The 70,690-nt window shown below is 48.1% G+C and overlaps 2 protein-coding genes, 1 long non-coding RNA gene and 1 pseudogene across 4 annotated transcripts in view; 2 read left to right on the forward strand and 2 right to left on the reverse strand.

The window, feature by feature from the left end:
• The window catches only part of CIPC (CLOCK interacting pacemaker), a 22,605-nt gene extending 16,366 nt beyond the window's left edge, over window positions 1-6,239 (forward strand). Inside the window, exon 4 of the mRNA XM_049770441.1 lies at window positions 5,090-6,239. Within this exon, the coding sequence (XP_049626398.1) occupies window positions 5,090-5,992 (903 nt within the window). The 3' untranslated portion in view covers window positions 5,993-6,239. The remainder of the gene's footprint in view (window positions 1-5,089) is intronic.
• Window positions 6,240-21,107: 14,868 nt separating this feature from the next.
• Window positions 21,108-30,956, reverse strand: ZDHHC22 (zinc finger DHHC-type palmitoyltransferase 22). Of its 2 annotated transcripts, none has more exons than XM_049770475.1 (4): window positions 30,694-30,760; window positions 29,751-29,864; window positions 28,054-28,602; window positions 21,108-22,293 (listed from the first exon to the last, which is right to left on the reverse strand). In XM_049770475.1, the coding sequence occupies exons 3-4, from the start codon at window positions 28,577-28,579 to the stop codon at window positions 22,028-22,030; spliced, it is 792 nt and encodes a 263-aa protein (XP_049626432.1). In that variant the 5' UTR covers window positions 28,580-28,602; window positions 29,751-29,864; window positions 30,694-30,760; the 3' UTR covers window positions 21,108-22,027. The 2 variants fall into 2 exon arrangements, with proteins under 2 accessions (XP_049626432.1, XP_049626431.1); XM_049770474.1 differs by having other exon boundaries at window positions 22,147-22,293; window positions 29,751-29,869; window positions 30,694-30,956.
• Window positions 30,957-40,094: 9,138 nt separating this feature from the next.
• LOC126004146 (uncharacterized) lies at window positions 40,095-46,269 on the forward strand. The gene is made up of 3 exons (XR_007493843.1): window positions 40,095-40,121; window positions 41,309-41,343; window positions 46,130-46,269. It is a non-coding gene; the product is annotated as an uncharacterized LOC126004146 (long non-coding RNA).
• A 3,344-nt stretch (window positions 46,270-49,613) lies between these two features.
• LOC126004926 (uncharacterized) lies at window positions 49,614-49,676 on the reverse strand (annotated as a pseudogene).
• Window positions 49,677-70,690: the final 21,014 nt, after the last annotated feature.

Genomic DNA, 70,690 nt, shown 5'->3' on the forward strand with positions numbered 1-70,690 from the left:
GAGTAATCTAGGAGCTGTGTCTTCCCCAGTGTGCTGGAACCGAGCACAATCTGGCATTAAACTCATGATTAAGGGCCGGGAAGGTGGCGCTAGAGGTAAGGTGTCTGCCTTGCAAGCGCTAGAGTAGGACGGACCGGACCGTGGTTCGATCACCCGTTGTCCCATATGGTCCCCCCAAGCCAGGGGTGATTTCTGGGCGCATAGCTCAGGAGTAACCCCTGAGCATCAAATGGGTGTGGCCCAAAAACCAAAAAAAATAAATAAATAAAAAATAAACTCATGATTAAACTAAGAGACTCTTCTTGTCATTTGCTTTCCTGGCTTTTCCCCTGTGAAAGGCTGACTCCAGTTCCACAGCTGGGTGGAACTTTTACAGTTATCTACTAGGGGCCCAGTTTTCTTTCTTTCTTTTTTTTTTTTTTTTTTCAGGCCATACCCATTTGATGCTCAGGGGTTACTCCTGGCTAAGCGCTCAGAAGTCGCTCCTGGTTTGGGGGGCCATGTGGGAAGCTGGGGGATCATATTGTGGTCCGTCCTAAGCTAGCTCTGGCAAGGCAGACACCTTACCTCTAGCGCCACCACGCCGGCCCCAGGGCCCAGTTTTCTAATCAGCAATAATAACATGTGAGGTGTAATGATTCTAAGTTCCCACCAGGTCTCAAATCTTGTCTTTCCTTTCCTCAGATGATTTTGGGTTTGTTTGTTTGTTTTTGATTTTTGGGTCATACTCGGCAGTGCTCAGGGGCTACTCCTGGCTCTATGCTCAGAAATTGCTCCTGGCAGGCTCAGGGGATCATATGGGATGCCAGGATTTGAACCACCGACCTTCTGCATGTAAGGCAAATGCCTTACCTTCATGCTATCTCTCCAACCCCTCCTCAGATGATTTTAACATGAATAAAACCATGAAAATTGAACCATTTGAATAAATATGAAAACATATCTCTATATATATGTGGATATAGATATAAAGCAACATCAGCAGAACTATTGAGTAGAATCATCTTGTGGAAGCAATTAATTCAATGGTTTTTTTAGATCCCTCTGCCTTGTAGGTCAACCCATAGAGTGTGATTTGAGGCTGGCCAGGGATCTGCTTCTGGGTAAATTGGACAAAGCTTCTCTGTCTCTGTCTCTGTCTTTTGTTTTTTGGGTTACACCTGGTGATGCTCAAGGGTAACTCCTGGCTCTGCACTCAAGGATCATTCCTGGCAGGCTAAGGGACCATAGGGGATCCTGGGGATTGTCACATATGAAGCAAGTGCTTTACCTGCTGTGTTATGGTTCTGGCCCCTTGGGTTGATCTGATCTTGGAGAGGCTCTGATGATGGAAAGGAAAGTAGGTTTCTGGCCTTGCATTGCTTGCTTGCCTTTTTTTTTTTTTTCTGTTTTGGTGTGTTTGTTCGTTTTTGTTTTGTTTTTGGGCCACACCTGGTGATGCTCAGGAGATACTCCTGGCTATGTACTTAGAAATCACTCCTGGCTTAGGGGGACCATATGGGACTCCAGGATTTGAACCACCGTCCATCCTGGATCTGCTGTGTGCAAGGCAAATAACCTACCACTGGGCTATCGCTCTGGCCCCTGCTTGCTTATTATGTGTACCCCAAATTGGTTGAACACCAGGAGGAATCCAGGTGGAATCTGTGGGCCAGCTTTGGTATATGAGACAGCTAAACGTCAGTCCAAGGCTTTCTTCAGTTAATCTGTAACTCCTCTCTGCCCAGGAACCACTGTCAGCCTCTACTGTCTCCTCATGTACATTTTAATTTTTTTAGCCAGGACTAATCTTTCAATGTTGGGGATGGTGATAGTTCCTTTCTTTCCAAGGCCTTATCTGAAATCATACCTTGACTAAATATAAAAGGGCACAGGCTAGAACAGTAGCTCAGTGTGCTGAGCTCATGCTTTGTTTATGGAAGGCTTATATTCAGGTTCCATCCCTGGCACCACATTGTCTCCTGAACACTTCTTTTATTTATTTTTTTTTGGGAGGGGGGCCACACCTGGCAGTACTCAGGGGTCACTCCTGGCTCTGCACTCAGAAATTACTCCTGGCAAGGCGAACACCCTACTACTGTGCTATTGCTCCAGCCCTTCCTGAACACTTTCGGGATCAGCCTCTGAGCGGAACCAGAAGTAGACCCCAGCACCATTGGATATGACCCTCTCCCCACAAAAAATACAAGGAAGGAATAAAAAGAAATTGCGAGAATTTGAAAAGTGTCTCTGAGGACAGCTTGACCAGAAAGCAGCGTGGTGCAGTGGTGAGCACAGGTTTTCATGTCCCTGTTCCATGCAACAGGATTCCATCCATGCTTAGTCAGGTGCTGACTTACAACAAATCATTTCACCTTTCGTAATTCCATTTCGTAAATTCCCATTTAAGAAAGGAAATAAGGGGGCCAGAGAGATAGCATGGAGGTAAAGCGTTTGCCTTTCATGCAGAAGGTCATTGGTTCGAATCCCGGCGTCCCATATGGTCCCCCGTGCCTGCCAGGAATGATTTCTGATGTGGAGCCAGGAGTAACCCCTGAGCACTGCCAGGTGTGACCCAAAAAACAAAAACAAAAAATAATAATAATAGTAATAAAAAAAAAAAAAGAAAGGAAATAAGTGCTCCCTGGTGTTTTTGAGGAGACTGATGAAACAGCCCTGTGAAACACCAGCCTCATGCGAGCCCTCAGTAAAAAGTACTGCTTATGGATTTAGGGATTTGGTTGATGTTCACAACCTAATATAGCCTGTGGTCTACTACACACACACACACACACACACACACACGTTTTTCCCTCAGTTTATAGTTTGTCCTACACACACACACACACACACACACACACACACACACACACACACACCTATGATGCTTGCATACAAAGCAAGTGCCTTGTACTAGGTTTAGTCCAAGCATATGACTTTTTACTTTATATATATATATATATATATATATATATATATTTTTTTTTTTTTTTTTTTTTTTTTTTGCTTTGTCAGGGAGCCACCCAGCAGTGTTCAGGGCTTACTGCTGGATCTGTGCTCAGGGACCACTCCTGGTAGCGCAGGATACCATATGGGATGCTGAGGCTCTTGCCTGGATTAGCTGTGTGCAACACAAACACCCTCCTTGGTGTACTATCTCTCTGGCCCTGAGTGTAACTTTTTTGTTTTTGTTTTTTGGGTCACACTGGCGGTGCTCAGGGTTTACTCCTGGCCCTGTGCTGAGAAATTGGTCCTGGCAGGCACAAGGAACCATATGGGATGCTGGGTTTGTCCCAGGTTGGCCATGTGCAAGGCAAACACACTGCCACTGTGTTATTGCTCCAGTCTGAGTGTAACGTTTTTTGTTTTTTGTTTTTTTGGGTCACACCTGGCAGTGCTCAGGGGTTACTTCTGGCTCCATGCTCAGAAATCACTCCTGGTGGGCTCAGGGGACCATATGGGATGCCGGGATTTGAATTAATGACCTTTTACATGAAAGGCAAACGCCTTACCTCCATGCTATCTCTTCGGACCCCCCCCCCCCACCTTCTTTTTTTTTTCGGGTTTTTTGGTTTTTGGGTTTTGGGTTTTTTTTGGATCATACCCAGCAGTGTTCAGGGGTTACTCCTGAATCTATTCTCAGAAATCGCCCCTGGCAGGCAAGGGGGACCATTGGGGATGCCAGGATTCGAACCATTATCCTTCTGGATGTAAGGCAAATGCTCTACCTCCATGCTATCTCTCCGGCCCCTAAAAGAATTTTTCATGTTGAATTCCAGTCATAGTTTTGAAACTGGCATATGTCTGCATGGACCAGGAAATTGTATGTGTTAGAGTTCTGTTATCTCAGTAGTGACTCTTTGCTTAACTTGTTACCCTTTCTTTTTAGAGATACCACTTACATTTTGTTTGTTTGTTTGTTTTTGGCCAAACCTGATGGTAGTCAGATTACTCTTGGCTCTGTGCTCAGGAATTGCTCTTGGCAGTCTCGGGGGACCATATGGAATGTTGGGGATCGAACCCGGGTCAGTCCTGGGTTGGCAGCATGCAAGGCAAATGCCCTAAAGCTGTGCTATCACTCCAGCTCTGCCACTTACATTTTTTGTTTTTTTTTTGGGGGGGGGGGAGGCCACACCCATTGACATTCAGGAGTTACTCCTGGCTATGCGTTCAGAAATTACTCCTAGCTTGGGGGGCCATATCGGATGCTGGGGGATCGATCAAACCACGGTCTGTCCTAGGTCAGCTGCATACAAGGCAAATGGCCTATCACTACACCACCACTCCATCCCCATATTTTTGGTTTTTGTCTATTGTTTTTGTTTTTTGGAGTCACACCCAGCAGTGCTCAGGGCTTACTCCTGGCTCTGTGCTCAGAAGTTGTTACTGGCAGGCTCAGGGGACCATATGGGATATGCCAGGATTCGAACCACCGCCCTCCTGCATGCAAGGCAAACATGCCCTACCTCCATGCTATTTCTCCGGTCCCAAAGCCCCATATTTTTTTTTTTTTTTTTTTTTTTTTTTTGTTTTTGGGCCACACCCGTTTGACGCTCAGGGGTTACTCCTGGCTATGAGCTCAGAAATCGCCCCTGGCTTGGGGAGACCATATGGGACGCCGGGGGACCGAACCGCGGTCCGTCCTATGCTAACGCTTGTAAGGCAGACACCTTACCTCTAGCGCCACCTTCCCGGCCCCTTTTAAAACTCTTTTTTTTTTTTTTTTTTTTGGTTTTTGGGCCACACCCGGTAACTCGCAGGGGTTACTCCTGGCTATGCGCTCAGAAGTCGCTCCTGGCTTGGGGGACCATATGGGACGCCGGGGGATCGAACCGCAGTCCGTCTCCTAGGCTAGCGCAGGTAAGGCAGGCACCTTACCTCCAGCGCCACCGCCCGGCCCCAGCCCCATATTTTTAATAGGTGTTTTCCAGGAGTAGAAAGGGGCAAGTTTGATTCATGGAAGCACCTGGACATCCTTAGTAGAACTATCCGGTATGTCCCCTACGGAGGAAAAACAGGCATTTCATTTCAGAGCGTGCCCCCAGCGCTACTCTGTGCTGTGTAACTACCCAGCACAATAACCTTCTGTGCTGCTCTTTTCCCTTGGCAGGGCAGCAGCACCTCCCAGCTCCAGTCCTGGACCGTGCAGCCTTCCTTTGAGGTCATCTCGGCCCAGCCGCAGCTCCTCCTCCTGCATCCCCCAGTGCCATCTCCTATCAGCCCATGCCACACAGGCGAGAAGAAGCTGGACTCCAGAAACTACTTGCCCATCCTCAATTCATACACCAAAATCGCCCCACACCCGGGGAAAAGGGGCCTTTTGCTGGGCCCCGAAGATCGAGGAGACAGCGGGACGCAGAAGAAACTCTGCACTGAGAGACTGACCGGGCAGAACCTGTCTTCCAGCGAGCCCAGCAAGACCAGTGCAGCCGTGCCCTCCAGCCCCCCTACTCCAGCCACCCCGGGCGCCAAACTTGCTGAGGACCCAGCCCCACAGGGTGTGCCTGCCCTGGTGGCAGGCGGGAGCCCACAGACTCTGCAGCCGGTGTCCAGCAGCCATGTGGCCAAAGCCCCCAGCCTGACCTTCGCTTCCCCTGCCAGCCCCGTCTGCGCGGCTGACAGCACGCTGCACGGGCGTGAGAGCAGCTCACCCCTCTCACCACTCTCGGCCGCCTACAGCTCCCCTCTCTGGGCCGCCGAACACCTCTGCCGCAGCCCTGACAGCTTTGCAGAGCAGAGACAGAGCCGGCACAGGCGCTTCCAGAATACCCTGGTGGTGCTGCACAAATCCGGGCTGCTGGAGATTACTTTGAAAACCAAGGAGCTGATCCGACAGAACCAGGCCACTCAGGTAGAGCTTGAGCAGCTGAAGGAGCAGACCCAGCTGTTCCTCGAGGCCACCAAGAACAAGGCTCCCCAGGCCTGGGCCAAGTTGCAGGCATCCTTGATGTCGACGGGCTCTGGCCGCAGCGGCAGCAGCTCAGACACTTTCTCCGACCACCCAGACATGTAACAGAGCTCAGGCTTCTTTCCACTTCACTTGATGGCTCTTGTGAACTCTGGCTGTTATCTCACTCCCGTTTCCCTTCCTAACTTACAGGGGTCAGCACTTTGCTCACCACAGCCCTGGCTGCTGTGTTAACTAACCTGTGGTTCTGTGCATAGTTTACAGGCGTCTTCATTCCACTGAGACCCTCCGTATCACAATGTCTTCGCCTCCCTTCCGCTCACTCTGCAGGCCCAGGGATGGATCATGGGGCCAGAGCTGTGTAGCTTTCACCTCCCCCTACTCCACTCATTCAGCATGATCCCAAGTTCAGTGACACCCATGAGTATCCAAAGTGACACTTGGCCAGCCAGGGATCTTCCCTGGAGTGACTCCGTAAGAAAAGTAAGAAGTGGTGTGTTAGCATGTGCCACTCAATTGGGCAGAACTGAAAATGCCTCGGGTACAGGTTGGGCCTAGGGAGCAAGCACTTAATCCTTAAGAACTTGGTCTTCTTAAACTTGAAAGTTCAGGGGATCAGGGCAGTACCATTAAACCTCACCCTGACTCACCATCCAGTTCTTCTTCTCTCCAGCTGGGAGGCAGCCTCTGCTATCTTAGGAGTGGGTGGATTGGTGGTATCTGAGCTGAATGTTTCCACTTAAACTTCTAGAAAATAGAAGTGAGGGCCAGATGAATAACACAGCAGGTGGGGCATTTGCCTTGCACACGGCCAACCCAGGTTCCATCCTCGGCATCCCATATGGTCCCCTGAGCTCGGCAGGAGTTATTTCTGAGCACAGAGCCAGGAGGAACCCCTGAGTGCCACTGGGTAGGGCCCAAAAACCAACAGAAAAATAGATATGGGCAGCATCTCTTGGTCAGAAGCTGGGGGATTCGGGAGACCCCTGCTTTTTGCTCTCATTTGGAAGTGATTTTGTGAGTGATGGTTTTTAAGGGCTGGGGCTTGGTGCTAAAGTTTAGTAACCTTCTGCGGTTATTTCCTTCCTCCTTTTACTGTTCTCAAGGAGGAAAGAATGAATAATGAAGCTTGATAAACTGCATCAGATTCATCCTGAGACCATGATGCAGAAGTCCCCAAGAATTTGAAAAACTTTGCTTGTTTTCTTTTTACACTGGCATTTTTGTTCGTCCCCGCTCAATTACTGGGCCTGTCTTCTGTGTTTCTCGGGCTTCCAGGATGCTGGCAGGAGTATAAAACATGGGCTTTATGACATTAATCTGGAAAAGGAGTCTAGAAGTCCGAGACATTCAGGTGACGCACCTTCTCAGCTTCATTGTTAAGGTGAACTGGGTAGCTAAGTCAGAAAGCTTCAACCTTTTCATCCACTCTACAAGATTCCATCCTTTTGAAAATACAAATTACCTTTAATAAGAAGTTTTGCCTGGCCAGCTAAATTATTCTTGCAAGGAAAATTTTCTTGCCTATAAGAAAACGTTTTCTCAAAACCAGTTACTAATGCTCATATTACAGTTAGTAGGCATTTTATATTCTGAGGCCTTAGCAGATAGGAAGCTTGCACTGTTTGGCTAGCTTGGGTTCAATCCACAGCATACCATATGATCCCTAGAGCCTGCCTGGAGCATTCCTAAGTACAGAGCCAGGAGTAAGCCCTGAGCACACCCAGGTGTGACCCAGCCTTTCTCTGTCTCCACTCCTCATTCAAAAAAACTCTAATGTGCTTTTAAAATCAAGACATTGACTTGCCTGCATTTTCCCCAAACCTTTCCAGTTTAGATAGGGAGGATTTATTTAGTATTCAACAACTTAGAAAAATCTCTAGAGTCTCAAGGATTCTATGCACATTCTATTCAATTCACATTTGTTTTCTGAGTTTCAAAAATCAGATTAAATATGTCTTTTTTTTTTTTTTTTTTTTTTTTTTTTGGTTTTTGGGCCACACCCGGTGACGCTCAGGGGTTACTCCTGGCTATGCGCTCAGAAGTCGCTCCTGGCTTGGGGGACCATATGGGACGCCGGGGGATCGAACCGCGGTCCGTCTCCTAGGCTAGCGCAGGCAAGGCAGGCACCTTACCTCCAGCGCCACCGCCCGGCCCCCTTAAATATGTCTTAAAGCCCCCTCAACCCCTCTACCACTCCCAAATCTGTGTGGTACTCCAGCAGTTCTGCCCCGTGAGCCCCCCCCCGAATCATCCTCTGTGGCACCTATTGTTTGTTGGGGAGACAGGTGCATTAGACTAGCCCCACTCAGACTCTCGCTGCATGTCAGAACCCAGCACACCGGCCAAGACCCACACAATCCCCTCAGAAACCCACTGTGGCCCTGTCAGCCTTTTGGACTTCTTCATTGGATACGGCCTGTGCAGTCCCTCCCGTGGAATGAGCTGTGAGAAGCACCTCCCTTGTGCCTCAGGGAGAAGCGGCAACACGGCCTCCATTCTTGAAACCTGGTGCTGGAAAGCTCTTTGGGCCTGGAGCCACAGGAGCACTTTTCCTCAGTGGCTCTGCAGGCAGAGAAGCCACATGCAAAGCTGAGTCACAGAAGGAGAAAGCCTCTTAGGAGAGCTAACATCGGGGGCTTGAAGCCAGATCCGTGGACAACTCAGCGGTCGCCAGAAAGTTCCACCAGGCTGGAAGAAGCATGGTCTCCGAGGTGCCTGGTTCGCTCTGGTGTGAGGTCTGTGGCTACACACCTTGTTTCTGGACAGGAGGTGCCTTTGCTAACTCAAAGAGACCTTCGGGAGAACTTTGGCAGACCTTGGGGGGCAGTGTGGGAGCATCCCAGGGAAACGTTGCCAACTGGTGATGGGAAGGGAGTGCAATGACACTTGTAAGTAATTCCCCTCTCATGGCTCTGCTGATCATAGTACTGTTTGATTTGACTGATTCTGTCAGTGGAACAGTAGCTCTTGTGCATATATTGAAGTGTCTTTCCAGCTATGAGTTCTTTATAGTAGAGATTTCTTTACCAAATGTGAGTTCTTTTGAAGACGTTTGAAGTTTTGTAGACAGTGACTGTGAAATGTTGGAAAAAATAAAGAAAAGCATTTACTTGACTCAGTTTGGCCTTTATACTTCCTCACTGCTGAAGAGCAGTTGAAACTGAGTACCTATTAGAATTCATTAGTACGTCAGGGGCCAGAGAGTTAGCTTGGAGATAGTGTGTTTGCCTTGCGTGCAGGATAGTGGTTCAAATCCCATATGGTCCCCCGAGCCTGCCAGGAGTGATTTCTGAGTGTAGAGCCAGGAGTAATCCCTGTGCGCTGCTGGGTGTGACCCAAAAACCAAAAAAAAAAAAAAAAAAAAAAAAAGAATTGATTAGTACATCAAGCCTCTATCCTTGGGTTCAGCGTGAGGGGACAGCCATTTGCCTAATCCCAGCAGAATGGAAAGGTGTGGCCTGGAATTACAATCCAGGTGAGTTTAAAAGGAAAGATCTTAGAGTAGATGGAGCGGTGGTATTCCCCAGTTTTGTGCATTTGTATTGGGCAGTCGGGGAGGAGTAAGGGCTGTGTGTTCTATGATTGCTCCATCTCAAGGGGAGCCAGACAGGCACTGTTTGTCCTCGAGGTCAGCTATAGCTGCAGTCGCTTCTGTTCCTTTTCCCACTGCACCTTAGCCTGCCTTCTCTCCTTTGTACTCAGCCCTTCCTAGTCAAGGCTCTCCCAGCAAGTGCCATTGTGGACATGGGTGCCCTCCCTGGACTCCAGGGCCTCTCAGGACATCCCAGAGTTTTTAAGACCCAGAAAAGCAAGAAGCGTGTCCTTTTTTAAAGTCCTGGCGGCTCGCTGACATCTAACTCAGCATATTTGTCCACTTTGTTTACAAAGTCCAGCTGTGAGACCCTTAAACGAAGTTGAAAGTGAGGGAAAAAGTAAGGAAAGAGGGATCAGAGTGATAGCACAACGGTAAGGCATTTGCCTTTTATGCGACCAACAAGACTGACCCTGATTTGAATCCTGTCATCCCAAGTAGTCCCCCGAGCCTACCACGAGTGTCTTCTGAACACAGAGACAGGAGTAACCCCTGAGCACCGCCAGGTGTGACCCCCCCCCCAAAAAAAAAGTAAGGAAAGAGAAGCCCTCCTGGAGCCCCTCCTTTCAGAGGGTGGAACCCAGAGATGTACCATGGTGGACACAGTAGTCACCCCAAAGCTAAGGGTCCTGGGGATTTGGGTGGTTCCTCCTGTACATGGGACATGCCCTCCTCAGACACCTTGCCAGCTTCCACAGTTGCCAGCAGATCTGAGAACTACATGCCCAGCCCTGCTCTGTGTCCCTTTCGCGGCTCCTCCAGCCTGCAGGAATGTGTGGAAACCCAGCTCTCATCTCAAATGGTTACAGGTGGGCCACAAAATGAAGGCTTTGAGTTTCTCAGGACCCGGGGTTCTCACACGGTGAATTCCGAGTACTTTGGCTCATAATTCAGTGTCTTATCAGAACTTGTCTGATTCAGGGCCATACATTGCACTGCTGAGGGCTGGCTATTCCTGGCTCTTCTAGTCCTGGCAGTGCCAGAGATCCGCTGGTTCTGTGTGTGAGCTGCACATGGATCTTCAGAGCCACCTCCCTGACTCTGGGGGGCTCTGAAGCCTTTCTCTGTCTTGCCCTATCTGCATTGACTTGGCTTCCTTGTGAGGGTCTAGTGGCAGCTGTCATGGACTCACTACTACTGTTTCAGACACTGCTCACCAACAAAACCTTGGGAGGTCCCTTGTGTCATTGCAGAAAGAAATGCTGAGCAGAGGTTGGCCTGGGTGTCTCAGTGTGAGCTGTTGTCTCAGGATTTTTTCAGATGCCTTCCTCAGCAAACAGCAGCAATCCCGTCTGTCCCCTCAGCATGTGGTGAGGTACCAGAAGAGGATGTCCTAGGGTGCTCCCCAGTGCAGGACAGCCTCTTGGAGCACTTCTGGGTGATGGAGCACCTGTCGCTGCCCCCCTGAAAGGCATCCATGTATGTGCTAGGTTTTGATCAGACTTTCTTTCATCAACACCGTGAGAGAGCCCCACTCCGACCCAACCCATGTCTGGCTGCCCTGGAGGAGCCATGGGGAAGGCCGGGGGAGCACTGACTGGGGCAGTATTTCCTCCCAATGCTTCCCTCCTCAGGACACGTGGCCCTCCTCATTCCCCCTGAGGATGGTTATGCAAGATTTCAAGCATGGCTGTGGGGTTCCTGCCTGAAATCACGGCAGCTGGAGGAGATGAGCTGAAAGAGAGAAGAGCCTGTGGAGCGCCGAGTTAACACAGCGAGTGGGTGGAAGCTGTTAGGAACCAAGGCAGGGAAAGAAAGGCAAGGCAAGCGACAGCCAGACCGCTGAATGATGAGTTGGGGAGCCAGGCCTGCTGCGTGGCCGGGGCAGGAGAGGCCAGAGAGCAACCTCTTCCTAGAGACTCCCCAAACTGTCTCAGGAATGGCAGGGGACCTTGGCGGAGGGCTCCCTGGTTCTGATGGATGTTTCTAGAACAGAGGCGGGCCAGGCCTCTTACCCTCTGACTGCTGTTGGGTAGAGGGAGTGCCTGGCCTGGAGCCCACGCTTCCTGGGTGGTGAGAAGGCTCAGTGCCCAGGTCCTGGCTGAGAGCCACTGTCCCCCTGCAGAGAGAACCATGCCTGCCCTGTCCCTGTGGGGCCCTTCTACAGATGAGTACAGGGCACCAAAGCAGAGAGGAGCAGCTTAAAACCATGCGTACACACATGCACATACATGCACACAGACATATATACTTACATATGCACAGACATACCTGCCAGGAGTGATTCCTGAGCACAGAGCCAGGAGTAACCACTGAGCACCTCCAGGTATGGCCTACCCACCCCCCAAGAAAAACCCTGATAAAACCAACAACTCACAGGGTTCATGTCTTAGGTCAGTGAGCCTGGGCCAGATATAGATAAAATTGTATTTGCTTTTACATATAATTTATGTTTAAATGTATGTATGTCTATAGGTACGTATGCTTTGGGGAGGCCCACATCTGGCAGTACTTAGGGATTACTCCCATTTGGGGAACATGTTAACACTGAACTGAACCATTTTACTCCTGAACCATCACTCCAGCCCATCACTTCTGCTTTTCTTTTTGTTTTTTTTTTTTTTTTTGGGGGGGGGGGAGTCACACCCAGCAGTGCTCAGGGGTTACTCCTGGCTCTATGCTAGGAAATCACTCCTGGCAGGCTCCGGGGACCATATGGGACACCAGGATTCAAACCATTGTCATTATGCATGCAAGGCAAATACCCTACCTCCATGCTATCTCTCTGCCCACCCCCCTTTTATATGTTTTGGGCCATACCTAGTGGCACTCAGGGATTACTCCTGACTCTGAGCTCAGAAATTGCTCCTGGCAGGCTGGGGGGACCATATGGGATGCCGGGAATCAAACTCAGGCCTGTCCTGGATCACTGCATACAAGGCAAACTCCCTACCGCTGTGCCATCACTCCGGCTCTTTCTGTTCTTATTTCTAAGAAATGTGTCACTAACCTGTGGCTTCAGAGAGTGAAGTCAGCATTGAAGATGTGGCACAATGTGTGACTAAGTGGCAAGTTCATCCTTACACTAAGCATCCCTTGAGGGGCTTTTCCACTGGATATCCCTGTTCTCTGCTTCTCCTTCAGGCTTCTGAGCTCCTGTCCCAACTGCAGTCCCCCCCAAGCATAGGCACCTCAAGTTTCTAATTGTAGGCTCCTTAGTAACCTGCCCCAGACCTGGCCCTGCCATACAACATCTCCTAGAGTCCAGGGGTGATGTCTGACACCTGATCCCTAACCTGGGAGTGCTCATAACTGAGCCAAGAGATGTCCTCCTGCACGAGAGAGAACATTGTTAGCTTGAGGTCCAAGGCCAGTTCTAAGTCAAGGCTGTGGGAATTCTCAAGGCTTGGGAAAGAATTTAGGTGAGTCGAGCCTGGAGTACAGCCGAGCAGAGGGTGATGAGGAGATAAACCAGACAAGGGCCAGGGAGGTGGAGCCCAAGCACAGAGCCAATGGGAAAAAGCTTTGCCTTGGGTCAGTTTCCGTCTTACAGGCTAGCAAGGGATGGGGGTTATGGACCCTTTTTTAAAATGCTCGGTTGTGAGGTTGGCAGCTACTTGAAGAGATGGTTTTGCCATACTGTGCTGTGGCCCATCTCTTGGACCACTCTGGGGAAACAGGAATGGTGGGGATATTGCTGGGGTGAGCCCTGTACAGGAGGAAGGGTGGTGCAAGGTACATGGCGACCTTCCCTAGCTCACCACCCAGCCCAGCCCAGCCACGCCTGAGTCCACAGAACACTGACAGGCATGTGCTTCCCAGACTATCCCAGGCCTCAACCTCTCTTTAGGGCTGTCTACTTGGGTGTGGAGCTAGAAGAAATCAGCATTTTTTCAGCCCCATCCTCCCAGGATCCTCCTAACTGGTCACTCAGCCTCTGGTCTCTGGAACAATCTTCCATACCTATATGGTAAACTCCCAAGTTTTCTTTTTTTCTTTTTTTATTTTTGGTTTTTGGGTCACACTCGGCAGTGCTCAGGGGTCATTCCTGGCTCTATGCTCAGAAATCGCCCCTGGCAGGCACAGGGGACCATATGGGGTGCCGAGATTCGAGCCACCGCCCTTCTGCATGCAAGACAAATGCCTTACCTCTATGCTATCTCTCTGGCCCCATGCTGCTTTCTTTTTTTACACCCCTGCACCCTCACAGCCTCCCGGTCATTAGCACAATCTCTGACCTATAAGGAAATATCTGCCACACACTACTACTTTGTTGAGCACCTTGGGGTCTGGAGGGTGTCTGAGCCAAGTAATGGAAGATAAGAAATGGGTGACTCCTGCTGGAGGAGAGCTGAGGCCTGTGGGGTATGAAACGCCAGTGTCCACTCTACTCTTTTCTCAGTGTCTGGCAGGAGATCAGACTCAGACATGCCAGCCAAGTGTTCTACATATGCCTAGGCACATCCTGGCCCTGCAGTGTCTTTCCCCAACGTTGCCATCAGGCAGCTGGGCAGCTTTCTCAACCTCTCAGGGCTGGGATTTCTTCTGCAAATTTGGACTAATGATATAGGCCCAGGACTGTGCGCATAATTGAACATCCCTAGACCAAGTACTTACCACTGGGCCTGGACAGCAGAAGCACCAGAACTGTCACTGTCATCTCTCTCTCTCTCTCTCTCTCTCTCTCTCTCTCTCTCTCTCTCTCTCTCTCTCTCTCTCTCTCTCTCTCTCTGCACTCAGGGATCACTCCTGTTGGTGTTCCAGGACCCATATGGCTATATGAGGTGCTGGAGATTGATTCCAGGTCAGGGGCCAGAGCGATTGCACAGCAATAGGGCATTTGCCTTGCATGCAGCTGACCCAGGACTAACATAGGTTCTATCCCCAGCATCCCATATGCCCATATGGTCCCCAAGCCTGCCAGGAGCGATTTCTGAGTGCATAGCCAGCCAGCAGTAACCCCGAGCGTCACCAGGTGTGCCCTCCACAAAATATAAATCCAGGTCAGTTGTGTGTGGGTCCTACCCACTGTATTTTGGTGGTCTCTGACTTTACTCTTAAAATTCCGCCAGTGGGGGAAGGTGAGAGGTGGTTGCACAGTCGCAGAGGCCAGAAGAGGGGACCTCAGAGATGATGGAACATTGTCAGCTCGCAGGACCTCCCAGGAGGCATGTAGGGGACCAGTGAGGCAGGCCAGAACTTGGACAAGATTGTCTCATGGGCACAGCTAGCAGCGGTGCTTGCCCACTGTTGCATTCTCTTCCTCTCACTCCCTAAATACCTCTCCAGGTCAGGCCCTGCTTCCCCTTGCTAAGTGGGGCTAAGATAATTTTATCTTTTCTTTTCTTTATGTTTTGGTTTTTGGGTCACACCCGGCAGCGCTCAGGGGTTACCCCTGGCTCTATGCTCAGAAATCGCTCCTGACAGGCTCTGGGGACCATATGGGATGCCAGGATTCGAACCACTGTCCTTCTGCATGCAAGGCAAGCTCCATGCTATCTCTCCAACCCCTTCTTTTTTTGTCTAGTCATGCCTGTTTTTATTTATTTATTTATTTATTTATTTATTGTCTAGGCATCCAATCATGCCCAGGGGTTAAGTGGGCCTGGTGCAAGGTGAATGCCATCCCCACTGTACTAGGCTCAGCACACACAGGACCCAAGGGCACCAGGTGGCACTCAGGGGTTACACTTGGCTGTGGGCTCAGATATCATTCCTGGAAGACTTGGGGAACCATATGGGATGCTGGGGATCGAACCCTGGATGGCCGCGTGCAAGGCAAACGCCCTACCCACTGTGCAATCTGCCCTCTACCTCTGGTCTCTGAGGAACGCTGGTGTGTGAGCACCAGGCTCGCCTGACGCCTGGCTAGGAGTCGCCCCCTGATGGTGGGTTCTGGAGCAGCGGGTGTCCCTGGGAAGCACTGCCCTGCCCAGCCCCGTACGTTTGGAAATGGGGGGCCTGGGGCGCGCTAGGACCCTTGGAGTAGGCTTAGGGACGTCGCATTCCTGCCCTATTGTCTCCTCTCAGTTGATTTCTCTTCTCTTCTGGAAAGTGTTGCCAAGGAAATCCTTTGCACGCTTTCCCTGCGCCTCTGTGTTAATAAAACCCACTTGCGCAGGGACCCCGTGGGGTCCAGCTGGAAGGGGGGAACCCCTGCAGACTCAAGGGTCCCAAAGAACTCAGGAACATAGTGCATAGTGTCTGAACATGTTGGGCAAAATGGGAGTCGCTTTCCCTCGGGGTGGAGGTGGTGGGGTGGAGGGGCTTTGCCTCTCTGAGGGACAGTCAGAGCGCAGGGCCAGTGTCTGATGCCAGGGCCCAGGGAGGTGCTGCAGGTGGGGGGAGCAGGAATGGGGACTGGGGATCACAACTGGGGTCTTTCTGAGGGTACCCATTGGGATTCAGATTCTCCCCCCTCCCTGTCTGCTCCTTCTTCTGCTGCTCTTGCCTCTGGAAGAATGATTTCTCAAGACTCATGCAGGGACCCCCTTTTCCTCAGGGACTCCCCATCTTCCCCAGGCCTGCTTCTTTCTGAGAAGCTGTCTGAATCTGCTCCAGTCCTCTGCAAAGGAATCCTACAGAGCCCAATATTGGATTTGAGGAGCGTTCATGAGGGCTTTCTAGGCGTTTTGTTTTGTTTTGTTTTGGGATTTTGGGTCACACCCGGCGGCGCTCAGGGGTCACTCCTGGCTCTGCGTTTAGAAAACGCTCCTGGCATGCTCAGGGGACCATATGGGATGCTGGGAATCGAACCGGTGTCCGTCCAGGTTTGGCCGCGTGCAAGGCAAATGCCCTACCGCTGTGCTATTGTTAAGACCCCTTTACTAGGTATTATAAACAAATCAGAAGTGGGGCCTTTGGGGCCAAGGACTCTGCAAAGGAGCCCCCTTCTCCCACGCAGGCTCCTGCTGTGACCCCACAAGGTTTCTCAGCACTCCACGCCAGAGCTGCCCTGGCGAGAGCAGAGCCTCCCCAGACACAGGCCTCCAGCCTTGGCTCTCCTTTTCAGATTAATTGAATCACTAAGAGTTCCCAAGTGGCACGGTTATTAACTGTTGAGTTTTAGGCGTACAAAACTCCAACATGGACCCCTTCACCAGCGTCCACCACCCTCCAGCAATGTCCGGTTTCCCTCATGCCCTCCCCGAGCCTGCCTCGATGGCAGCCATTTCCCTTCCTTTCAGCCCTCTGCCCTCCCCTAGAATGACCACATCCCTCCACCCTGTTCTAGTGCTCCCTTCCCTGTCCCCCACCCTACTCCAGTGCCACACTGCAGACCTGCTCTCCTTCTCTTCCTGCCTGTTCCCTTGGACATTTATTATTCTCTTACCATGTTCTTTATATCCCTCAGCTGACGGTTCTTTTTGTGTGTGTGTGTGTGTGTGTGTGTGTGTGTGTGTGTGTGTGTGTGTGTGTGTGTGTGTGTGTGTGTGGTGCTTTTTTATTTTATTTTTTTTTGGTTTTGGGGTCACAGTCGAAAGTGCTCTTCTGCTGCAACACTCATGGTGAGTTCAGGCAAATGATTCTGTGTTGGTCATTTGAAAGACAAACACCTACGCGCCCACCCCCCATATCACTGTAGACACCCAGGTTGTAGTATTTTTAAAAAAGAAAAATAAGGGGCCCGGAGAGATAGCACAGCGGTGTTTGCCTTGCAAGCAGCCAATCCAGGACCAAAGGTGGTTGGTTCGAATCCCGATGTCCCATATGGTCCCCGTGCCTGCCAGGAGCTATTTCTGAGCACCAGGAGTAACCCCTGAACAACGTCGGGTGTGGCCCAAAAACCAAAAAAAAAAAAAAAAAAAAAGAAGGAATATTACAGGAGGATAGTATATGCATGATTTCTGTCAGTGTCAACTTTTCCAAAAGTAAGTAATAAGCTAATAAAACCCTAGATATAAATGAAAAAAAATGAAATTAATTGCTTTATGTAAGACAGTGGTTAAAAAATTTCATTGCTGGATTTCAGTCATACAATGTCATACACTATTCTTCAGTGTGCACTCTTCCCGCCACCAAAGTCTCCCAATTCTCTCCGATCCCCCATCCCGCATGTCTCTGGGGCAGACAATGTGCTTCTCTCTCTCTCATTTTCCCTCCCTTTCTTGATTTCATTCTTTTTTTTGACGCTGCATTATTATTATTATATATATGTTAATATATAATATATTTTATTGTATTTTTATGGTTTGCATTATTGTTGTTGGAGGGGTATCTTGCATGTCACTTTCTCTTATTTAGCACCCAATTCTTGTCATGCAAGGTAAACACCCTACGCACTGTGCTAACATTTTTCCCTGTGCATATTTTTTGCAAATAGTATCTACTATTTAGATTAGTTCAAGGAATACATTATTAATTTAAGTTTTTTTAAAAAACAAACTAATATATGGGCCGGAGCAATGATACTGAGAGGTAAGGCATCTGCCTTGCCCACAATAGCCTAGGATGGACCGCAGTTTGATCCCCAGCTGACGGTTCTTTCTGTCTTTCCCTCCCTGTCTGGACCTGCCTGGACCTGCCTTTTCAGAATCCTTTCAGTCTTAGGCCCTTTAGCCTGTCGTGGGGAATGTGGCAGGCAGACATATGCTTCCTGGGCTCAGCCTGTGTCCCCCTACAAGTAGCCCAGAAGCAGCTTTGGTCTATGTCCCTGGCGAGGAGGGTCTTGACTTCAAGGTCAGGACTTGAGCCTAGGCTGTCTTCGGACCATACACAGCTTCCAGCTGTGCTTCAGCCACTCCAACTAGATTTTCTTTGTTTTGCTTGGGGGCCACCTCCATCCTCCCCAGGGGTCATGGGACTGCTCCTGGCACAATGCTTGGGGATTTATGTAGTCCCAGGATTCAAACCTGGGGTTCCTGCATACCAATGCCAAGCATGTGTCCCAACCCTCTGAGCTGTCCAAGGCAATTTGTCCATAAATGTTAGTCGGGAGGTCCCTCGATAGAAATCTGGGCCCAAGGCCAGTCTGCAGCTACTGGGTATCGGACATGTCGAATCTGTGGATGCAGAACTTGGCCTGGCCCTTTCTTCATCCCTGCCAGGGCCCATGGCAGACAGGTGCTGAGTGGATGAACCAGTGAGTCCATTGGAGAAACTGGACTCCTTAATACTTTCCATCAGGGATGGTATGAGCTTATCAGGTGTCAGTTTAGCATGGGGTCACCAGGCTAATCCCAGGAACAGGGGCCTAGATTTGAATCCCTGTTCTGCCACTTGTCACAAAGCTTAGACAAGTGATGCAGTGACTGGGACTTCAATGTCTTCTGCTGCACACTGAGAAATTCATAAAGCAGCCTTCCTTGAGGTTGAGGTTGGGGGGGCATTGAGGAATATCTAGTGACCAGTGTGGCCAGTCTGCCTGTCCATCATTCACAGCTGAGCCCCAGCAGCAATCATGGGGTGCTGACTGCCCCTGGGGATCAGCAGGTTATCCTGGACAGAGTGGTAGCAGTTGAGGTGAAGCCGTAGAGCATAGTGGGTCATTCAGGCTCTGTGAAGTGTGGAATGTAGGGGTAGGAAACACATGTGGGGAGCACAGACAGAGACAGGTCAGGGACCACAGAGGGGACAAAGATTCTTTATTTTAGGGGATGATGCATTGTGTGAACATGGTCTCCCCTATAGTCACTCTCAGTGTATGTGCAGTGGCCCTGAGACCAGTCCCCTTCTGGTTCAAACATGGTGACATCACACTAGGATGACAGCGTCCTGGTGGAATCCTCCCAAATTCTGGCTTTTCTAAATATTCTCTTTGGTCCTATGTCAGTGACTTTCAGTACTATTTTACTCCCTATCACCTTCACCCCAAATCTTGGTTGGGTATCCCAGACCCTGCTCCTTCCAATGAGGTCTCTGCCTTTTCCTACCCACCATCCCTCTGAGGCTCAGGGATGTAGATAGTCATCCTGGCCCATCTTTCATGCTGAGCTCTCTTCAGCCCTCCTATCCTGACAGAGGCCTACACAGAGATGCCTGCAGGGAGACCCGCCACAGATAGGCTGAAGTTCCAACCCTGATAAATCCCACTGGGCACTGGCTGCAGGAGTCCAATCCCACTGAGCACTGGCTGCAGGGATCCAGGGCCTCCCATGCAGGCATCACCTTTTAATTTCTCACTTGTGGGGTCAATCAGGAACAGAAAGAACCAGCAATGTGAGAGATCTGGATAATGGGGACTTACCCTCTGAAATGGAAATATGTCAATACTTCGTTCAGTCAGGGAGATGGCTCTAAGAACTTGTTCTGTGGGAGTCCCGGGTTTGATTCCCAGCCACCACAGGGTCCCCTGAGCACCACTGAGAGTGACCCTGAAATACTTGAAATATTGCCAGTCCCGTGTGATGGCATTTGGGCATTTGCACATCCCAGCCTGCCAGCCCAGCTTCCCGCCATCTTGCACACATATACACATCAGGCCAGTAGGAAGCCTGATGTTACTCCTGATGTTTCTCCACACACAATGCAGGGCCACCCATGCGCACACATGCTACTCCAGTCTCACACCTGCTGCTCTTCCCATGGTCACCTCCACACCGACCCAGTGGGGAGCCTCTGCAGGTCCTCCTGCTTTCTCCCTGCATGTAAAGCCTCATAGGATAGCGACACCAAGGAGAGATGGGACCAGAACCCACAGGGCTGCCTCCAGGCTTGAACTCTGGAAAGGCACCTCCCTGGTGTCACCTCCTTCAGGCAGGAAACCTGGGTTTCCACTCTATGTGACCTGAGACCACTAAGAGGTGGTCTGAGGCCTGAGGGTGGGAGTATGCACAGGGCTGTGGCAAGAAGCCCCGCTGGCAGCTTGTCTCCTCTTATGCCCAGGATTACAATTGGCTCCTGGGTGAGCAAGTGGGAGCACGAGTTGGGGAGTGCAGAGTCAGTGGAGCTGCTCTAGGGTGATGGAAGCAGGACGGAGCTGTGCTCAAAGAACACAGGGCGAGATTTGCAGGTGCTTTGGGGTGCCCGCGTTGTTCGAGGGACCTAGAATATGGGCTTCGGCCCTCTGCCAACGTGGGCATCAGGGAGCCCCTAGGGCCCTGTCGGGAGGGGGTGCGTCTGGTGCACCCCACTCCTTCATATGCCCCAGGTGTGGGCCTCTGAAGTTTGAGCATCCCGTGGAACCCCCCCCCATGAAGAGAATGTCCAAGCGTGGGGCTGGCTTTTGTATCCCCAACACTGTCTGGACTCTCCCACCAGGTCCCCCAGGACCAAGCCTGCTCCCCCACTTTGCATCCTCACCTTGAGCCAGCATCTTCAGCCCAGGGTGTCCGTCTTGCCTCCAAGAGCAATAACTGGGCCTTGGGGATGGTGCCTCTAGGCCTGGAGGTTTTCCACCCTGACCTGACATATGAATTGCCAGTTCCTGCTGGACAGTACGAGGGGGCTTGGCCTTTCTTGGCCTCTGGGCTGCCCTTAGGGAGCACTGAATGAAGAGTGTCCTTTAAACAAGGCAGAAATGAAGACACACCTCTACTGAGTCTAGCTCCCTAAGATACTTCCCTAAGCAGTCAGCCTTCATTTTTGAACAATATTATTACTCCCTCTCTCTTCCTCTCTCCTCACCTCTGTTCCTCTTCCCTCTTCTTTCCCCTTGTACTCCTTTTTTTGAGGGGGCATACCCAGCAGAGATCAGAGGTTACTCCTGGCTTTGCACTTAAAAATCACTCCTGAACCAAAAAAAATCACTCCTGACAGGCTCAAGGGGCCATACAGGATGCTGGGGATGGAACCCAGGTTGGTCCTGAGTTGCAGCGTGCAAGGCAAACACCCTACCACTGTGCTACCTCTCCAGCCCTGTCCTCTCTTCTTTTCCCCTCTCCTCCCCTCTCCTCCCCGCTCTCCTCCTCTCCCCCCTCTTTGACCCCCTCTTCTCTTCCTCTTTCCCCCTCTGTCCCTCATCCTATCTATACAGTTATGCGGTCTCTTGCCTGGCCTATCACCAGTAGTTCCCCTTTCCTTCTTTCTCACTACCCCAGCACCCAGCAGAGACCAAGGCCAGAGACAGGAAGGCTGGTGTGGGTGCCAAAGAAAGAACTTTGCTCAGCCAGGCCCTGGCATGGACTGACAGACTGCAGGGACAGTGTGGCCAGAGGACAGCACTGGACAACTCAGGGCCATGCGCATGGGGTGGAGCAAAGGCTGGATACACACTGTGCTTTGTTCTCCTCCCCTGTGCTCACAGGTCCAGAAAGGGGACCAGAACCCCCTCTACCCCTAGATCCTACATTGGGGCTGCCCTCACACAGCCAATCTACACTTCAGCCAATCTCCACATTCCGGGCTGATCATTTCAGCTTCAAGAATCCAGTCCCCACTCCCAAAAGGGGGTCTGGAGCAGAAAGCAGCAATGGTGGAGACACTGGCAGGAGGGGGTGGCAGACAGAGAGAAGGGGGGGTGGGCAGAGAGAGGAAGAGGACAGGTCTCCCTGGGGGAAGAAACCAATGACAAAGGCCTTTCCGGCAGCCTTGCTGGCTTCGGGGGGAAGGGGACTTTTTCCTTCTTGTCAGGGCTCACCCACCAGCTCTGTTTTCCGCTGGGGCAGGTGGGAGGCCCTCACAGCCTGTGGTCCCATGAGGCATGAGTGGAGACCACACACGAAGGGTTACTTGTCCCTCTGCTTGGAGTTCTCTCCGCCAACGTTGAACATGGGGACCAGCAGTCCTAGCAGCCACCTTTTCCCGAAGACGTCCTGCAAGTTCTTGCGCCAGGGCCGGGCACGCACGGGCACCCCCTTCCGTAGCTGGTGCCGCGTCTGCCCGCGGAGGATCAACAGCAGCTGGTGGCAGCAGAAGCCGGCGCAGGCCAGGCCGATGGCAAACCAGAGGTAAAGCATGAGAATGACGAACATCTCAGAACCAAGGACAGCTCCTGCGGGCGGGGTGGGGAGACAGACTGGCTGAGACTCAGGCCACCTGCTGATCTATCTATTCATCCTGGTGGCCTCCTCAGTGTCACAGCCCAGGAGCAGAAGGAGAACAGGACACTCATTTTTCCTTTGTACCGATGGCTCCTGAAGCTGCAGGAAGGATCTCCACACTATTTCCTGAGTGTCAGGCTCTCATCCCATTGCCTTCTCTAGGAGGTGAAGGGGAGCTGGGAGAAGGGGCTTCTTAGGAGGATATGGGCGTGAGCTGAGGACCCTTGCAGTTGTCTGCAGCGAATGGGCTTATGCAACTGGGATCATTGATCAAGGACCCATGCTAGTGACAGCTTGATGGAGAGCAAGAAGTCATGAGCTCCCAGGGCTATCCGTCATTAACGTGAACAAGATGACAGTGGCTGTAAGAACACTGGGGGTGGGGGTGGGAACCTGGCTGCAACGGATTCCCAGCCCCACCCTCAGTCCAGCTTCCTTATCCTTCCTGACCATCCTCAGAGCTCCTCAATTCAGCAATCTCTGTTTCTGGCTTTCAATACCCACAAAGGGGCTGAAGGAGAAAAAGAACAAGAAGGAAGGTACTTGCTTGCCTTGTACTCAGCCCACCTGGCTTCAATCCCCTGCACCCTATATAGTCCCCTAAATCCTGCCAGGAGTGATTATTGGCTGCAGAGTCAGGAGTAAGCCCTGAGCATTGCAGGGTGTGGCCCCAAGCCCAAGTGAGACACATACACATAAGCACCAGAAGAGTGAATGATGTCACACACTTCTTTGGAGTTGGGAAGTGGATCTGTGCTGGGTCAGAATCTTGTCTGTATAACACAACCTCTCTGAGCTGTGGTTTGTTTGCTATAAAACAGGATTAATATGAGGCCAGAGAGATAGCATGGAGGTAGGGTGTTTGCCTTGCATGCAGAATGACGTTAGTTTGAATCCTGGCATCCCAGATGGTCCTCCAAGTCTGCCAGGGGCGACTTCTGAGCGTAGAGCCAGGAGTAACCCCTGAATGCTGCTGGGTATGACTCAAAAACCCAAAAAAAAATAAATAAAATAAACACCCCCCAGTGTTAATGTGACCTCTGGCTCACAGGCTATCTGACTCAAGGAGGCTGTGTGATGTATGTGGCAGAGTCTGGTTAACTGTTGACACTTTGGAGTGGGCTAGGGACCCCCTCTCAGGAACTACTTGTGTTTGACTCCTAAGTCTCTGAAACCATAGCTGTTTTTTGTGCTTGGTGTTCTGGCTAGGCTATGATGCTGGCAGCAGAGAACAGCAAGACTGGAGAGAACTCACAAACCTGCCTCACCTTCCCCAGAGACCTCTGTAATCTATTCTGTCTCCACAACTCCCAGCCACCCTCTCTCCTGATCTTCCAGATTTTACTTTCCACACCCTAAGGATGGACTTTTTACTGTTCCCAGTCAGGGTCAGAGAGATAGTACAGCTTGCCCTAAATGTGGTTGAGCTGAGTTCAATGTCTGGCACCCCATACGTTTCCCTCTCTGCTTGAGGAGTGATCCTTGAGCACAGTCACAAGTCTATATGCATATATATTTATGGGTAAACATGTGGACTCCACCCAGGTTACTCACTAGCACCTTCTCTGCCTCTCAGCCAAGGGATCTTTGCTGATGCTTTAGAGCAGGTTTTTCTCTGCAAAGTCTAAGACCAGGAAATCCAGCTGCTCAGGGGATTAGAGACTTGCTCCATCTGGCACAGGGGCCACAGATGGGATGATGCCATCTCTCTGACCCACTTCTTCAAAGAGCTCAGGTGCCATGTGTGCATATGGGCTGAAAAGCCCGGACCACAGCACCCCTGGACTGGAGGAGTACTGCCAGGCAGCTGACCCTGGAGCACAGATGTGAAGACATCAACCATCAAGCTCAGGCTTGCCCCTGCAGTGTAGACTCAGGGACAAGCCTGGGCAGAGAGAGACAGCCTGCACTAAACCAAGTCAGGAGAGTGGCCTGATAGCCTCTTCCTAGCCCTATGCAGCAGCTTCAAAGGGCTATTCTGGGGACCTGCTTTTTCTGGTTGCGTTTGAAGTCGCCTCACCGGGCTGCCTCCACTCTTCTGATCTGTTTAATAATAGTTCGGCTATTTTCTTTTGGAAAAAAAATATAACTGAATTTTTCCACAAGGCCCCAAAGTTATTGCCATCCAGCCCCTCCACTCTGGCTACCACCCAAGTGAGTGTCTCTGATGCTTTGACACTCAACACTAAGCATGGCCACCCAAGGATGAGAACTGAGTCACTCCCCTAGCAGAGCTGTAGAGGCCACCTTGGAGAGGCAGAGTAGGGGTATTGGCCTAGCAGCCCCCTGCCATTCACATCTTGGGCAGGATCACACTACCTGAGGAGGTTTTGCAGAAACTGAACTTTGCTGAATCTTTGACCTGGATGCAATGCCCACCTCACACCTGCACATTCTAGGAACAGAAAATGTGGGGTCCTACCAGGCCAGTGGATATTACCCCACATCATGGCCTAGCTCCAATGGAGTCACCTCTACTACCCCAGGAGAAGAAGCACAGAACTGGTCCCATAAAGCCAGAATCAAGATCCTTTTCTTAGCTCTCACAGGCAGTCCTGACCTCTTTTCCAGAGCAGTAGGCCTATGGTCAAAGACCACACCCTGGTCTGGAGTGAAGCAGTAGGCATTTGCCTTGCACCTGGCTGACCCAGGATGGACCACGGTTCGACCTCCGGTGTCCCATATGGTCCCCCAAGTCAGGAGCGATTTCTGAGTGCATAGCCAGGAGTAAGCCCTGAGTGTCACTGAGTGTGCCCCCCTGGAAAAAAAAAGACTAAATATCTCTGAAAGACCTAGCCACCCCCGCAAACTTCCAGCTTGCATCACAGCCATCTTGCACTCTGGTAGGACAAGTAGGTTCAGGGACTGAGTCACAGCTGGGACAACTCAATGTGCTCCAAGTCTCCTGCCTTCTTACTCCCTCCTGCCCACCTGTCCTCCTGAGCAAACAAGATAGGCCTCACCCTCGCCTGCTTAAACAGAGATCTGAGAGGAGAGACTGGAAAGGGGAGCTAAACAGAGGCAAGTATGCAGAAAGGAGATACGGCAAAGGGACTGTGAAAGACTTGGCCAAGAGGGGTGAGGAAATGGCGGAGCTGGGGAGGAGACATCTTGGCCTCCTTTGCCCAATGGCAATGGTAGGAGGGAAAAGACAGTGGGGAACTCAGAAGGTTTGAGTTCCTAGGTAGACATTGTCTGCTTCTGTCTGCCCGCCAGAGCCAGATCTGAGCCAGCGGCCTGTCTTCCTCTCCTCCCTGCCTCCCAAACCTTGAACATATGGACCAGCCTCAAGCCCAGCTCATCTCACACCAAACTATTGCACGAGCCTCCTGGTGTAGCCATCCAGTTCCATGTGAGGAAAGTACTTGGAGAAGGAAGTGTAGCAGGCCCACTGGCACTCCTCATCTCTCCACCTGCCAGTGCTCACACCCGGCCCCCTATCCACCCACCCCTCCCCCGTTCCCATTATTTTTGTCCCCAGCAGTCTCCTATGCCAACACCCAGATCCAGGAGACTCCAGAGAGATGGAGTTCTGGGCCCAGCTTAAAAACCAGCCTTTAAGGAAATATACTTCAAGCTGGTTCCATCCTGAGTCTTTGTGTTGCCACTGCTACCTGGCCAGTGCCATTCCCAGAAGGAACAAGCTTTTGTGTGAATGGCCAGCCTGGTTCTCTCACAGAAAGCTGCTCTCTTTCTTTGTTTCTGAAAAGCCAGGAGGCTCTCAGTCTAATCTCTCTGCTGCTGGGGGATAGGCAAATACCTGGGGATAGGGTGGGGCAGGGCAGAGACCAACTCTGGGTCACAATGAGTAGCTGAGCAGAGGGCCAGGGATGTGGCTCAACAGATATGCACCTGCCTTGTGTGCATAAGGTCTGGGTTTGATCGCAGACACTGCATGTGCATATTATATGTGCACAGATGACCTGAGTGCCTTTTTCTTCATTGAAGAGAACAATCCAATGTAGCTAGAATCAAATGGCAAGAATCAAATCGGTGGGAGATCTAGGTTGGGGAAAGGGTGGAGTAGAGGACGATGGGGCAAGGCGGCTTTCAAAGCCAGGTAAAATGGTTAGAGTTTGCCCTCAGCAGCAGGTCCTGCTTGGATCAGGAGCGCATCCTTGGGGTGCATCTTCCAGTGGGCCTGGCTGAGTGCAGGGGTTTGGCCTATGGGTCTGAGATGTAGGAGGCTCCAGGAAGCCTCACAGCTCTATGCTGTGGAGACGGGTTGCAACTCCTCCATGTTTTAAAAGGTAGAAGATCAGGTAGTGAGCAGGAAACAGAGGGAGCAGGAAAGGAGGGTGCGTGTGTGTTGGCTATGAACTTCTTTGTTTTTTGTTTTTTTGGGTCACACCCGGCAGCGCTCAGGGGTTATCCTGGCTCTATGCTCAGAAAATGTCCCTGGCAGGTACAGGGGACCTATGGGATGTGGAGATTCGAACCACCATCCTTCTGCATGAAAGGCAAATGCCTTACCTCCATGTGCTATCTCTTCGACCCCTGGACTTTATTTTTTAATTTTTCTTTTTCTCTTTTTTTTATTTTGGGCCACATCCAGTGACACTTAGGGGTTACTTCTGGCTCTGAGCTCAGAAATCACTCCTGGCTTGGGGGACCATATAGGATGCTGGAAGATAGAACTGAGGTCCATCCTGGGTCCACTGCATGCAAGGTAAATGCCCTACTGCTGCGCCATCGCTCTGGCCCCTAGACTTTTTTTTTTCTTAATTTTTTGGGCCATACCTTGCGGCTATCAGTGTTTTACTCCTGGCTCTGCACTCAAAAATCACTCCTGGCAGGTTAGGAGGAGCATATGCCAGGAATTGAACCAGGGTAGGTCCTGGGTCAGCTTCGTGTGAGGCAAATGCCCTACCAGTGAACTATTGCTCTGGCCCCTCGCTATAGACTTTTGGAGACAAAATTCTTAGGGACATATGTGAGCAGTACTGAGGGCTGGGTGGAGAAGGGTTGTACCATGGCCTCCCTGAAAGGAAGAAGGCAGTGTGGGAAATAACTCACACCCAGCCCTGCCTAGCATAAATGGGGCAGCCATAATTCTAGAAACAAAGGTGCAATAAAAAGAGGGGATGGGGATGGAGAGAGGCAAGCTTCCAGAGAAGATACAGCAAAGCCCAGTTATTTAATGTTATTTTTGTGGATAGGTGCCACACCTGGTGGTGCTCAGGGCTTTCTCCTGGCTTTGTGCTCCTGGAGGGGCTCAGGGATTGAGCCTATATACAAGGCAAGCCCCTTCCCCAGTATACAGTCATCTCTAGCACGATCTAATTATTTTGAATTTCAGAGAGACAGAAGTAAATTATTTTTGTTTGTTTGTTTGTTTTTGTTTTGGGGCCACACCTGATGACGCTCAGGAGTTATTCCTGGCGTTCCTGGCAGGCCCGGGGACCATTTGGAATGCCAGGAATTGAACCTGGGTCTGTCCCAGATCATCTGCATGCAAGGCAAATGCCCTTCTGCTGTGCTATTGCTACAGTCCTAGGAGTAAATTCTATTTGTGAAACTATGTTCTATACAAATAAGGCTAAAAAGTTCATCTGAACTTCGTATTTAACTATATATATATATATATATATATATATATATATATATATATATATACACATATATACATATATATGCAGGGTTGAAGTGTGTGTGTCTGTGTGTGTTGCACCTTTGTGCAGGGTCCCACCTGCCGGTCAGCGTCCACTCACCGGCGAAGAACTGGCTGATGGAGGTAGGAAGGAGGGTGAGGAAGGCCAAGGGGTTGGCGAAGGAGATGGACAAGACCGCGGAGATGTAGGCCACGCCGGCCAGCATGGAGTAGAGACAGGCCAGCGAGGTGTAGAGGCAGAACAGGACGAAGTTGCGCATGTTCCTGCTGCCAATGCAGTTGCCGGTGAAGAAGCAGTGGTGGTCGTGTCTCAGGGTGACCCTGGCGCACACCTTGCAGAAGTGGGTGCTGGGTGGGGGGCAGGGGGCCCTGAGGGCGGTGGCCCCCTGGCAGGCGTCCAGGTCGTCCGGGGAGTTCTGGATGACCAGGACGTAGTTGCCCAGGGCGTTGGTGGAGAGGAAGAGGAAGAGGGCCCCGTGGAGCAGCGCAGGCGAGAAGAGGCGCGCCGCTGCGGGGTCCTGGCGCATGCTGGGCAAGAAGAGAAAGAGCTGCAGCACGAAGGTCACCAGGGAGATGCACAGGAAGTAGGCGGGGGCCACCACGTTCAGCAGCCGCAGGGCCAGCATCCTGGATCACATTCCTGAAGGGCCTAGGGATGAGAGAGAGAGAGGGAGCCAGGCAGGTTGGGCGCAGGAAGGCCAGGGGGAACTCAAAGCGCACAAAACTCTTACTCCACACCAGGGTCCTTGAGACCACCCTCTTCCCTATCTAGATCCAGAACCACATAGATGGAAGATCCCCTCCTCCTCCTCCTGGGGTGTCCCTCGAGCTTCTTTGTACTGGTGCCCTGGGGATAAACATCAGGTGGTAGGTGGGGCGGCTCCAAGACCTTCTATAAGGGCATGTGGTGGGCTAGGACTGAGCTCCTTTTTTGGAGGTGCAAAGAGACCAGGCTGGGGTATCTCCTGCAGACCTCTTGAGGTGGAGAGAAAGAGAGAGAGGCAGGGATGGGGTAGGGCAGAGCAGAACAGAAAAGACCTACTGGAATAGTCCTGTCTTTCCTCCCTCTCTCTCCTCCCCCATCCAATCCTGGGCCATAGTTGGGAAGCTCATTGGTAACCAATTTTTGGAGGTAAGAGGTGTTTTGATGGAGGTATTGGGGTTAGAGAGAGGAGAGAGAGAGACAGAAAGACAGAGACAGAGAGAAACAGAAAGACACAAAGAGACAGAGACACAAAGAGAGACACAGAGACAGAGACACAGAAATAGAGATACAGAGACAGAGACACACAGAGAGACATAGAGACACAGAGATAGACAGAGACACACAAATAGAGAGAGACACAGAGACAGAGACACAAAAAGAGACACAGAAATAGAGACACAGAGGCAGAGACACAAAGAGAGACTCAGAGACATAGAGCTAGGAAAGGAGAATCACAGAATTAGAGACACAGAGACAGAGACACACAGAGATAGAGAGAGACAGAGACACACAGAGATAGAGACAGAGACACAGAGAAAGACAGAGACACAAAGAAACACAGAGAGACAGAGACACAGAGAGACAGAGACACACAGAGAGAAGTGCGTTAACACTGTGGTGCCTTCTCTGCGCTCCCCAGTATCTGAGTGTGTGTGAATCTATGTGTATATGTCTGAATCTGTAGGTATGAGGCCATGTGCTCTGTATGTACAGTGGCAACCGCTGCCACCAGGCTTACAAAAAGAGAGAGAGAAAAGCCAATGGGGACCATGGAGACCCTTGGGTAGGTGAGGGGCGCAAGGGGAACATACCTGTGTTTACGATGAAGTCCCGCTCCACCCGTTGTCCCCACGCTGACGGTTCCTGCAATTTCTTCCCCAAGAGCCTTTTCATACCAGGCGGCCACGACATTAACCCCTGCGCCCCTGCCCTGCAATCCAAGAGCGAGAAACTCAAACCATCCCCAAGGCGCCCAGCCAGCAGCCAGGGACCCACACCTGTGCCAAAAGACCCCCTAGCAACCCACCGGCCTTGGTGCATTTCCATGGCGCCCCACCCACCCACATACCCACATACCCACCCACCCACCCATCTTCATGCCCAAGACCAGGCTCCTTGCCCAGTGCCCGCAGCCCCTCCTGGAAAGCAGGAGCCCGGAGCTGGGGAGAACTTTTCTAAGGGGCCAGGAGTCTGCAAGGCTAGCCCGAGGTGCAAGAAAAGTTCTGGAGCCGGTTCGGGCGAGGGTGCCACGGGCCTGTGGGTCCGGGCTGTCCGGGCCCAATGGGGCATCTGATGGATCACCTTGGAATCCCCTTTGCAGGTGCCAGTGGCCCCACGGGGGGCTGCGTGGTGTTGCACGGGCCTCTCCCCGCTGCAAGGATGCAACGCGGGACACGCCCCGGGATGGGATGCGGGGGACCGGGTTTTGGGGGGTCGTGCATCCTCGGTGGGGGGTGCTGCCCACCCCGGAGAGCCGGTGCCCGGGTTCGGGGAGGAAAAGCGAGTCTCTTCCCAGCACCGGCCGCTTGGGAGGCGCGGGAGCATCTCCAAGATGCCTCGGGGAGTGCGGGGCTCTGTAGCTCTGTAGCCAGCCGGGCCCGGCTGGAACCGGGGCCCGCAAAGGCAGCCCGAGCTCCGGGTGCCAGCCAGCGGCTGCACGGCCACCGCCTCCCCGGCCTCTTGGGGTAGGGTAGCGGGGTCCCCAAGAGCTGTCACCGCAGAGGCGCACAGGGCTGGCAGGGGAGAGGCACTCACCGCGCTCCGATCGCCCGCAAGAGCAGCCCCGGCCTTGGGCTCGCTGCCTCCCGGAGGCTGCAAAGTTGCGGGCTCAGCCCCTCGCCTGCTCGCAGCCCGGGGACTGGGCAGGTATCTGGGGGTGCGGGGAGGAGGGAGCGGGCAGCCGCCGTCCTCCCACTGGGGCGCCGGCGAGTGGGGGCCAGCCAGGAGGCGGTTGGGAAGGCAGCTAGCTGGGCACCCCCCAAACCCCGCCATCTCTCCCTCCCCTCCTGGGGGCGGTGCTCTGGCCACCCCCTCCCAGCAAGCTAGCCTGCCTGGTGCGCTGCTTCTTGGGGGTCCCCCCCCCACTTCTGTCTGTCTGCCCTGGGTTTCCTTGGGGGGTGGAAGCTGGAGCCTTCCATTCTTCAGGCCTTGTCTGCCGCCTGCCTCTCTGTCCCCACTGCAGCTAACACCCACTCCTGGCTTTCAGCTGGGCGCAGAACTGTAGGAAGCCTGTTTGCTGCAGCTGGTGGTGGTTTGGGGGGTGTTGAGAGGTCAGATAATCCGGACAGCACCCTTAAATACCAGCTCCTGGGGTCCTGAGTGGGATTGAGAGGCGAACAAAATCCCCTCAACATGCGTGGGATCTTTGATTGTATTTGCAATTGTCCTCAGGGACAGTGAGGGTAGGAAGCCCCCCCCCCCCCCGAACATGCAAGCAAGGAGATCCTAATTCTTGCCCCCTTGGCATGCTCTGAGGCCCCTACAGAGAAACTCTTTGCAGCAGCTCCGTGAGCACTGTCCCTTATCAAGCAAGGGGTTGAGGCAGAGAGAAGTAGCTATACACCAAATGTCACATGATGGTAAGTGACAGAGCCCGGCTGACAATAAATGAATGAATGCTTTCAGCCAAGGGACTATCCCCCTAAAAACTTAGGGCTGGGATTTTCTGATTTGGAAGAGGACTTTAGGGGTTGTGTGGACACAGAACTAACTGCCTGGACCCCAACCTCTCTCTCTGATCCTGTATCCTTCTCCAACTCACCTAATAGGCACTGACAGGTTCAAGGCTGGAGGATCAAGAGGGTGGAGAATCCCCAGCCAACAGGTGTCACATTGGGGTGTGGCTTCTTAGAGCCTAGGAAGCACTGCAGAAATGTGGGGGCCATGCCTTCCTGCCTGCAGTCTCCAGGGCAGAGGTGCCTACACATCTTCTATGCCCCACTCCTCTGTATTGGGTCAGCACAATCTATCAGGGTTTGTGGTTGCTTTCTCAACAGATTGGGCAAAGAAGTGAGTAACCTCTGACAATAAAGACTGATGCGGGGCCCGGAGAGATAGCACAGCGGCGTTTGCCTTGCAAGCAGCCGATCCAGGACCAAAGGTGGTTGGTTCGAATCCCGGTGTCCCATATGGTCCCCCGTGCCTGCCAGGAGCTATTTCTGAGCAGACAGCCAGGAGTAACCCCTGAGCACCGCCGGGTGTGGCTCAAAAACCAAAAAAAAAAAAAAAAAAAAAAAAGACTGATGCTTCTCCACTTCAGGGTTCATCATCAGTGTACACCAAACATCAAAGGGGTCAGGAGGGGCCTGAGTGATAGCACAGTGATAGTGGTTTGCCTTGTATGCAGCCTACCCAGGATGGGCCCGGCATCCCATATGGTCCCCTGAACCAGCCAGAAGTGATTTCTAAGTGCAGAGGCCAGGAGTAACCTCTGAGCACTGCTGGGTGTGGCCTCTCCCTCCAAAAAATGGGGCCAGGAAAGCTTTTCAGGTTGCAAAAGGCCTTACATCTTTGCAAGAGAAGGGGTGCCAGGTGAGAGCCTCTGAGGGCCCGAGAGTCTAGAGAATGCTTGTAGCAAGAGGTGGACTCTGGTAGGCTCACATGGGCCTTTCCCTCCTCTTGGGAGCTCTTTCTGGTGTTCAGATCAAATTGACCTGACTGACCCCTTTTTCAAGCTCTACCTACTTCTCACACCAAGCCAGGAGGGAAAGATCCTGGAGTGTCTGCTTTGGGCCCACTGATTGAACTGATTCAATTTGGATCAATTGAAGATCTCCGTTCCCTAAATACCTTGAGAGCCAGGCTGGTATTTCTAATTTTACTTGGCATATGGGTGTGTGGTGGGAAGGTGTGTGTCTGAAATTGTGTGTGAGAGGGGAGGAATGAGAGGGAGGGAAGCTCAGGCAATGTGGGAAGATGCTAGGGGGATGGGAGCGGTTGGGCTGGAAAAGACAGAGCTGGCCTCACAGAAACACTTGGGGAAGAGGCTGACTTAGTCATGATGGATGATGATACACCCGAGCTGGTATTCCCCAGCCCCCTCCCTGTTTTCGCTGAATGCAGCCAAAGGAAGCTCCATCAAGTGTGCTCAGCCCTGAGAGCTCCAGAGAGAGAGATCAGGTAGGATAGGAACCTTTGATTCTGGTCCCAGCAGAACAGTCAAAAACACAAACAATTCTGTTTGCTTGATCAGTTGTTGGTCCTTAAGTAATCACTTACCCTCTCTGCTTCAGGCTTCTCCACACAAGGGGTTGGGGATGTACCCTTGGGGTGAGAGGCTTGTGTACTTTGTAAGGTGAATCTAGCTGAAATCCTAAACAAAGGGGTTCTCCTGACTTCCTCTTCCTGGTAACCTCTTCCTTTGATATATAAAAACTGACCTGGGAGGCCGGAGAGATAGCATGGAGGTAAAGGCGTTTGTTTGCCTTTCATGCAGGAGGTCATCGGTTCGAATCCAGGAGTCCCATATGGTCCCCTGTGCCTACCAGGAGCAATTTCTGAGTCTGGAGCCAAGAATAACCCCTGAGCACTGCCGGGTGTGGCCCAAAAACCACACACACACACACACACACACACACACACACACACACACACACAAACCCAAACCAAAAAAAAAAAAAACTAACCTGGATTACAGGATGGATTTGGTACTGGAAAATAAAGAAGACGGCAGTTTTGGCTTTGGGAGAGGGTAGAGAGAACACATGGCAGAGAGAAAGAGGCCATGAGACAAAAAGCACGCTGACTGATAAATCTTGTCCTAACTGGTTTGGTATTATTTATCTGCCACTACCCTGTTTCATCAGACCCATTCACCTAAGGGGTTAGAAACATGATGCCTAGGACAATCTCACAGCTTGTGGATATTTTTGTTTACTACTGGTACCCAAACAGAAACCTGAACCCTGGATCCTCAGATTTGAGTTTTCCTTTCCAGGACACTGGCTTTCTCCTGGGCTTTGCTTTTTAGTGACAAGAACAATTTCTCTTTCTCCTGAACCAAGAGGGTCCTTCTGTGTTGGAGATACTACAAGTCTCCTCTATAGCTCCCAACAAGATAATTTATCTAGAAGGGACTCTGAGTCAAAGCAAGTGGCAGTTGAGCAGTCTCCCCCTGCAAATCATGGCTGTGTATGTTATGAGATCTTTGATGTGTCTGGTAGGAACACATTTGATATCGATCATTTATTCTGTTTTTTTCCCACCCAACTATTACCCCTTCTTCATAAAAAGTAACAGAAAACAATTTTTAAGCCACAATCTCAATTGCCCTTGGTCTCTATTCTTATTGTTTGGGTTTATTTCAGGGGCGGGGGTACACTTGGTGATGCTCAGGGCTTTGTGCTCAGGCATTACTGCTTGTGGACCATATGAGATTCAGGCAGCAGACATAGGTTGGCCACATGCAAGGCCTGTTCCTTGCCCCCTTTGCTATTGTCCGGGCTCCTTGGCTAGATTTTGAGGCAGGAACACACAAACGCCCCTGGTGGCCTCTGAGCCCTCACTGTCGGGCTGGGTCACATCTTGCTATTAGTGGTGTGATTTAAGTGAATGAACTGATTCCCTTCCAAGTAGCCATTACTCCATTCTGCCTCAAGATGTTGAGTACAAGGAGAGAAACTCTGCAGGAAACCACTTCTTCCTGGGGTAGAGAGTCAGTCCCTTACACAAGTCTGTCTGGCCCTCCAACCCCCCAAATGCTTGGAATGGAGAATGTGCCCAGATGCAGGGGACACTATTGGGAAGTCTCTTCATTGCTATGCTCTTGTTTCAGCTTGCTCAGGGGTCCCTGCACTGAGGTTAATCAGGGCCTGAGATGATATCTTAATAGACATCCTCAGACAGGATGTGGTTTCCCATGACAGCAAGTCATAGCCACAAAGTGGTCCCCGAGCTGCTGAAGACTAAAGCCTGATGCCACCCTTGCCTGCCTGGACTCCAAAAACATCCAAATTTAATCTCATCCTAGCCAACCGAACACGTGAAAATTGGATTTTCACAGAAGTTCTGTTTGGAGGAGGTGATTTCCTTGGCCAACTGTAGCTTTATTTGAACAACAATAACATTACTTTGGTGTAATAAAGTGCTCGGCTGGCTACAAAGCGCAGTCACACAATTAAAATTTCATTTCACTAGTCTCTCAACGACCCTGTAGGCTGGGCTGGAGCCAAAACAAAATGATTAAACCCATTTTTCTTCCATGGAGACTGAGGTTCAGAGAGAGAGGGGGGGGGCGTGTGTGCATTCGCCTGGCTTGCCGAGGTTTGGTTTCAGAGGTAACTTAATGTGAAAACATCTCATGGAAGCTTCTTTCTTCTAGAATGTGCTATTGCATAGAGGAAGCAGGTGTCCAACTGAGATTCTCACAATGAAGGTCCTGCCCGATCTGTTTTTATGTAAGTTATTTATGTAAAATGAGAGACGAAGCAAGACCAAACCCATGAATCAGAGATTCCCCCAGTGCTCTGTGCATGTGATAGGGGAGGGAATGCTCCCCAGCCAGCCCACAAAGCAAGGGTGGTTGAAACAGTAGGTCTGAGTGTAGCTTCCCAGGCGACAGGTAGGCCCCGTGGTCTGTCTCCCTGGTGACGGATGCAGCAGGGTGAAAATCTGGTGTGGACCTGGCTTGGCAGAGCTGTTCTGAGTGCTCAGGCCTTGGAAGAACATATGTGAACACAAACCCACTGGGGCTGGTTTTTGGGGAATGCTCAGACTGTCATGATGGGGGGGGGCTGTGTCTGCAGCCTGTCTGCTGCTTAGTGGAGGATGGAAGATGGCAGCAAGATGGATCGGTCTTTCCTCTCTGACCATGTGGGAGGGAGGAAGGGGGCATGGAGGGAAAAGGAGAGGAGGGTGGAAGGCAGAAGAGAGACGAGACAGGAGAAGGAAAGGCAAGGGGGCCAGGAGAATGTACACTCAGCCATATCTCCCTTGTGAGGAGACCTGGGATGCCTGCTGTCCCTCAGTCCAGCAGTGCCTGATGTCCTGGGCCTCTAGGAAGTGAGGCAGATGGTTGATGTCTCAGTAAGTGGGCTGGAGTGTGTGTGCTTGCATGCATGTATGTGAATTTGCATGTGTGTTGTGAGTCTGTGAATATGCGTGTGAATATGTGTGTATGTGTGTGAATGTATGTCAGTTTGTATGTGTGTGTTTGTGAGTATGTAGGTATGTGTAGTTGTATATGTGAGAGTATGTATGTGAGAATCCAGGAGATCCAGATCCAGCAGTGTCCTGGGCTGCTCTTGGACTCTGAGATGTTTGCTCTTCAGGCTGGGCCTCACAGTTTGATGCTCAGACAGAACACCAGGCAGTTCAGGAAATCGTGGAACAGGGGAGAGACAACATGGCATGATGATAACAGCAGAGACTTTTGATGTCTGGTGTGTACTAGGATCCTTGTCTTCGCAGTCACTTGCTATACGACTGAGTAAATTTCTTGGCTTCTCTGAACCTCAAATACGCTGCCTTCTAGAAGGCAGTTTTAGCTAACTATAGGATTTGTTGCAAATTCCTTTTACTTGATGTTATTTAAAGGATTATCTATTTATTTTGGGGGGGCACACCCAGTGATGCTCAGGGGTTACTCCTGGCTATGCGCTCAGAAATCGCTCCTGGCTCAGGGATCATATGGGAAGCCTGGGATTGAACCAAGGTCTGTCCTGGATTGCTGCTTGCAAGGCAAAAACGCCCTACGGCTTTGCTGTCTCTCTGGCCCCTTTTTGATGTTATTTAATCTTGGGATCACAACCAGCTTTGTTCGGGGCCTACTCCTGGCTCTGCCCTCAGGGACTCACTCTTAGTGGTCTGCAGGGAACCATATGGCTTTGCTGAGGGTTGAACCTGTGTTAACCAAGTGCAAATATCTTATTGTCTATACTATCTCTCCAATTTCTAGTGTGATTTGTTTGTTTGTTTGTTTTTGTGTCACACCCGGTAGCGCTCAGGGTTTACTCCTGGCTCTATGCTCAGAAATACCTCCTGGCAGGCTCGGGGGACCATATGGGATGCCGGGATTCGAACCACCGTCCTTCTGCATGCAAGGCAAATGCCTTACATCCATGCTATCTCTCCGGCCCCTTTAGTGTGAATTTAATGACAGCAGCATTTTTACTAAAATAGATCCCAACTTCTGACTGCCCAATAATCCTACTTGCCACTTACCTCTTACCACTCTACCAGGGTCTTGTCAGCTACTATATTTTATTGTTTATTGTCTCTTTCTATCTAGTATCTAGGATCTAGGCCAGAGGCTGATCCTCCAGCTTTATTTCATAGTCAGCAGGTACAGAGTGTGGCATATAGAGCAAGCTCAATAAATACTAGAATAAATAAGAATGAATCAGTCATGGGGGCCTTCCCATGAAAAAAACACTCAGGGGCGGTGGCGCTAGAGGTAAGGTGTCTGCCTTGCCAGCACTAGCCTAGGACGGACCGTGGTTCTATCCCCCGGCGTCCCACATGGCCCCCAAGCCAGGAGCAACTTCTGAGCGCATAGCCAGGAGTAACCCCTGAGCGTCACCGGGTGTGGCCCAAAAACCAAAAACCAAACAAACAAAAAAACCAGGGGGCCAGAAAGATGTCCTAGTATGTGTGAGGCCCTGAGTTTGACCCCCAGCACCTCATTTATTGCTTTCCCAACTCAGAACTGCCAGTTGTGGTGCTGGTGGCCCCCTTGAGTACCAAACTGTGAGGCCCTGACTGCAGGTAAACATCTCAAGGAGTGGCCCTGGGGCACCTACCACCTCCATTGGATGTAGCCCCGAGGAGCAAAAATAAAGTCTTGGGGGTACAAAGGACTATGAGGTCCTTTTTACAGTGTAGAAGTCTGTGCCTAGGCTTTAGTGATAGTTCTATGCTCATATCAGAACTTAGAGAACAGAGCCTCTCTAAATAGAGGGTGCTGCTTAAGCCAGTCATTCCCTAGTATCATTGAAAGACCTTTGCAAGATGGACTAGAGAACCCAATAGATGGCATAAGGCGGTGGTTCTAAAATAGTGAGGCATGCCCCCAGGGGGGGGTGGCGAGAGGCTCCATAAAGGGGGACGCATTTGATTTTGGCAAACACTGTCATAACAAGCTAAGCCCCGTGTTTATGTCTCTGTATGTCTCTGGAGCTGAGAGTTGCTGTGTCCTGCTTCAAACTCTGCTTTGAAAAGCTATGCATTGTAAAATGTGCTCATTGTCGCTATTAATCCAGACATCACCTCTAATTAAAAAATCAACTCAAATTATTTTATATATTTTTGCTTTGCAGGTTAAAGTTTTTTTTTTTTTTAATAAAGATACTATTTACGGGGCCGGCGAGGTGGCGCTAGAGGTAAGGTGTCTGCCTTGCAAGCGCTAGCCAAGGAAAGATCTCGACCACGGTTCGATCCCCTGGAGTCCCATATGATCCCCCCAAGCCAGGGGCAATTTCTGAGCGCTTAGCCAGTAGTAACCCCTGAGCATCAAACGAGTGTGGCTCGAAAAATCAAAAAAAAAAAAAAGATACTATTTACAGTCGCACGGGGGGGGGGGCGCGAAAAATGTTTTCTTCTTCCTGGGGGCATGACAGAAAATAATGGAGAAGCACTGGCATAAAGGATAAGGCACTTGTTCTGCATGTTGCTGACTCATCTAATCCCAAAAACTATATTTGATCCCTTGAACACTACCAGGCATGATCCCAAAACAAACAACAAAAACACGAAGCAATAGATCAAGAATTCCAGTAAATGAAAACACACATTCACTGTCCCCTCTCTGTACTGCACTGATAGGAAAGGGGTGTCTTCACCTTGGTCCTGTCACTCACTCTTAAAACAGCCCCATCAAGTCTGACTCTGTTTCTTAGAGGGAGCATGGGAACTCAGTTTGGCTGCAAGATTTGCCGAGTTAGGCTGCCTAGCAGTGGAAATGAATCAGATTGCCCGATTCCAGGGCCTGAGTCCCTCAATGTGAGGACCTTCACACTGACCTGGAAATAGAGAACCTGAGTATTTCACCTTTCTTTCCCCTCTGTTGATGCTGTGGTCACCGGCTCAGTGGTCTACATGCTCTCTCCTTGTTGTGTGCTGGAGGCCACCAAATGTTGGCGGAGGACAGATGGCAGAACTTCTGGGACCAAGTTTACTGCATGTGGACGGCCCTATGGATTGAACTTCATGGCTTCACACTTGCAAAGCAACACTTTTAACCAGAGTCACAAACACACCCTTCATTTTTTCCTGGTGGCAGGTAACACACTATGCTATTAGATGTTGGCACGATTTGGTTTTTTTCTACGTTCCCCCTGATGGGTTGATGGCTTTTATGTGAGAGAGGGGGGTGGGGAATGGAGTTACTATAAGCAGGGTTAGAGCTGTCAAATGGGGCCCAAGAATGAAAAGGCAAAATGGTTGGGGTGTAGCTCAATGCTAGAGCACTTGCTTTGTCTAGGTGAGGAAATGAGAGAGAGTGAGAGAGAGAGAAAGAGAGAGAGAGTGGAGGGGAGAAGAAAAAAGATGGGAGGAGAGGGAAAGGAAGAGCAGGGGAGAGAAGAGAGGAGTGGAGGTGGAAGGGAAGAGAGCAGAGGGGAGGAAGGAGACTAAGAGAGGGGAGGAAAGGGAAAGAAAGAAAAGAAAGAGGAGGAGTGAAGAGAAGAAAGGAGAGGAGAGAGGAGGAGAGGGGAGAGTAGAGAGTAGAAGAGAGCAGAGGCTAGAAGATCAGTGGAAGACCAGGCTGTGAGGTCAGAGAACCCAGGAGCAGCTTTCAGTTCACCAATGTACGAAACAGTTTACCAGTCTGTGGTTTGGATCCTCATTTGCAAAGCACAGTGAATCTCATTCTCATCTTATAGGACTTATATAGCAATTAAACAGGATAACATCTGGAAATCACTCAGAACAGTGGCTGGCATCATAAGGAATTAAATAACTGATCACTTTGTAACTTATTAAGATTCAATTCCATGACTCATGACAAGGCTGTTTTAAGCTCAGATGGAAGAGTACTGCATTTTTATACCTAAGTAAAATTTAAAGGAGCCAGTCCAGGGCCGGAGTGAAACCCCACCGTCACGTGGGACTCGGACATTTTTAATCTCCTCTGCCTGAGCAAGCTGTTTCCTAGTTCAGAATGGCTGCTCTAGCTCCAGGCACCCGATCCATATTCCAGTTCATGAGAAGGTAGGAGAAGAATGACGCATTCTTCAAGGACATTTCCTGTAAGTTGCACTTCACTATTGGCCAGTCACCTCTCATTGGCTAGAACTTAAGTCACATGAATGTACCTAGCTCTAGGAAGCTAAGTCATCACTAGCATGGGGGACCTGCAGTGAAGAAGAGGAAGAGGGAAATTGGATTGCTTTCTGCTGCTGCGGGAAAGTATTGATACATTCAGGTTACCTCCTTCTATTCTCAGCACAGAAGCATGGCCTTCAGGCTCCCCCAGCCTCTCTGATTCTAGTTATTTATTGGCCAAAAGGCTCTCTGTCTTCTCCGGGTCCTCTCCCCACTCCCATAGGACCTCTCCTTCCTCTTGGCATATCTTCTCCCACAGTCAGGCTCAGGTTCAAGCTGCTAAAGCCTTGGCCTCAGACCCACGGAGAAGTTAAGTGCTCGTAGCTTCCGTGGTCAGTGTCCCAAACCATCTGGCAAGTTTAGGAAGCTTGAAATCTGGCCTTGAACGAAAGAAAAGGATAGAGATATGGGGGGAACACACTTTAATTGCTTTTTATTGATACACAAAGACAAAACAGGCAAGTGTTATGTATTTTAAGAAATACCGGCTTTTTTTTTTTTTTTTTTAAGTTTTTGGGCCACAACTGGTAGCACTCAGGAGTTACTCCTGGTTCTGCACTCAGAAATCACCCCTGGCAGGCTCAAGGGACCATATCGAATGCCAGGGACCAAACCCAGGTCAGCCTCATGCAAAGCCAAAGCCCTCCCACTGTGCTATCACTCTGGTCCCAGCAATTTTTTTTTTGTTTTTGTTTTTCGGGCCACACCCGTTTGATGCTCAGGGGTTACTCCTGGCTAAGTGCTCAGAAATTGCCCCTGGCTTGGGGGGACCATATGGGACGCCGGGGGAATGAACCTCGGTCCTTCCTTGGCTAGTGCTTGCAAGGCAGACACCTTATCTCTAGCGCCACCTCACCGGCCCCCCAGCAAATTTTTTAATTAAAATTAAAGCAGAAATTCTTTGTTTCTAAACCTAGAGATTATCATTGTGAACATTTGTTATGTGGTTTTCAATCTTTTCCTTCTTCAGATTTCTCACTTTATGACACATTTGGTCTCATTGCTTCATTCTCTTGTATAAACAGAACCCACAATTCTGCAATGAATTCTGTGTTCATCTATACATCTTCCCAGTTTTTTGTTTTGTTTTGTTTTGTTTTACATTCAACAGGCCCAATTTCTGTTCCTTTAACTGATGGGACACAGGTGAGTTGGATGTATTCAAATTTGGGTTTGACTTTATTTGCTGTTCAAAATTTGCTCTTTGGCTTTGGTTTTGAAAAGCTAAAGAGATTTCAGTGTCAATTCTGTGGGCTCTGAGCTTGTAGTTGATCCATGATGGTTATATAATCTTTGCATCCCAGAAGGAAAATAACCTTCCTGAGCGCAGGCACAGCCATTCCTGCTATTAATAATGACTTTCAAATATAAATACATTTCTAGACGGAGCTTGTGATGAAGATCTTCCTGAGTGCGCCATTTCCTGACATTCTATTAAAGATGAAACATAGAGTTATTATTGCAAGAATAAAAATGCTGTATCACTCCCAATAATTATATATACCCTGTTTCTTTTCTTGGGGGTGTGTGTGTGTGGTGTTGGTGGAGAGCCACACTTGGCTTTGCTCAGGGCTTCCACTCCTGGCTCTGTGCTCATGGATCAACTGGATTGGCTGCTTGCAAGGCAAGTGCCCTTCCTGCTATACAATGGTTCTTGCCCCTATACTTTGCTTCTTTCAAGTGTAGCAATAAGGGATGGATCGATAGCACAGTAGTAGGATGTTTACCTTACATGCTCCTGACACAAGATGGACCCGGGTTTGATCCCCAGCATCCCATATGGTCTCCTGAGTCTGCCAAGAGCAATTTCTGAGTGCAGAGCCAGGAGTAACTCCTGAGCACCACAGGGGGTGGCCCCAAAACAAAAAAGTAAAAAAATAAAATCAAGGGGCCGGCGAGGTGGCGCTAGAGGTAAGGTGTCTGCCTTGCAAGCGCTAGCCAAGGAAGGACCGTGGTTCGATCCCCCGGTGTCCCATATGGTCCCCCCAAGCCAGGGGCAATTTCTGAGCGCGTAGCCAGGAGTAACCCCTGAGCATCTAATGGGTGTGGCCCGAAAAACAAAAAATAAATAAATAAATAAAATAAAATGTAGTGATAATTGAGTTTTCAGGTGTTGAAATAGAAAATTAATCATTATAGCTAATATTAAAAGTTAGACACTTTTTTTTTTGGTTTTTGGGCCACACCCGGCAGTGCCCAGGGGTTACTCCTGGCTATCTGCTCAGAAATAGCTCCTGGCAGGCACGGGGGACCATATGGACACCGGGATTTGAACCAACCACTTTAGGTCCTGAGTCGGCTGCTTGCAAGGCAAATGCCGCTATGCTATCTCTCTGGCCCCAAAAGCCAGAAACTTTTAAGAGATACTTTTTTTTTTTGGGGGGGGGGAGGCACACCCAATGACACTCAGGGGTTACTCCTGGCTATGTGCTCAGAAATAGCTCCTGGTTCGGGGGACCATATGGGATGCTGGAAGATCGAACTTCGGTCTGTCCTAGGCCAGCCATGTGTGCAAGGCAAATGCCCTACTGCTGTGCCACCTCTCCTGCCCCTAAGAGATACTTTTTGAGGCGACAAGAAAATGTTAAAATAATAAAGTGAAACAGAGTGATAGAATTGATTATATCATCATGCAATATTTGTAAAATGATTTAGGATACTAGCATTCCTAACATGAAATTAAATAATCCAAATGATTTGTATTGGGGTGGGGACTGGAGGGATAGTACATTGGGAAGGAAGCTTGCATGTAGCTCACCTGGATTCAATCCTGAATACCCCAGATAGTCCTCTGAGACTCACAAGGAGTGACCTCTGAGAGCAGAGCCAGGAGTAAGCCCTGAACACTACTGGCTATAGCAAAAAAAAAAAGAAAAGAAATTTTTAAATTCAGGGCTGCCTTGTAAGTGTATGGTTATAAGTTCAAATCCCTGTTGTCCCACATGTGCTGAGTGGGACCCTGGCAGCTTTGTTGTGATTTTTGGTGCCAATCTGATTTCCAGGTCTATGTAAACACCACGAAAAGGGGTGTTTCACTTGCGGTGAAAAGATGTTTGAGTACCACAATCAGAAAGTGAGAATTTGCATAGTTACTAGAGTGCAAACCTTGTGAGCACTGAGACTGAGAGTGCTATAGCTGATGGCCCATTCACAGTGAGCACCACAGCCAAGCATAGATGCAAAGCCTGGTCCCCACAACCACAGCACTCAGAGCAAAAGGAATAGGAGGAGACAAAACATTTGCGTTCAATTTTCACTGATTCTGCAAATGAGCTCATGGGTTCCCCCCCCCCTTTTTTTAAATTTTGGGCCACACCGAGATATGCTGAAAACTTACTCCTCATTCTTACTCCTGCTCAGGGATCATTTCTGAAGGATCTTGGGTGATATAGGATGCTAGGAATCAAACCTAGTCAGTTTCAAGCAAAGGCCCACAGGTCATGAGTCTTTAAAATGCCCAGTGAGTAGAGCCAGGAAGATAGTTTAAAGGGCTACAGCACACACCAGGTATGCCTGGAGTCCTGATTCCATCCCTGGAACTGCGTGGTCCCCTAAGCACTTCCAAGTGTGGCTCTGGTTGTCCCTAAAACTGTCAACCTGGCATTGAAACCATTGGCAGAACAGAATGCTAGACTGAGCACCACCACAAATGGTCTCTGGTCCCCTGTGTACCACTGGAAAGCCCCAAAAAAGACAAACAAAACCCTAGTTGTGGGTCCTGGGAATGTGACTCTATGAAAAAGCTCCTACTTTTAGGCCTGAAGCCTCAAGTTCCATCCCTGGCAACCCTGCACCTCAGCAGCACTGCTATTGGTGATGCCTGGTGTGTCTCTGGGGCAACAAAATCAGGGGTTTTCAAGCACCAAAACTAAAATAAAGATGCCCAGCAAGCCTTCAGTGAGCATTGCTACAAAGTGGGTGAACTCCACAGCCAAGGGTGTGACCTCTCTTTGAAACAACAAAAGAGAAGAGAAAGTAACAGAAAACAACAAATACTATTTGTAATTTTTCTATGCTTTATAGACATAAACTAAAACTGAGGGGCAGGAGAGAGTAAAGTGGATTGGGCACTTTTCTTGCATGCAGCTGACCAGGGTTCAATCACTGGCACCCCGTATGGTACCCAACCACTAAGAGTGATCCCTCAGTGCAGAATCAGGAGTAATCCCTGAGCATCTCAGCTATGTCCCAAACACAGAAGCAAAAGTCCCCCCAAACAAAGTAAATACCAACTTAACCCACCTCCCAATTGTATAAAGAAACACACCTGTAAACTTTCCTGTAGTCTGTGATCAATCCTATTTGACTCGACCTGGAAGGACCAGAAAGAACACAAGGGAAGAAAGAAATTTTTAGGAAATGTGAGGGTCATGCTCTTCTGCCATCATCAATCAATGAAGAGCAAGCATTGAGGGGTCAGAGAGATAGTACAGGGGGTAGGGCATTTGCCTTGCCTGTAGCCAACCCAGGCTTGATTCCTGGTATCCCATATGGTCCTCCAAGCCTGCCATGAGTACTTTCTGGTGCAGAGGTAAGAGTAATCCCTGATTGCTCCTGGGTATGGCCCCCCAAAAAGAAATAACAATGACAACAACAGCATTGGTTCATCAACACAAATCTATATCAACATTATCTAGGAGCAAGCTAGCATCTTCTAATCTAGGGGAGGGTCAGGGCACAAGATCCTTTATAAAAAAGTGGCATCACAGTGCCTGATGGTTCAATTCTGCACATTCTCCCTCATGAGAGACCTGGGTCTGTGAAGGTGCCTACTGGCATTAGATTAGCCTGCAGTGGAATACTAATCAGCTGGTACTCGGCCCTGGGCAGGCAGCCAAGTTGTATACTGTGTGCTTCTCCGACAGTAGCTGATTTCCATCTCTCACTATTATTAGCAGCACAGTGACAACTGTCCAGCACAAACAAGTCTATGAGGCTCTGCGATGGCATTCTGGGCCCAGTTCCTAAAAGTGGGGTGACCAAACAAAAGGGTTCTGCCTGCCAACTGCTTCCACCTCTCCACCAAGTGGGTACTAATGTGGCTCGGGTGGGAGTGGGGCTTGCTTTGCACATGTTTCTCAACTACCCCTGGTGCTCCTCAGACCACACCCAGCAAAGGGGTCCCTGGTGTTGACACTGGCTCTACAGTGCTGTGTTTTCTGTTTCCAGTTTCTTGTTACCAGTTCTAAGTACATTCAGCCTTTTTGCCCTGGCAACAATGCTACAAAGGCACATTCCTGACCTCATCTCTCCCACCTTCTCTTGGTTGTTGTTGCTGTGTATACTCAGTTATGGTGTGTACTGGGCTCAGGCACTGAGTTGTGATGCTCACACACACTTTGTTGCAGGCTGATTGCACCCATGGCTGTGATGAGATTATACTCTGTGAGTGGGTTGGTGCTGGGGGGCTCATCTCACAGCCTTCCTGGCAAGCACTACCATGGAGCCACCCATTGGGGCCTATTAGCCTCATTTTGTAGAACAGAAAACTGATGCGCAAGGATTGGGTGGCCTCCAGGGCCCTCCAGAGGCCTGTCTCACAGTGGTCTGCAGCCTTTTCAAAAGCAAATGGAACCTACAAGTTCCCAACCCCAGAGCCCAAACTGTCTCCAGAACTGAAGGCGTCTAATCTCTTGTTATCTGCCCCTACCCATTCCAACCAGGGCTCAGAGGTGCAGAAGTTAGAGGCTCTGCCACTTAGGCACCTCCGTGCATTCATGACTGTGTCCCCTTGGGACACATGTGTGTGCTAGTGTATACGCACATGAACCATGTATATCGCAGAACCATGTATATGTATGCACATACATAAAATGTATATCACAGAACATGCATATGCACACACATACACACAAACATGTGCACAATGTGTATATATGCATATAACATGTAGACACACATGTGTGTATAATTCAGATTTTCACTGGTCCAGAAAGCCAAGTTATCGGTCCTCTAGCAAGGCCCTCTGAGCCTTGGCCTTGGTACTGAGTGGCCAGATGTGGCTCTCCAGTTGCAGGTGAAGTCAGCTCTGTCCCCCGGAGGGAGGTGTGCCTGTTCAGCCTTGTGCTCTGGTAGAAGAGATGTCTGAGGTGTGGGGAGCCCCCAGAGAGACCAGGGCAAAAATGCCATCATTCAGGCAGACTGGTTGCTTTTCTCATTGGCAGTTGGGAAACTGTCTTCTATGCCTTTGGAAGAACCTGAGCCTGGAGAGATGCGGGTAGAGCTCAGAGCCCAGGGGAATGTTGAGGAGCTATTGATCTGTGTCCCGAACTGAAGCCCCTCAAAGAGGTCAGGTAGAGATGCTTGTTCTCCATCCCCAGTCTGGAGCAGAATAGCCAAGTTGGTGGGAGGTGGCGATGGTCTCCTTTTCCTGGCCTGGGTTTAGGAAGTCACAAGAGCGAGAATTGGGCTATGACTTTTTCTTTTTCTTTTCTTTTTCTCTTTTTGGGGCCACACTTGGTGACACTCAGGGGACCATATAGGACACCAGGGATCGAACTCAGGTTTGTCCTGGGCAGCCGTGTGCAAGACAAACGCACTACCACTGTGCTATCCCTCCGGCTCCTGTGACTTTTTCTTGTAACATCTTCAGCTGAACCATCAACCACTGCTGGGTTCCAGCATTACTCAGACCTGGATCCCACCTGACTTTGCCTCTCACCAACTGTGTGATCTTGGGCAAGACTTTGTACTCTCCAAACCTGAGAAGCAATTATCCACTGGCAGCTGTAAGGTGGAGTTCACTGTGCTCAAATAGCAGTGGGAATCAGCCAAGCCACAAGTTGCTCCCGGGACCCACTAGGAATGAATTCCAAAGCCATACAGGTCCCATGCTACCCTCCCAGCTGCACATGCAGTGGCCACTGCTGGGAACATGGCTCCTTGTTCTCATCCTCAGACATCATAGGACCTTTCCCCACATGCCTTGTGTCCTACTACCCCTAATGCAGTGTAAATGTTCATTGTCCATCCTTAGACTGAGCTTGGTAAGGCTGCATTTTGTGTCTCTTGTACCAGCAGAGCCCATCAGGGAGCCAGCTTGGATGAAATGAGGAACCCATGGAAAAAGAAAGGGTGGATTCTCCAAGGCCCAGGGTATGTGTGTATGAAAGTACAGCAGAGACCATCTCATGCCTTTTAATTTTTTTTTTTTTTGGTTTTTGGGCCACACCCATTTGATGCTCAGAAGTCGCTCCTGGCTTGGGGGACCATATGGGATGCCAGGGGATCGAACCGAGGTCCGTCCTAGGCTAGCGCTGGCAAGGCAGACACCTTACCTCTAGCGCCACCACGCTGGCCCCTCATGCCTTTTAATAAGCCTGAGATTCCAAGACAGCAAGGAAGTGGATAAAATATAGCTTCACACTGGCAGGGACCCCGTTTTCCCCCTCCTATTCTTTCAGGCACGAGAGAAGACATCCAGGCTCATTCTATACAGTTGTTCATGTTCTGCACTTTACAATGGCAGCAGTATTTGTTTTCAGTCACAGGAGTCACACTTGGGAGGCTATAATGATAAATTTCCAGCAGATGGCAGTAGATGGCAGACTTAAGGGCCTCAGCCCTGGGTTCTCTGCAGGGTGGGTTAGATCTCCAAGCTGCAGATACCTTGCTTAATATCCTTCCCAGTTGTGTCCTCTCTCCTCACTAATTCATTCAGGCTTTTATGAGCACACCTAGGGTCTTAGAGTAGATCTGGGAGCACCGGGTGATGCTCAACATTTACTTCTGGTTCTGTGCTCAGAAATCACTCTTGGCAGGCTTGGTGGACCATATGGGATGCCAGAGATGGAACCTGGGTCAGCTTTGTGCAAAGCCTACCTGCTGTGCTATTGCTCCGGTCCTTCCACCTGAATCCTTTTTGTCTTGGGTTCTCCACCCAGCATTGCTTGAGAGATCATGCAATGGTTCTAGAGACCTTACCAGACCACCTGCAAGCCAAGTAAGTATGTGCTCTAGCTCTTTGAGCCTTCCCAGCCTTCCCTGCAGCCTTCCTGCAAACAAAGGTGATGTTTGTCATCTGGCTTCTCTCCCAGCACCTGCTTGCCTAGTGAATGGTGTTGGATGAGGAGTGGGCATGGTTGGCACCAGCTTTTTCTGCTAGAAAGAGCAAGGTAGTAATCCCTGTCTGGAGGTGTAAGGAACCTCTTCACTCTCTGCATTGCCAGCTGATCATCACTTCAGCCGAGGGGAGGCTGCATGCAGGAAGGCCAGGGAGAATACATAGAGACAAGGGCCCCCTCCTCTTTGCAAAGGGGCAACTTGGGAGGCAAGGGCAGGGTGCAAGGCGCTGCAGGCATTAGGTGGCTGCTCAGTAGTAGGTGGTGGTTGCCTTGGAGAGAGGGCCAGAGAGGTTTCTAGGCTATTGCTAAATACATTGCCGGGACCTACAGCTGCCTGCTGCTTGCAGAAGAGACACAGCTTGGAAATGCAGGCCCCTCACTCCCACCTGAGTCTCTGCTTGCACCTTCTCAAATACTCATTTCCTGCCATATGGGCATCTCCAGTTCTTAGGCACCCTAGTGTGCGTGTGGGTGAAGAGTCAGATGTGAACACTGATTGCCCAACTCACCTCATGCCAACCCCCATTGCACAGAACTAACCACTGAATCCGAGGGCCCCAGGCACTGGCCACTCACCTCTGGGGTGGCAGCTGTGTGAGAAAGATGTTGTCTATGCAGAAGCCTGTGGCACCTGCCTGAGTTCCTGTGGTAGGTAGGATCTGGGTTTGGACTTGCCAGCTGACTGCCAGAGGGCAGTGGTGGTGAGCAGAAGCTGTTTGGGAGCAGGGAATGGTCTTGACAGCTTTGGCCAATCCAGGCTCGATCTCCTGCATCCCTTATGATCCCATATGAGCCAGGAGTGATCCCTGAACAGCACAGGGTGTGGCCAAAACCAAAACAAACACCCCATAACCAAAACAAACTCCCCAAACAACCATGAACAAATATATCAGAGCATTGACCTCAGGGGTAATATGAAGTAAAAGCTTCTTTGAGTACCCAACACTGCAGAAGTCAGTGGCTTCCAGGTCACAGAAGAGAAGCAAAGAAATGCAGAGAATGAAGACTACCTCAAGTCTACATTGCTCAAGTCTACCTCCCCTCAAGACTACCTCCCACCACTGCCATAGGAAGGGGTGCTGATGGCCGGGGCAGCTCCCTGCCTTTGTGACCTATAGTAGGGAGAAGGAAGCCTGGGTTGAGTGTGTGGTGGTGGTGGTGGTGGTGGTAAACATGGTGAATTTGGAAACTAGGAACAGGAAAATAGAACCATCAATGATGGTCAGAGTGGAGAGCAGTCCTGATTTCCTAGTTCTTGCTGGTTCCTTCTTAAGAAGAGAGGATGGAGGAGAGAGAGAGAGAGAGAGAGAGAGAGAGAGAGAGAGAGAGAGAGAGAGGAGAGGAGAGAGAGAGGAGGAAATGCTAATCTTCTCTGTATCATTCCAATTTTAGTATATGTGCTGCCAAAGCGAACACTGGAGAGAGAGGAGGGAGGAAGGAGAGAGAGGGAGATAGAGAGAAAGAGAGAGAGAGATAGAGAGAGGAGTTTACTTGTAGAGAATGGCATCATTTCCCACAAGATGTGCAAGTCTAGAAGACAAGGCAAGCCAGCCTCCACAGACTGTTCCCCAGCTCTCCCACTCTGTACTTGCCCCATTTCCCCCAGCTCTGACTCCCCTCCAGGTCAGGGGTCACCCTCTAGTTCTGCCTCTTTCCCCTTGTCATCCTCACCACACCTAGGCCATGACGGGAGTCAGTTTCCCTGGCCCTGAGATGCGTTTCTGATGCACAGACCTATCTCTGTGCTATGAACAGAGCAGAACCAGGCTGAGTTCTCGTGCCCTGAGAGGATACTCTGGGGAAAGGTCTCGTGGAGCTGGCCAGGTGCTGGGCAGAGCTCTGGGTGGGTAGAGACTGAGGTAGCTAGGCAGGAAGCTGCACCTCCCTCCACTGGAAGTCACTTGGTGTCTTAGAACAAAGCCCCAGTGCTGTCACCTGGCCCTGGTTCCATCTCTCATAGACATGATTCCCATGGTTGTATCTGTCTTCTGGGAGAGCTCGAAGGTGACAGCATTTCAATAGGAAAGGCCTTTGCTTTATAGCCAACCATATGGCTTCCACCAGCTTCTACTAAGCTATCTGGGCAACTCTTCTAGCCCCAAGCTCTACTCTTGGCAGAGTCCTAGTTTTCTAATCATTTACAATTATTAAAAATCTAGGGTAGGGGCCAGCCAGAGAGATAATGCAAAGGACTGATTGTAGGCATTGCATGCAGGAGGCCTGGCACTGCATGATTTACTGAGCACTGTTGGGACCAACACCCAATTCTAGAGCTGGGAGCATTCTTGTACTACCAAGAATGCCTCCAAACTCCTAACCCCAAATAAAGAAAAATTCAGACTATACAGTACAATTTAAAAGCAAGGGGCCAGAGAAATAGCAGAGCGGTGAGGCATTTGCCTTGCATATGGCCAACCCAGCATGAACCTGGTTTGGTTCCTAGCATCCCATATGGTCCCCCGAGCTTGCCAGGAGCGATTTCTGAGTGCAGAGCTAGGACTAACCCCTGAGCATCACTGGGTGTGGCCCCCAAACCAATAAATAAATAAATAAATAAATAAACAAACAAATAAACAAACTGCAAAAAAAAAAAACCAAGACAGTGAACGCAAAGATTTACTATAGAGATTAACTTGCCTTGTATGCAGCCAACCCTGGTTTGATCTCAGAATCCCATAGGGTCCCCCAATTATCTCCAGGAGTGATCCCTGAACACAGCCAGGAATAAACTTGTACACCACTGGATATTGCCCCAATGTCCTCAAAAAGTAATTCTTAAAAAGCTAAACAGAGGTAGAGGACAGTGGATGATGGCAGTGCCTGTCTTGCAAGCCTGGGACAAGAGTTTAACCCCTGATACTGTGCCTGTCTGTCGAGGTCCTTGCAGCTTGTCTATTGAGATTCACCATCTCCAGGGCACTGCACCAGACCGGGCACTTTCTGGTGCCTCACAACCATGTATGTTCTGATATCACTACTCATTTGTGCGCCCTCCCTATCCAGCACTTAAGACAAGTGTATAAGTCTCACAATCCAGCATGTACATGACTCTTGGTCCTAGAAACAACAGCTGCAAAGGAAAGGAAAGGGGGAAAGTCAGAGTCACATGCAAGTAGAGGGTGAATTTACCCTCATCTGGGCCAGGCACCTGTTCTCTCCATCCTCAGGACCCCCATGGCTGAGGTTGAGGTAAAACAGCCTACATTATAGTAATTAGTAATGAAGGATCCCTAAGTTACCTTTTTTTTTTTTTTTGGTTTTTGGGTCACACCTGGCAGTGCTCAGGGGTTACTCCTGGCTGGCTGCTCAGAAATAGCTCCTGGCAGGCACGGGGGACCATATGGGACACCGGGATTCGAACCAACCACCTTTGGTCCTGGATCGGCTGCTTGCAAGGCAAACGCCGCTGTGCTATCTCTCCGGGCCCCCTAAGGCCCCTAAGTCCCTCTCTTTAGACTAGACTAATATTTTTCTAGCTAAGCATATTTACTTCCTGGATGTCAGTATATCTAACAAGTAACAGACAATTTATGAAAATTGTTATATCTCCCAAGGGGGGTCATTGAATCATTAACTGAAGGTTTACTAAGGTGTTTGTTGCTACTTGTGCATTTTGTCTTGTTGATATTTGTTGAGCTTAGGTGGCTTCTATGCTTCTTTCTTATCTAATTTGCTGTGTTCTTCCTGGGTGTCAGTATTGAGGAATTTGATACATATACAATCATATGCTCCAGGAATTCCAGGATTTGTGGAGACACTGGATATGGATGTGGACGTAGCTTCAGGGGCTTCTGGAAGCACATAGGAATGAGAAAGCTGCCTGCCCCCACTCTGAGAAGACCCTAGAATTTTCAGTCCCCAAACTGACATGTTTAGAGTTTTTGTCAGTTAGGTGTGTCTGCCAAGATTAGTGGAGAAATTGGGCCATTGGCATGGTGGCAATGGTGGAATGTGAGTGTGGATGTTGGGGTATTAGCAGGGAGGGGGCTCAGCCCATGCCCCTCCTGAGGGTGCCCCAGAGATTTCAGCTGCAAGATGGGTGTACCCGTAAATTTTTTAAATTATCTTTATTTAAACACCATGATTACAAATATGATTGTAGTTATATGATTTCAGTCATGTAAAGAACACCCCCCCTTCACTGGTGCAACATTTTTATCACCAATGTCCCAAATCTCCCTCCTCCCCACTACCCCCCTACACCTGTACTCGAGACCAGCTTTCTACTTCCCTCATTCATTCACATTGTTAGGATAGTTCTCAATGTAGTTATTTCTCTGACAGCACTCATCACTCTTTGTGGTGAGCTTCATGTCCTGAGCTGCATCTTCCAGCCCTCATCTCTTTTGTCTCTGAAAATTATTGCAAGAATGTCTTTCATTTTTCTTAAAACCCATAGGTGAGTGAGACCATTCTGTGTCTTTCCCTTTCTCTGACTTATTTCACTCAGCATAATAGATTCCATGACATCCATGTATAGGAAAACTTCATGACATTTCATCTCTTCTGCTGACTGCATAATATTCCATTGTGTATATGTCCCACGTTTCTTTAGTCATTCATCTGTTGAAGGGCATCTTGGTGGCTTTCAGAGTCTTGCTATGGTAAATGGTGCTGCAATGAATATAGTTGTAAGGAAGATATTTTTTGTATTGTATTTTTGTATTCCTAGGAGTGGTATAGATGGATTATATGGGAGCTCAATTTCCAGTTTTTGGAGGAATCTCCATATTGCTTTCCATAAAGGTTGGACTAGATGGCATTCCCACCAGCAGTGGATAAGAGTTCCTTTCTCTCCATATCCCCACCAGCACTGCTTGTTTTCCTTCTTTGTGATGTGTGCCAAACTCAGTGGTATGAGATGGTACCTCATAGTTGTTTTGATTTGCATCTCCCTGATGATTTAGTGATGTGGAGCATCTTTTCATGTGCCTTTTGGCCATTTGCATTTTTTCTTTTACCAAGTGTCTGTTCATTTCTTCTCCCCATTTTTTGATGGGGTTAGATGTTTTTTTCTTGTAAAGTTCTGCCAGTACCTTGTATATTATGGATATTAGTTCTTTATCTGATGAGTGTTGGGTGAGTAATTTCTCCCACTCAGTGGTACCCATAGATTTTTGCAGCTTGGATTGCATCTTTTCTGAGAACAATGAGAGTGTATGGAGCTGGCCAGTGAGCTGACATGGTGACTAGTAAGATGTTGGTGTTTTGTATTTTTACATACAGGGGGATCGTGTGCACATTCCTTTTTCTTGGTTTTTGGTTTTTGGGTCACACCCAGCAGCACTCAGAGGTTCCTCCTGGCTCTATGCTCAGAAATCACTCCTGGCAGGCTCGGGGGACCATATGGGATGCCAGGATTCAAACCACCATCCTTCTGCATGCAAGGCAAACACCTTACCTCCATGCTATCTCTCCTGCTCCCCCACTCCATTTTTTTTACCTGCTCCTCCCACTTAACAGGTGCTGTAAATAGCTTTTGTAGTGGGAAGATTCACCTACAACCAAGAGTTTAATCACCATCTCAGTCACCCCACAAATTCAGGGCCACTCTGCCCTTTTATGACTTGAGAGAGAGGAAATCAGAACTCTAGCAAGAAACTGCTACTGACTCAGATGACCTGGGACCCAAGTTCTTGAGCCTCAGGTTTCTCATGTGTAGTTGGTCACAGGTGAGAACCATCTTGTTGCCCTTGCCTAAGCTATTTAGAAGATTAAATGAGAACTGTAGGGCCAGAGAGATAACACAGCGGTAGGGCATTTGCCTTGCACACAAGCTGACCCAGGACAGATGGTGGTTCAAATCCTGGCATCCCATATGGTCCCCTGAGCCTTCCAGGAGTGAATTCTGAGTGCAGAGCCAGGAGTAACCCCCTAGTGCTGCTGGGTGTGATCCAAAAACCAATAAATAAGCAAACAAACAAACAAATAAATGAAAACTGCAACAGGGTCTGTTGGTCTTGAGGCTGAAATGTGTTAATGAAAATGTAACAAACCTTCACTGCTCAAGAGGGGCGAGTGGGCGAGGGAGACACTGGGGTAGAAGATTCTGTGCCCCCAACCCCAGCTCTATCAGGGAAAGAGGAGAGCTTCTGGAGAAGAGGACCTGAAAGGAGCCAGTGAACAGAGCTGAGAGCAGCTAGCACTGCTAAGCCAAATGAGAAACGAAAGCTGGGAATGTCTACTCCCGGTGGCACTAAGGCTCGGGCTAGCTAAATTTCCCTGCAGACCAATAATATGCTGGAAATAAAGCAAAATCTGCCAGGAAGAAGGTAGTTAGCTTAGAGGCAGCAGCTCCAAGAAATGAGCCTTGGAGTGTAAGATCCTCCATCCCTGCTCATCCTTGCCCCTGCATGCCTGGGAAACAGAACAGGTGTGAAATGGAGGTGTTGTCTTTGAATGAGAAACAGGAAAGGGGAGTCAAAAATCTACATTTGGAATTTTTTCTATGGTCCTGCTTCTTGTCATTTTTGGGCCAGGACTAGCAATGCTCAGAGCTTACTTTTGGCTCTGTATTCAGGATCACCCCTGGTGGTGCTCAGGAGGTCATATGGGATTCCAGGAATTGAAGCCTGGAAGTCATCTCACTTTCTTTTGTTTGTTTGTTTGTTTGTTTCTGTTCTCATCTCACTTTCTTATTTCAATTATTTTATTATACTCTGGGAGATTCCAAGGTTATCAAAAACCACGTTCTTTTGTTTTTGAAATTTTGCAACACTAAAACAAATAAAATGATGTAAAGAATAATATAGCCAAAAAAAAAAAACCAAAAACAAAACTGTATTCTTGTTACCAGATTCAGAAAGGAAGCATTGGATTAGAGAGAAAAGGCATTTACATTGCACATGGCCAGCCTGGATTCAATCCCCAGCATCCCATATGGTAAAAAAAAAAAAAAACCAAATAAAAATAAAAAGAACTTTTCTACATATATATATATATATATATATATATAGTTTGAAAATAAGTTTGCTAAAACATTCTTTTTTTTGTTTTGTTTTGTTTTTTCAGCCACACCCGTTTGATGCTCAGGGGTTACTCTTGGCTAAGCGCTCAGAAATTGCCCTTGGCTTGGGGGGGGACCATATGGGACACCGGGGGATTGAACCCTGGTCCTTCCTCGGCTAGCGCTTGCAATGCAGACATCTTACCTCTAGCGCCACCTCATCAGCCCCGCTAAAACATTCTTATAATGAGCACTGTAATAAGAGTCTATAGTATCCAAGTTCCTTTTCCATTGACTTTTGTGGACAAAGACATTAGAACAGGGGTCTCAAACTCGCATCCTGCGGGCCGTTTGCAGCCCTCCATACAACATCCTGTGGCCCTGCCCTAGAGGAATCTTTTTTGTTTTGTTTTAGTTGTTTGGGTCACACCCCCCAATGTTCAAGGCTTACTACTGACTTTGCACTCAAGGATCACCCCGACTTTGCCTCCTGCAGCCCTCAGGTAAATTGAGTTTGAGACCCCTGCATTAGAACATGTCTGCAGTCATAATTTTGAGAATAAGTTGCTAAATAATATACACAAATAAAACACAGCAATTGAGGAACATTCACTAGGATAGCTAAGAAGTACTAAAAATCTAACAACGTTATGCATTTCTCTGGATCTGTGCAAACTAATATTAAAACACTGAAGTTGTATGCAACATTTTCTGTTTTTAGTGTGGTAAAATAAACAAAACAAACAACAAAACAATAGCTATAAAATTTATACAGTAAAACACACAGTTTAGCCAGCAATATAATGATTGATGCAAATAGAGTCAAGAGATTAACCTAAGGGCCCGGAGAGATAGCACAGCGGTGTTTGCCTTGCAAGCAGCCGATCCAGGACCAAAGGTGGTTGGTTCGAATCCCGGTGTCCCATATGGTCCCCCGGGCCTGCCAGGAGCTATTTCTGAGCAGACAGCCAGGAGTAACCCCTGAGCACTGCCGGGTGTGACCCAAAAAAAAAAAAAAAAGAGATTAACCTAAAAGAAAATTGCAGGAGGTTCTGAGAAGCTGCTCTTAGATTCTCCATCTTCACATTCTGTGGTAGGTAGGCTGCTAAAGGTCATGTGGGACAGAAAAGCCTTCAGTAACTAAGCCAGAATCTGGGTGGGGGCACTGGCTCATCTTTCTGCTCTTGGTCCCTCTCCAGTGAGGATATCCTTTGGTATTGACCCCATCAGGGATTTCAGTAAGCTGCTGCAGGTTGAAGGACCAAGGGCCTTGCACAAAGCAACTTTGGTAGAATAAAGGCAGTGGGCCTTAGCCTCTGGGATGCTGCTCAGAGTCTTTAGCTCTGTCCCTTTGACTTGCAGCTTCTGTCCCACCTGAAGGGGCCTTTGCCGTATTCAGAACAGGGGTCATGTGCACCAATGTTCCAGTGACAGGCACTGCTCAGTCCAATTCAAGGAGGCCATGGGTCTTTTTGGGCCCTGGATCCTGTGTCCCTGTTTGGGCACCAATTGTAAAATAAAATCCATGTGTTGTAAGATCATTCCATACATTATATCCCAACCTCAGGCAGACAGGTCTGAAGAAGCAGTTAGCAGTGAAAGCTTAACAAAGTAAGCCAGTTAGGAGCCAGCCTGTGCCTCATGGTCTCTTTGAGTCAAAAGCCACAACTGCCTCTTTATTTATTAAACCAATATTCATCCCACCAGGCAAGGCTAGTGTGGAGTAAAATCCAGGTGGACTTTTACATATCAAAGAAGTTATGGGAAAGAGGAAGATGGGGGGAGCGCCTTTGTTTTTGGGTTAATTGCTGGATATCACCTTACAAACATGCAAGAAGTAAGAGAAAAAAAAAGGGTACATGTGAGTCTTCAATGGAATATAGGAAATTACAAAGTGTTACTTGAAGGTACTGTAAAAAATCATGTTGTAAATTTTAGAGCAGTGGCTCCCCACATAAGCCAAACACCCCAAGAGATGCTGAAAGATTTAGAGGATGGTACTAATCTTGAATTTGATTGTGAAGGCACTTAGTTCACTTAGAGAAGCAGATTTTCTCAGGCTAAAAAGTAGATTTCTGGATAGAGAGTACAAGAGTTAGAGGATTTGCCTTATATACAACTGATCTTGGCTCAATTCTGGCACTACTCCTAGTGCCCTGATCATCACTGGATGCCCTGTATCCCCAGGCCCTGCACTGAGCTGAATGTCAATGGCAGAAAATTTCCAGGAGGGACTTTCAGGCCTCTTAAACTTCTACTCTAAAAAAGTGTTTTTAGGAAACCCCTGATTCACTGATTGTTTTCTCTGAAAAGACAAAATAAATTTGGAAACCTCTGCTTTAAAGCAATCACTGAAAAAAAATTGGAATAGGGGCTGGAGAGATAGCACAGCGGCATTTGCCTTACAAGCAGTCGATCCAGGACCAAAGGTGGTTGGTTCAAATCCCAGCATCCCATGTGGTCCCCTGTGCCTGCCAGGAGCTATTTCTGAGCAGATAGCCAGGAGTAACCCCTGAGCACCCCTGGGTGTGGCTCCAAAACAAAAACAAAAACAAATTAGAATACTGGTTAGGAAGACTGTATAAAGTAAAGATGCTTGTTTTGCAACCCACTGATCCTAGTTTGATCTACAACACTACATATAGTCCTAAGCCCTACTAGGAGCGACCCCTGAGCAGAGAGTCAGGAGTAAACCTTGAGCACATCTGTGTGTGGCCCAATTCTCTTTACCTTCCAAATAAAGAGCAGCACTGAGAAGATAGCTTAAATGTCTATAGTCCACAGTGGGATAGGGGCAGGTCCAAAATCTAGTACCACACTGTCCTCTGAGAACTACCAGAAGCCACCCAAAGGGAGCACTAAGCTGTGAGTAGTGCAGCACCCTCATCCCAATACTAAAGAATATTAACCAATTAGCCAACAGAAATCAAATAGAATCCTAAGGAAAAAAAAAAGCCAACCAACCAAACAAACAAACAAACAAAAACAACAAAAATTTTCAATCCTTAAGAAGGAAAGAAGGGGGAAAGAAGAAGATATGTGACAACTAAAATCAGCAAGGTGCTAGACTTAACCAACTATGTAAACATATACACTTAATGTAAAATGGAAGATATGGATGAATTTTAAAATATGGAGCCATGAGCCCAGTTGTCATGTTTGGACCCAGCCAGTTCCATATATTCACTCTGTTATGGAAAAAGATGTAAACCAAGCTGTGAAAAATTGCGGATACACTGGCCATGCAGCTGAAGATTGGCAATTTCAGGAGGAGAGGACAGGTCAAGTCCTCACATTGCTGAAGACACACTCTACTGCACCCATCATCCACAATCACTACTTCACCAAGGCTCTGCTTCACTACTCCTCTACAGCTTTCTGCAGAGACACAAATCTGACCAAAATTCCAGGTTATATTAGTATTTGGGCTAATATCACCAGGAATTTTTTGGAGTGAGAGCAAACACCCTCCCCACCTAGTACTTCCAGAAGCCCTGGCAGCTGAAAACATGCCCCCACAAAAGCCACAATGTTAGCAATAGTGCTTGGAATTCCTGGTGCAACAATCCAATTTTTGTTTAATACTGTCTTCTCTATAGGAACATACCAATTTTTTTTAAGGTTTAATACTTTAATCCAACAAAGACCCCAGACTGGACAGCAGGGCCATCCCCCAAGGAGATGAACCAGGAACATACCAATTTAGATGCTGATGTGTATTAGAACATGCCTAATGCTCAGAAACAAATGAAGTAACAAAATGGCCAAATAAAGCCGGAGAGATAGCATGGAGGCAAGGCATTTGCCTTGCATGCAGAAGGACGGTAGTTCGAATCCCGGCATCCCGAGCCTGCTAAGAGCTATTTCTGAGCGTAGAGCCAGGGCTAATCCCTGAGCGCTGCTGGGTGGAACCCCCACCCCCCAAAAAAAAGAATGGCCAAATAGCCACAAGACTTTACTAGCCCTTCTGACAATGACTTAAAAACCTCATTGGAGATGCAATGATTTTCACAAAATTGTTCATCACTCTACTTTTTCTTTCTCCTTCCTTCCTTCCTTCCTTCCTTCCTTCCTTCCTTCCTTCCTTCCTTCCTTCCTTCCTTCCTTCCTTCCTTCCTTCCTTCCTTCCTTCCTTCCTTCCTTCCTTCCTTCCTTCCTTCCTTCCTTCCTTCCTTCCTTCCTTCCTTCCTTTCTTTCTTTCTTTCTTTTTCTTCTTTCTCTCTTTTTTCTTTTCTACAATTTCACTCCCAGTTATCTTGGGACAGATTATTATAATCAACTATATCAACTATGTAACACATGTTCTTTAAATAAAGTAAATTAAAACAAAGAAAAAAATAACCATGTGGTAAAAGAAAAAGAAGGCAGACTTCAAACCCCACACATAGCTGGTCCTTTATATATAAGAAATAGCCAGAATACACTTCTATGGCAATAGAAATGAGATGCTTGGCTTAGGCCTAATGGAGTGGTGTGGTAGGAGGTTGGGAATGATTGCTAATTTACACTAGATTTCTTGGTGGGGGTGAGAAAGATGTTTTAAAATGATGCTATAGCAGCATTGACATAATTATGCAAATGTACTAAAATCCTCTGAATTCTATACTTTAAGATGATTTGTGTGATATGTGAATTATATCTCAGTTAAGAGTGTATTCTAAGGGACCAGAGCGATAGCATAGTGGGAGCATTTGCCTTGCATGTGGCCAACCTATGTTTGATCCCCAGCACCCATATGGTCCACCACACCTGCCATGAACGAGTGTTTCCTAATGCAGAGCATCATTGGATGTAGTTCCAAAAATCAAAAGAAAAGAGTGTGCCCTTAAAAGTAGATAAACTAAATTTTTTTTCCCTAAAAACCACCAAAGAGCTAATAAAAGAGTAAGGACTCTGCTTCTGCATACAGACATCCAAAGAGAAGGGAAAGACTAAAGACTCAGGCAGGATCTGGCTGCCAAACTACCCAAATTATTTCAAGAATCCTCTATTTTATTTTATTTTTCTTTATTGACTGAGGCTTTATGATATACAATAAGTTAATGATGGTTTCCCATAATTAGTTGCAGTACTACATTTATCACCAGTGTATCCAACCTCTTTATCCACCCCAATGCCCATCCCTCTAATCTCTGCTCCCAATACACTTTTTGCATTGTGTTGCCTTTGACCCTTTATTGCTTCCTTGCTGTGTATTTTTAAGTCCCAAATATAAGAGAGATCATCCTGTATCTGTCCCTCTCTAACTTTTTTAAATTTAAAGAAAATACATCACGGGGCCTGGAAGGTGGCGCTAGAGGTAAGGTGTCTGCCTTGCAAGCGCTAGCGTAGGACAGACCGAGGTTCGATCCCCCAGTGTCCTATATGGTCCCCCCAAGCCAGGAGCGATTTCTGAGCACATAGCCAGGAGTAACCCTTGAGCGTCAAACGGGTGTGGCCCAAAAACAAAAAAACAAAAAAAACCCAAAGCATCACATAGTTAACATAGTTGATCATAATACATTTGTTTCCAGATAAATGAAGACAGTTATTGAAAAAAATAGAACAAAAAAAATGAAAAAAAAAAAAAGAAAATAGAAAAAGTACAGTAGCAAGCACATTTGTGAAAATGATTGTATCTGACTTTTAGGGGCATGTACTCAGCTGGTAGACTTCCTGGAAGGAGGAAGATATGTGGGGGGAGGATACCTGCACTTGCTCCAAAAAACCCTAGTGATATCAGCCCCCCCCCCCAACTAGCATACCTGAAATGTGGTCAGATTGGTGTCTCCACAGGAAATCCTAGAGTCAGTGATGAGGCAAGGCCATCAGGGAAATGGTGATTCTGGTTGATGGAGGCAGAAGGAAGGAAGGAGGGAGAGAAGGAGGAAGGAAAGATGAAGGGAAGGAAGGAGGGAAGGAGAGAGGGAGGGAAATTGGGAAGGAAGGAGGGAAAGAAGGAAGGAAGGAGGGAGGGAAGTTAGCAGGGTGGGTCTTTGGCCCAACTTCTTCCCCCATGATGGCCAGCTTTCTGCTGCATGGGCCATAATGTACAATGATTCAATACAAGTACCTAAGGATGCAGTATATGCAGTGTACCCATAATCTTTCACAGTTCTCATTCGAGTAAAGAGTGAATCTATGGAGTTGTCCCAGTTTGAACTTGGTGACTGTGTTTTTGGGCATGATTACAGCTGCCAGACTTCCAGAAAAAGGGAGATTTGGGGGGAGGGTGCCTGTACTCGCTCCAAAAAGCCCTGGTGATATTATCCCCCAAACCAGCATACCTCAAATGTGGTCAGTTGGGTGTCCCCATGGGGAATCGTAGAGGGTCAGTAATGAGACAGGCCATTGTGGAAATAGTGATTCTGGGTGACTAGAGGCAGCAGATGTGGCTTCAGCAGGGTAGGTAACACTTTCTCCTTCCAATAGGCAAGATTTATTCTGCATGACCAGTGTACCCTGGTTAGATTCCCTGGTACTACATAGACCCCCAGTACAATTAGGTAGGTGCAGCCTTGGAGGCCCCTGTGCACTGATGGAGTGGCTTGGTAATCCCCAGTACCCCATGGGCCAAGCAATACTGCATCCTTAGGTGCTTGTATTGAATCATTGGCTTGGTTTTACAGGAATCAATAGATGAAGCCCTCTGACCTTCAGGACACTTCTTGGGAGGCCCTTCACTAAAAATTTAGTCAAATTTAGCAGGATTGGGAATGGGGAAAAGTTAGCAGGGTTGTTGAATATGAAAGTATTTCTCCAGTCTAGAGAGATATTACAGCAGGTTGGGAAATTTCCTTGCATGTGGTCAACCTGGATTCAATTCCTGCCACTCCATATGGTCCCCTGAGCACAACCAGGAACCCAGAATCCAGAACCTGAACCCAGAGCCTGGAGTCAGTCCTGAACACAGCTGTGTAGGGCAAAAAAAGTTTTAGAAGGAAAGTATGCATAAATCAATTTTATTTTCAGAATCAATAAATAACTTTAAGGTAAAAAATAATGTATTTTATATAGTATAATTAGAAAATAAATACATTTGAAATATGCATAAGAAAATTTTTATGAGAAAATTATAAATTGATACCATAATCTTGGGTTGGAAGAGTCCATGATGTGAAGATGTCAATTCATCCAAGGCTATTTATAGGTATGAACTAATTGGTTTGTTTTAGAATTTGGCAAGCTGACTCCAAGCACAAGAAACCAAGCAAGGCCAAAGTCACTGTAGAATGAGGACAAGGCAGTGGCTTCTGCCCAATGTCAGGGTTTGCAATAACTTTTTAGTGATGGTTGCTGCAGAGATAGCTGGATGGGCACACAGAACAGAACCAAGATCCCACATCTGGATTCTAGTACAGTTGAATTGCTGCGGTGGTTTGTTCTAGTGATCAGGAAAGGGCAGGTTTAGGGTCAGTAAGTGATGTAAGTTTTTTTTTTTTTTGGGGGGGCCACACCCGGCGGTGCTCAGGGGTTACTCCTGGCTGTCTGCTCAGAAATAGCTCCTGGCAGGCACGGGGGACCATATGGGACACCGGGATTCGAACCAACCACCTTTGGTCCTGGATCAGCTGCTTGCAAGGCAAACACCGCTGTGCTATCTCTTCGGGCCCGAACCATTCTCTTGTAAGAGTACCAAATTCAAGTGGATTTTTACTTAAGTAAATTAACATAAAATTCATTTTTAATTCATGTTAAACAGCAAGAATCAATGGTTTAATATAGAGAAATATCAGCCACTGTCATTATCTGTTTACAGAACATTTTTATACCCCCACTCCAAAGACCGTGCTCCTATAAAGCAGCCACTTTTGGAGACTCCACTCATCACCAAGCTTCTGAAGATGATAAATTAACCTTTCATTCCTATTACTTTGCTTTCTGAGCATTATGTATAAACAAAAGCAAAAATGAGCTTCTGTATCTGATTCCTGTCACATAGCACACTACTTTTAAGGTAACTTGGATTCATAGCATGTATCATTAATTCAATCCTTGTTTAAAATTTTTCCTTCCAGGGCCGGAGTGATAGTGCAGCAGAAGGGCATTTACTGTGCATGCTGCTGACCCAGGACGAACCTGGGTTCGATCCCCGGCATCCTATATGGTTCCCCCAAGCCAGGAGCTATTTTTTTGTTTGTTTTTGGGGCCACACCCATTTGATGCTCAAGGGTTACTCTGGGCTAAACGCTCAGAAATTGCCCCTGGCTTAGGGGGACCATATGGGACACTGGGGATCGAACTGAGGTCCTTCCTTGGCTAGCACTTGCAAGGCAGACACCTTACCTCTAGTGCCACCTCAACGGCCCCCCAGGAGCTATTTCTGAGCACATAGCCAGAAGTAACCCCTGAGCATCACTGGGTGTGGCCCATAAACCAAATAAATAAATAAATAAATAAAATAATGAAAATCTCTAAATAAAATAAAAATTTCCCTTTCAAGGGCCACGAGATCATACAGGGTTAAGATTTTTTGTTTGTTTGATTGGTTTTTTGGTTTTCCAGGCCACACTCGTTTGATGCTCAGGGTTTACTCCTGGCTAAGCGCTCAGAAATTTGCCCCTGGCTTGGGGGGACCATATGGAAGGCCGGGGGATCGAACCATGGTCCTTTCTTGGCTAGTGCTTGCAAGGCAGACACCTTATCTCTAGCACCACCTCGTCGGCCCCAGGGTTAAAGTTCTTAACTTACAATACAGCTGACACATATTTGATCTCTGGTACCCCATATGATTCCCTGAGCACTTCCAGGAATCACTCCTGATCACTGAGCCAGGAATAGCCCAAATACTGCAGAATGTGGCCTTAAAACAAAACAAAAAGAATAAAACAATTGCTTTATTAAATAAAATAAAAAACACTTAATCCTAAAAGTTTTCCTCCATTCTAGTCCCTTTCTTCCTTTTCCCTCCTTTTGTTGTTGTGATATGCTGAGGTGTTACACACTTGGTTGAGATACTCCCACACTTTGTTATGGTGCCTCAATACTTGGTTGTGGTACTCAGACATTTTGGTTGCTCATGCATTTAGTTGTGGGACTGGCTCACAGGTCTTGCATACTCTAGCTGTAGTACTCACACATTGTTGGATTTGGGGCACCAGAGATAGCACATTTTGTTGTGGTGCCTGGGATCCCAAACAGCAGTGTAGTGGAGATCACACCCTGCACATCATGTGAGACAATAACAGAAATGGAATTTGTGGTCCTATGCTTGAAGACAAGCAGTTTGCCACTGAGATCTCCCAGCACTTTATTCCTGTATATATCTGAATGCTATTTCACTGCACAATTCTCCCTTTCATTTATTTATTCATATTTACTTAATTATCCATTTATTAGATGTAATCAGTTGGGGTTATTACGCACAATGCTGACACTGACGGTCATATATACATTTTGTTGAAATTTGCTTTTAACTTTCTGGAGTAGATACCTAGAAATGGAATTGCTGAATCATATGGTAATTTTATGCTGAACTTTTGATGAGCCACAAGACTATGCCACAGCATCTGCAGCATTTTACATTTCTCCCAATGATGTAAAAGGTTCCAATTTTCCCACATTCTCACAACCGCTTACTGCTGTACTTATCCTAGAAATTGGGGAATGGTGTGATATGTGATTTTTATTTTTATTTATTTATTTTTTTTTGGGCCACACCCGGCAATGCTCAGGGGTTACTCCTGGCTGTCTGCTCAGAAATAGCTCCTGGCAGGCACGGGGGACCATATGGGACACCGGGATTTGAACCAACCACCTTTGGTCTTGGGTTGGCTGCTTGCAAGGCAAACACCGCTGTGCTATCTCTCTGGGCCCTTGTATTTTCTAATGACTAATAAAATTAAGCATCTTTTTTATTTGCTTATTGCTGCTGTTTCCTTGAAAATGTCTTTTTTTTTTTCTTCTGGTTTTTGGGCCACACTTGGTGACGCTCAGTGGGTACTCCACTCGGGGGTTACTCCTGGCTATGTGCTTAGAAATCGTTCCTGGCGGGGCCGGGCGGTGGCGCTGGAGGTAAGGTAAGCCTTACCTGCGTAGCCTAGGAGACGGACCGCGGTTCGATCCCCCGGCGTCCCATATGGTCCCCCAAGCCAGGAGCGACTTCTGAGCGCATAGCCAGGAGTAACCCCTGAGCGTCACCGGGTGTGGCCCAAAAACCAAAAAAAAAAAAAAAAAAAAAAAAAAGAAATCGTTCCTGGCTTGAGGGACCATATGGGATGCCAGGGATCGAACCAAGGTCTGTCCTGGGTCAGCCGTGTGCAAGGCAAACACCTTGTACTATTGCTCCAGCCCCCAGTGTTCTTTATTTTTATGCTGAATTGATTACTATTTATTTGTTTGTTTTGTTTTGTTTTGTTTTGGGGCCACACCCGGCGTTGCTCAGGGGTTACTCCTGGCTGTCTGCTCAGAAATAGCTCCTGGCAGGCACGGGGGACCATATGGGACACCGGGATTCGAACCAACCACCTTTGGTCTTGGGTCGGCTGCTTGCAAGGCAAACGCCGCTGTGCTATCTCTCTGGGCCCGAATTGACTACTATTTATTGTCCTTTAGTGGCCTTAATCCTTACTGTCATAAACAATGAAATGTCATTTATCACTAAAAAGAAATGAGCTGTCATACAATGAGAAATTTTTTAAATTATTACTAAGAGAAAGGATACATGTGTATCCTGTATGCAGGGTAATTCCAGGTAAATGATACATTATACAATTCTAACTATAGTATTTTCTGTTGAGGCTGAACTTGATATTTTTACCAATAAGGAAATAAAGTTTATTTTTCAACACCAACACTGGTTGTTTTCAGACTTTTTGCTGTATACAATTCTCACTAGTATGAGATGAATTATCATTTTAATTTGCATTTTGATTTGCATTTCTCTGATAATAAGTGACAATGAATGCCTTGTCATATACCTACTGGGCATATGTATGGCTTTTTTTGTTTTGTTTTGGTCACACCTGGCAGCACTCAGGGGTTACTCCTGGCTCTACTTTCAGAAATTGCTCCTGGCAGGCTCAGGGGACCATATGGGATGCCGGGATTTGAACCACCATTCTTCTGCATGCAAGGCAAACACCTTACCTCCATGCTATCTCTCTAGCCCCATATATGTTTGTCTTTGTTGTCCCTGTTTTTTGGGACAGATTTATTGATTTTTGTTGTTGAGCACCGTGAGCTCTCTTTATACATCTTGACTATTACTCTTTTATTTTCCATACTTTTTTATTCATAATTAAGTTTTAGACATACAATTTTTCTTTTTTTTTTATCTTTATTTAAACACCGTGATTACAAACATGATTATAGTTGTATGATTACAGTCATGTAAAGAGCACCCCCCTTCACCGGTGCAACATTCCCACCACCAATTTCCCAGATCTCCCTCCTCCCCACCCCCCTACACCTGTACTCGAGACAGGCTTTCTACTTCCCTCATTCATTCACATTTTATGATAGTTTTCAGTGTAGTCATCTCTGCAACTGCACTCATCACTCTATGTGATGAGCTGCAGACATACAATTTTTCAACCCCAATCCCACCACCAGTGTCACCTTTTGCATTTTTTTTGGGCCACACCCGGCAGTGCTCAGGGGTTACTCCTGGCTGTCTGCTCAGAAATAGCTCCTGGCAGGCACAGGGGACCATATGGGACACTGGGATTCGAACCAACCACCTTTGGTCCTGGATCAGCTGCTTGCAAGGCAAACGCCGCTGTGCTATCTTTCCAGGCACTACCTTTTGCATTTTAAAAAAATTTTTAACTGAAAATCAACTACAAACATGTCACACTCACGGTGTTTAAACAAAGACACTATTATAAGAAAAGAAATTTAAAAAAAGAAAAGAAATTAAAAATAAATCTTCAAACCATTTTCTTCTTTTTTTTTTCTTCTTCTTTTTCTTCTTCCTCTTTCTGAGATCAGACAAGATTGGGCATATTCAGGGTAGTATGGATGTAGACTCTTCTTCCTCTTTCTCTTCTTCTTCCTCCTCTTCTTTCTTTTCTTCCTCCTCGTCTTTTCTTTCTCCTCATCTTCATTTTCTTCTTGCTTTTCTTTCCCTTCTTCCTCTTTTCTAGTATTTTTATTTTCTTTTTTTTTTCTTTTTCTTTTCTTTTTTTTTTTTTTTTTTTTTTTTTTGGTGTGTGTGGTTTTTGGGTCACACCCGGCAGTGCTCAGGAGTTATTCCTGGCTCCAGGCTCAGAAATTGCTCCTGGCAGGCACGGGGGACCATATGGGGTACCAGGATTTGAACCGATGACCTGCATGAAAGGCAAATGCCTTACCTCCATGCTATCTCTCCGGCCCCTCTTTTCTAGTATTTTTCTTCTATTCTTTTTCTTCTTCCCCTTTCTCTTCTTTTTCTTTTTCCTCTACTCTTATTCCTTTTATTCTTACTCTTCTTCCTCCTCTTCCTCCTCTTCTTTTTCTTCTTTTCTTACTATTCTTTGCCCTCTTACTCTCCTTCCTCCTCTTCTGTTTCAGAAGAAAAGGGTGAATCCTTTTCATCTTCCCCTCTTCTAACTATTTTTCACCATAATCTTCTTACTACTCTTCACCTTATTCTTACTCTTCTTAACCTTATTTTTCTTACTCTTCTTCTTAGCCTTATTCTTCTTAAAATTCTTCTTCCTCCTCTTCCTGTTCTCACTCTTCCTCCAACTCCTCTTATTATTCTTGTTCTGGGTTTCTGGGACTTCATTGATTCCTATGTTGTTTCTTTGAGTTTCTCAAAGACTTCTATTTTCATCTGCTCACATTCTTTGAGTAGTTTAGACATTGTCTGATCATTTGCTTTAAAGTTCTCTTCCAATCTCTTCTGTTGTATGGAGTTGTTCTGCATTTCATCCTCTGGCTCACTGACCCCGTTTGCAGTTGCTGTTACTCCAGTGGAGAGGTTTTCTACTGAATTTTTCAATCCTGTTATTTCATTGTGAAAATTTCTAGTTTTAATCGTCAAATCCTCTTGACACTTATTTGTGCTCCATTCAAATCTATCAATGTTTTTTTGAGCTCCCTGAACATTTTCCATAATTCTGCTCTAAGCATCTTATTTTAGAGGATACCTAACTGTTTGGTACTTTTCGAATTATCAAAGCAGCCATCTTGACTCTTTAAACATGGAGTTGTACTGCAAAATTTCCCCATTGTTAAGGTTGTAGATTGCTTTTTACAATGTGGAGAAGTGAGGTTCAGGGGTTAAGAGATAATGGCCATGCTCCTCGGGTGTGGGTCCTGGAGAGATTATGATCTTTGGTGTCTCTGGGCTGGCTCCCGCAGAAAGAAGCTTGACTATTACTCTTATAGAACATATTTTAAATATACTTCTAGAGAAAGCAAAGTGGATAGTATGCTAGTCTTGCACACGGCTGACCAAGATTCAATCCCTAGTACCTTATATAGCCCTCCGATCCCCACTAAAAGTGATATTTGAACACAGCTTGCTGTGCATATTTCACAAAATTACTAAAGGCAGGCTAACCAAGAGAGGGCTCCCTAGTGAAATACCTATCCCAAAGAGGAATGATTGCAGGGTACCAATGCAGAGCCTGGGGATTGAGGGGGACCCTACTCTAGAGTCAAAGAAGAAACTCATATTTCTGTACCATGAAGATCTGCTAGAACTGGGGAGGTTTCTTTAGTCTCGATAAACTAATCACACTCTGTGGCAAGTTTGTTTGGTGGCCTCATTCTGCATCTAGGCTAAAGACAGTCACCAGGCCTCCCTGTCTTAGGTAGAAATGCTGTATTGAGTTCAGTTCTGGATGGAGGGGACCCTCCCTTTCCAATGCGCCAACGTTTCAGAGTTGGAGAGATAGTATAGCAGGTAGAATGCTTGCTTTCCATATGGTCTATCTGGGTTCAATCCCAGGAGTAATTCCTGTGTGCAGAGCCATGAGTAACCTCTAACCATCATTTGTTATGGCTCAAAATAAAAAACAACCCAAATTCCAATGTCCCAGTGAGATGTTCCAGTGAGATGTTCCAGTGACATCCTTTGTGATGTCATCAGTGTTGACATTATCTATTCTGGCCTCCAGAAAGTTCTTAAGATTGATGCTTGGAGTGGCTGTGGGTGGTGGACAATGACTGCTTTCCAGTCATGAAATTTCCCTTCCCAGAGAGAAGTGCCTGTCACAGAGGTTTCTACTAGCTGGATGCACCTACCTCCCTGATGGGGCCTTGGTGAGTGAGGTCCCTATTGAAGGCCTGGGTTGTGGGTGGTCAGGAAGTCCAGGTCTGATATGGCAAAGTGACAGGTCTCTGTCATGGAGGACCCAGCAGCAGAGGGACCTGGCTTCTTCATACTGGACTCCCAAATCTAAACCTCACCAGCTTTCCATAAGAAATTAGTGTTTAGTATCTGGATCAAAGCATAGGTACTTATCCTCTCTCAACCCTCAAACCCCATGCTTGGATCCAAAGGGCAGTAGAAGAATCATTTTCCCTCCATAACATGTTTCTCCTCCCTTCTGGATGGTACCTAAGATTTGCTTCTGTTTGGAGTAGCTGTGCTTCTTTTTTATTTTAATTTTTTATTTAAACATCTTGATTACATATATGATTATGATTAGGTTTCAGTCATGTAAAGAACACCCCCTTCACCAGTGCAACACCACCAATGTCCCAAATCTCCCTCCATCCCACCTCACCCCCACCTATACTCTAGACAGGCTTTCCAGTTCCCTCATTCATTCACATGGTTATGGTAGTTCTCTGTATAGTTATTTCTTGGGCCATGAGCATCTGGGCGATGCTCAGGGATTACTCCTGGCTGTCTGCTCAGAAATAGCTCCCGGTAGGCACAGGGGACCATATGGGACACCAGGATTCGAACCAACCACCTTTGGTCCTGGATTGGCTGCTTGCAAGGCAAATGCCGCTGTGCTATCTCTCTGGCCCTGTGTAGTTATTTCTATAGCTTTACTCACCACTCTTTGTGGTGAGCTTCATGAAGTGAGCTGAAAGTTCCAGCCCTCCCCTCATTGTCTCAGGAATGTTGCAAAAATGACTTTTATTTTTCTTAAAACCTATAGATGAGTGAGACTATTCTGCATCTCTCTCTCTCTCCCTCTGACTTATTTCACTCAGCATGATAGATTCCATGTACATCCATGTATAGGAAAATTTTATGACTTCATCTCTCCTGATGGCTGCATAATATTCCATTGTGTATATGTACCACAGTTTCTTTAGCCATTAATCTTTTGAAGGGCACCTTGGTTGTTTCCAGAGCCTGGCTATTGTGAATAGTGCTGCAATAAATATAGGTGTGAGGAAGGGGTTTTTGTATTGTGTTGAGTAGCTGTGCTTCTTACTCAGACCCTAAAATCACTAGAGTTGAGGTGAGAGGCTGTGAGCCTTCCTGGCCCTTCCTCTTTTTCCCCTTAGATCTATCTGGGCTGTGAGAAAAGTCCAGGGCAGTAGTGGAGGTCATGTTTCGGATGATTTTGATCAGTTCTGCCATCTAAATTCTTGAGCAAGTTGATCTTGGTGA

The sequence above is a fragment of the Suncus etruscus genome, chromosome 3 (assembly GCF_024139225.1).
Source record: "Suncus etruscus isolate mSunEtr1 chromosome 3, mSunEtr1.pri.cur, whole genome shotgun sequence".
NCBI lineage: Eukaryota > Metazoa > Chordata > Mammalia > Eulipotyphla > Soricidae > Suncus > Suncus etruscus.

What these genes read in the sequence shown, in the direction of transcription:
- ZDHHC22 (XM_049770474.1), bottom strand. Translation starts at nt 30,930, where the DNA reads ATGGCGGGGTTTGGGGGGTGCCCAGCTAGCTGCCTTCCCAACCGCCTC. An exon ending in TTGCGGGCGATCGGAGCGCG is followed by an intron (nt 29,870 to 30,693) that starts GTGAGTGCCTCT and finishes CTTGGATTGCAG; the next exon opens with GGCAGGGGCGCAGGGGTTAA. An exon ending in GGACTTCATCGTAAACACAG is followed by an intron (nt 28,603 to 29,750) that starts GTATGTTCCCCT and finishes TCTCATCCCTAG; the next exon opens with GCCCTTCAGGAATGTGATCC.